General features: G+C 45.5%; 4 pseudogenes; 2 read left to right on the top strand and 2 right to left on the bottom strand.

Annotated features, from left to right (window-relative positions):
• Positions 1–31,186: 31,186 nt before the first annotated feature.
• On the bottom strand, positions 31,187–31,304 carry LOC134968433 (5S ribosomal RNA; annotated as a pseudogene).
• Positions 31,305–31,420: 116 nt separating this feature from the next.
• On the bottom strand, positions 31,421–31,539 carry LOC134967225 (5S ribosomal RNA; annotated as a pseudogene).
• A 2,598-nt stretch (positions 31,540–34,137) lies between these two features.
• On the top strand, positions 34,138–34,256 carry LOC134968396 (5S ribosomal RNA; annotated as a pseudogene).
• A 116-nt stretch (positions 34,257–34,372) lies between these two features.
• LOC134967043 (5S ribosomal RNA) lies at positions 34,373–34,490 on the top strand (annotated as a pseudogene).
• Positions 34,491–72,089: the final 37,599 nt, after the last annotated feature.

The raw sequence follows: 72,089 nt of genomic DNA, 5'->3' as shown, positions 1-72,089 counted from the left end.
AGTACATCAATGAAATGGTTCTGGGAAAAATGGTGGCTTCCTACGAAGCAATCCCATTCGGCAGATTCCACGCAAGAACTTTCCAGTGGGACCTGCTGGACAAATGGTCCGGGTCGCATCTTCAGATGCATCAGCGGATAACCCTGTCACCAAGCACAAGGGTGTCTCTCCTGTGGTGGTTGCAGAGTGCTCATCTTCTAGAGGGCCGCACATTCAGGACTGGGTCCTGGTGACCACGGACATAAATATCCTGAAGCTAAGGGCCATTTACAATGCTCTAAGCTCAGCAAGACCTCTGCTTCAAGGTAGAGATGAGCGCCTGAAATTTTTCGGGTTTTGTGTTTTGGTTTTGGGTTCGGTTCCGCGGCCGTGTTTTGGGTTCGAACGCGTTTTGGCAAAACCTCACCGAATTTTTTTTGTCGGATTCGGGTGTGTTTTGGATTCGGGTGTTTTTTTCAAAAAACACTAAAAAACAGCTTAAATCATAGAATTTGGGGGTCATTTTGGTCCCAAGGTATTATTAACCTCAAAAACCATAATTTACACTCATTTTCAGTCTATTCTGAATACCTCACACCTCACAATATTATTTTTAGTCCTAAAATTTGCACCGAGGTCGCTGTGTGAGTAAGATAAGCGACCCTAGTGGCCGACACAAACACCGGGCCCATCTAGGAGTGGCACTGCAGTGTCACGCAGGATGTCCCTTCCAAAAAACCCTCCCCAATCAGCACATGACGCAAAGAAAAAAAGAGGCGCAATGAGGTAGCTGTGTGAGTAAGATTAGCGACCCTAGTGGCCGACACAAACACCGGGCCCATCTAGGAGTGGCACTGCAGTGTCACGCAGGATGGCCCTTCCAAAAAACCCTCCCCAAACAGCACATGACGCAAAGAAAAAAAGAGGCGCAATGAGGTAGCTGTGTGAGTAAGATTAGCGACCCTAGTGGCCGACACAAACACCGGGCCCATCTAGGAGTGGCACTGCAGTGTCACGCAGGATGTCCCTTCCAAAAAACCCTCCCCAAACAGCACATGACGCAAAGAAAAAAAGAGGCGCAATGAGGTAGCTGACTGTGTGAGTAAGATTAGCGACCCTAGTGGCCGACACAAACACCGGGCCCATCTAGGAGTGGCACTGCAGTGTCACGCAGGATGTCCCTTCCAAAAAACCCTCCCCAATCAGCACATGATGCAAAGAAAAAGAAAAGAAAAAAGAGGTGCAAGATGGAATTGTCCTTGGGCCCTCCCACCCACCCTTATGTTGTATAAACAAAACAGGACATGCACACTTTAACCAACCCATCATTTCAGTGACAGGGTCTGCCACACGACTGTGACTGATATGACGGGTTGGTTTGGACCCCCCCCAAAAAAGAAGCAATTAATCTCTCCTTGCACAAACTGGCTCTACAGAGGCAAGATGTCCACCTCATCTTCACCCTCCGATATATCACCGTGTACATCCCCCTCCTCACAGATTATCAATTCGTCCCCACTGGAATCCACCATCTCAGCTCCCTGTGTACTTTGTGGAGGCAATTGCTGCTGGTCAATGTCTCCGCGGAGGAATTGATTATAATTCATTTTAATGAACATCATCTTCTCCACATTTTCTGGATGTAACCTCGTACGCCGATTGCTGACAAGGTGAGCGGCGGCACTAAACACTCTTTCGGAGTACACACTTGTGGGAGGGCAACTTAGGTAGAATAAAGCCAGTTTGTGCAAGGGCCTCCAAATTGCCTCTTTTTCCTGCCAGTATAAGTACGGACTGTGTGACGTGCCTACTTGGATGCGGTCACTCATATAATCCTCCACCATTCTATCAATGTTGAGAGAATCATATGCAGTGACAGTAGACGACATGTCCGTAATCGTTGTCAGGTCCTTCAGTCCGGACCAGATGTCAGCATCAGCAGTCGCTCCAGACTGCCCTGCATCACCGCCAGCGGGTGGGCTCGGAATTCTGAGCCTTTTCCTCGCACCCCCAGTTGCGGGAGAATGTGAAGGAGGAGATGTTGACAGGTCGCGTTCCGCTTGACTTGACAATTTTGTCACCAGCAGGTCTTTCAACCCCAGCAGACTTGTGTCTGCCGGAAAGAGAGATCCAAGGTAGGCTTTAAATCTAGGATCGAGCACGGTGGCCAAAATGTAGTGCTCTGATTTGAACAGATTGACCACCCGTGAATCCTTGTTAAGCGAATTAAGGGCTGCATCCACAAGTCCCACATGCCTAGCGGAATCGCTCCCTTTTAGCTCCTTCTTCAATGCCTCCAGCTTCTTCTGCAAAAGCCTGATGAGGGGAATGACCTGACTCAGGCTGGCAGTGTCTGAACTGACTTCACGTGTGGCAAGTTCAAAGGGCATCAGAACCTTGCACAACATTGAAATCATTCTCCACTGCACTTGAGACAGGTGCATTCCACCTCCTATATCGTGCTCAATTGTATAGGCTTGAATGGCCTTTTGCTGCTCCTCCAACCTCTGAAGCATATAGAGGGTTGAATTCCACCTCGTTACCACTTCTTGCTTCAGATGATGGCAGGGCAGGTTCAGTAGTTTTTGGTGGTGCTCCAGTCTTCTGTACGTGGTGCCTGTACGCCGAAAGTGTCCCGCAATTCTTCTGGCCACCGACAGCATCTCTTGCACGCCCCTGTCGTTTTTTAAAAAATTTTGCACCACCAAATTCAAGGTATGTGCAAAACATGGGACGTGCTGGAATTTGCCCATATTTAATGCACACACAATATTGCTGGCGTTGTCCGATGCCACAAATCCACAGGAGAGTCCAATTGGGGTAAGCCATTCCGCGATGATCTTCCTCAGTTGCCGTAAGAGGTTTTCAGCTGTGTGCGTATTCTGGAAACCGGTGATACAAAGCGTAGCCTGCCTAGGAAAGAGTTGGCGTTTGCGAGATGCTGCTACTGGTGCCGCCGCTGCTGTTCTTGCGGCGGGAGTCCATACATCTACCCAGTGGGCTGTCACAGTCATATAGTCCTGACCCTGCCCTGCTCCACTTGTCCACATGTCCGTGGTTAAGTGGACATTGGGTACAGCTGCATTTTTTAGGACACTGGTGACTCTTTTTCTGAGGTCTGTGTACATTTTCGGTATCGCCTGCCTAGAGAAATGGAACCTAGATGGTATTTGGTACCGGGGACACAGTACCTCCAACAAGTCTCTAGTTGGCTCTGCAGTAATGATGGATACCGGAACCACGTTTCTCACCACCCAGGATGCCAAGGCCTCAGTTATCCGCTTTGCAGTAGGATGACTGCTGTGATATTTCATCTTCCTCGCAAAGGACTGTTGAACAGTCAATTGCTTACTGGAAGTAGTACAAGTGGGCTTACGACTTCCCCTCTGGGATGACCATCGACTCCCAGCGGCAACAACAGCAGCGCCAGCAGCAGTAGGCGTTACACGCAAGGATGCATCGGAGGAATCCCAGGCAGGAGAGGACTCGTCAGAATTGCCAGTGATATGGCCTGCAGGACTATTGGCATTCCTGGGGAAGGAGGAAATTGACACTGAGGGAGTTGGTGGGGTGGTTTGCGTGAGCTTGGTTACAAGAGGAAGGGATTTACTGGTCAGTGGACTGCTTCCGCTGTCACCCAAAGTTTTTGAACTTGTCACTGACTTATTATGAATGCGCTGCAGGTGATGTATAAGGGAGGATGTTCCGAGGTGGTTAACGTCCTTACCCCTACTTATTACAGCTTGACAAAGGGAACACACTGCTTGACACCTGTTGTCCGCATTTCTGGTGAAATACCTCCACACCGAAGAGCTGATTTTTTTGGTATTTTCACCAGGCATGTCAACGGCCATATTCCTCCCACGGACAACAGGTGTCTCCCCGGGTGCCTGACTTAAACAAACCACCTCACCATCAGAATCCTCCTGGTCAATTTCCTCCCCAGCGCCAGCAACACCCATATCCTCCTCATCCTGGTGTACTTCAACACTGACATCTTCAATCTGACTATCAGGAACTGGACTGCGGGTGCTCCTTCCAGCACTTGCAGGGGGCGTGCAAATGGTGGAAGGCGCATGCTCTTCACGTCCAGTGTTGGGAAGGTCAGGCATCGCAACCGACACAATTGGACTCTCCTTGTGGATTTGGGATTTCGAAGAATGCACAGTTCTTTGCTGTGCTGCTTTTGCCAGCTTGAGTCTTTTCATTTTTCTAGCGAGAGGCTGAGTGCTTCCATCCTCATGTGAAGCTGAACCACTAGCCATGAACATAGGCCAGGGCCTCAGCCGTTCCTTGCCACTCCGTGTGGTAAATGGCATATTGGCAAGTTTACGCTTCTCCTCCGACAATTTTATTTTAGGTTTTGGAGTCCTTTTTTTTCTGATATTTGGTGTTTTGGATTTGACATGCTCTGTACTATGACATTGGGCATCGGCCTTGGCAGACGACGTTGCTGGCATTTCATCGTCTCGGCCATGACTAGTGGCAGCAGCTTCAGCACGAGGTGGAAGTGGATCTTGATCTTTCCCTAATTTTGGAACCTCAACATTTTTGTTCTCCATATTTTAATAGGCACAACTAAAAGGCACCTCAGGTAAACAATGGAGATGGATACTAGTATACAATTATGGACTGCCTGCCGACTGCAGACACAGAGGTAGCCACAGCCGTGAACTACCGTACTGTACTGTGTCTGCAGCTAATATAGACTGGTTGATAAAGAGAAGATGTCTATGTAACTATGTATGTATAAAGAAGACTGAAAAAAATCCACGGTTAGGTGGTATACAATTATGGACGGACTGCCTGCCGACTGCAGACACAGAGGTAGCCACAGCCGTGAACTACCGTACTGTACTGTGTCTGCAGCTAATATAGACTGGTTGATAAAGAGAAGATGTCTATGTAACTATGTATGTATAAAGAAGAATGAAAAAAAACCACGGTTAGGTGGTATACAATTATGGACGGACTGCCTGCCGAGTGCAGACACAGAGGTAGCCACAGCCGTGAACTACCGTACTGTACTGTGTCTGCAGCTAATATAGACTGGTTGATAAAGAGAAGATGTCTATGTAACTATGTATGTATAAAGAAGAATGAAAAAAATCCACGGTTAGGTGGTATTACAATTATGGACGGACTGCCTGCCGAGTGCAGAGACACAGAGGTAGCCACAGCCGTGAACTACCGTACTGTGTCTGCTGCGACTGGATGATAAATGATATAAAAAATATATATATATATCACTACTGCAGCCGGACAGGTATATATTATATATTATATAATGACGGACCTGCTGGACACTGTCTGTCAGCAGAATGAGTTTTATTTTTATAGAATAAAAAAAAAAAAACACAAGTGAAGTCACACGACGAGTGTTTAACTTTTTCAGGCAATCACAATATAAGTATACTACTAACTATACTGGTGGTCAGTGTGGTCAGGTCACTGGTCAGTCACACTGGCAGTGGCACTCCTGCAGCAAAAGTGTGCACTGTTTAATTTTAATATAATATGTACTCCTGGCTCCTGCTATAACCTATAACTGGCACTGCAGTAGTGCTCCCCAGTCTCCCCCACAATTATAAGCTGTGTGAGCTGAGCAGTCAGACAGATATATAATATATATAGATGATGCAGCACACTGGCCTGAGCCTGAGCAGTGCACACAGATATGGTATGTGACTGACTGAGTCACTGTGTGTATCGCTTTTTTCAGGCAGAGAACGGATATATTAAATAAACTGCACTGTGTGTCTGGTGGTCACTCACTATATAATATATTATGTACTCCTGGCTCCTGCTATAACCTATAACTGGCACTGCAGTAGTGCTCCCCAGTCTCCCCCACAATTATAAGCTGTGTGAGCTGAGCAGTCAGACAGATATATATAATATTATATATAGATAATAGATGATGCAGCACACTGGCCTGAGCCTGAGCAGTGCACACAGATATGGTATGTGACTGACTGAGTCACTGTGTGTATCGCTTTTTTCAGGCAGAGAACGGATATATTAAATAAACTGCACTGTGTGTCTGGTGGTCACTCACTATATAATATATTATGTACTCCTGGCTCCTGCTATAACCTATAACTGGCACTGCAGTAGTGCTCCCCAGTCTCCCCCACAATTATAAGCTGTGTGAGCTGAGCAGTCAGACAGATATATATAATATTATATATAGATAATAGATGATGCAGCACACTGGCCTGAGCCTGAGCAGTGCACACAGATATGGTATGTGACTGACTGAGTCACTGTGTGTATCGCTTTTTTCAGGCAGAGAACGGATATATTAAATAAACTGCACTGTGTGTCTGGTGGTCACTCACTATATAATATATTATGTACTCCTGGCTCCTGCTATAACCTATAACTGGCACTGCAGTAGTGCTCCCCAGTCTCCCCCACAATTATAAGCTGTGTGAGCTGAGCAGTCAGACAGATATATATAATATTATATATAGATAATAGATGATGCAGCACACTGGCCTGAGCCTGAGCAGTGCACACAGATATGGTATGTGACTGAGTCACTGTGTGCTGTGTATCGCTTTTTTCAGGCAGAGAACGGATTATAAAGTAAACTGCACTGTCCTCACTAGTAAACTCTCTCCACTCAGTCTCTACACTTCTACAGTAACAGTACTCCTCCTAGTCAGCTCCAGTAAATCTCTCTCAGTCTCTTATAATCTAAATGGAGAGGACGCCAGCCACGTCCTCTCCCTATCAATCTCAATGCACGTGTGAAAATGGCGGCGACGCGCGGCTCCTTATATAGAATCCGAGTCTCGCGATAGAATCCGAGCCTCGCGAGAATCCGACAGCGTCATGATGACGTTCGGGCGCGCTCGGGTTAACCGAGCAAGGCGGGAAGATCCGAGTCGCTCGGACCCGTGAAAAAAAACATGAAGTTCTGGCGGGTTCGGATTCAGAGAAACCGAACCCGCTCATCTCTACTTCAAGGTCACCCGGAGTTGATCCATTCGGACAACATCACGGCAGTCACCCACGTAAACAGACAGGGTGACACAAGAAGCAGGAGGGCAATGGCAGAAGCTGCAAGGATTCTTCGCTGGGCGGAAAATCATGTGATAGCACTGTCAGCAGTATTCATTCCGGGAGTGGACAACTGGGAAGCAGACTTCCTCAGCAGACACGACCTCCACCCGGGAGAGTGGGGACTTCACCCAGAAGTCTTCCACATGTTTATAAAACTCGACAAGTATTGCGCCAGGTCAAGGGACCCTCAGGCAATAGCTGTAGACGCTCTGGTAACACAGTGGGTGTACCAGTCAGTGTATGTGTTCCCTCCTCTGCCTCTCATACCCAAGGTACTGAGAATTATAAGATGGAGAGGAGTAAGCACTATATTCGTGGCTCCGGATTGGCCAAGAAGGACTTGGTAACCGGAACTTCAAGAGATGCTCACGGAGGATCCGTGGCCTCTACCTCTAAGAAGGGACCTGCTCCAGCAAGGACCCTGTCTGTTCCAAGACTTACCGCGGCTGCGTTTGACGGCATGGCGGTTGAACGCCGGATCCTGAAGGAGAAAGGCATTCCGGATGAAGTCATTCCTATCCTGATCAAAGCCAGGAAAGATATAACCGCAAAACATTATCACCGCATTTGGCGAAAATATGTTGCGTGGTGCGAGGCCAGTAAGGCCCCGACGGAGGAATTTTCAACTAGGTCGATTCCTACATTTCCTGCAAACAGGAGTGTCTATGGGCCTGAAATGGGGGTCCATTAAGGTTCAAATTTCGGCCCTGTCAATTTTCTTCCAAAAAGAACTAGCTTCAGTCCCTGAAGTTCAGACGTTTGTGAAAGGGGTACTGTATATACAGCCTCCTTTTGTGCCTCCAGTGGCACCTTGGGATCTAAATGTAGTTTTTGGGTTCCAAAAGTCACATTGGTTTGAACCACTTAAATATGTGGAGTTAAAATATCTCACATGGAAAGGGGTCATGCTGTTGGCCCTGGCCTGGGCCAGGTGCGTGTCAGAATTGGCGGCTTTATCCTGTAAAAGCCCTCATCTGATTTTCCATTCGGACAGGGCGGAATTGAGGACTTGTCCTCAGTTTCTCCCTAAGGTGGTTTTCAGCGTTTCACCTGAATCAACCTATTGTGGTGCCTGCGGCTACTAGGGACTTGGAGGACTCCAAGTTGCTAGACGTTGTCAGAGCCCTGGAAATATAGGTTTCCAGGACGTCTGGAGTCAGAAAATCTGACTCGTTGTTTATTCTGTATGCACCCAACAAGCTGGGTGCTCCTGCTTCTAAGCAGACTATTGCTCGTTGGATTTGTAGTACAATTCAGCTTGCACATTCTGTGGCAGGCCTGCCACAGCCAAAATCTGTAAAAGCCCATTCCACAAGGAAGGTGGGCTCATCTTGGGCGGCTGCCCGAGGGGTCTCGGCTTTACAACTTTGCCGAGCAGCTACTTGGTCAGGAGCAAATACGTTTGTAAAATTCTACAAATTTGATACCCTGGCTGAGGAGGACCTGGAGTTCTCTCATTTGGTGCTGCAGAGTCATCCGCACTCTCCCGCCCGTTTGGGAGCTTTGGTATAATCCCCATGGTCCTTACGGAGTCCCCAGCATCCACTAGGATGTCAGAGAAAATAAGAATTTACTTACCGATAATTCTATTTCTCGTAGTCCGTAGTGGATGCTGGGCGCCCATCCCAAGTGCGGATTGTCTGCAATACTGGTACATAGTTATTGTTACCAAAAAATCGGGTTATTGCTGTAGTGAGCCATCTTTTCTAGAGGCTCCTCTGTTATCATGCTGTTAACTGGGTTTAGATCACAAGTTATATGGTGTGACTGATTGGTGTGGCTGGTATGAGTCTTACCCGGGATTCAAAATCCTTCCTTATTGTGTACGCTCGTCCGGGCACAGTATCCTAACTGAGGCTTGGAGGAGGGTCATAGGGGGAGGAGCCAGTGCACACCAGGTAGTTCTAAAGCTTTACTTTTGTGCCCAGTCTCCTGCGGAGCCGCTATTCCCCATGGTCCTTACGGAGTCCCCAGCATCCACTACGGACTACGAGAAATAGAATTATCGGTAAGTAAATTCTTATTTTCTCTTTACTTATTTGTTATTGTTATGTTTGATTGTTGTACGGTCTTTTGGCACGGTTTCCCGCTACACGCATGTGTTCGGTTGGAATCTATTAGGCGTCTCGGTGGACCGTCCCATAGACCTGTACGCTTTGGTTCGTATAATATTTAAAATATTTTTGATTCGGGATTTTGATTTAGAAGTTGTTCTAAATTTTTGTATGTCATTGTCACTGTTGCTCCTTTTATCCTTAAGCTGCTTAGGTACAGGCATCAGGCTCACTAGCCCGCTTGCTGGGACGGGCTGGCTGGGTTTCTCCTTATTAGTTAAATGGGAATTTTGGCCTAGAGTAGGTATAGGCTACATGTCTTTGAATGTTGCCACCTCCACTAGAGTACAGTCCCATATCAAATTTGTAACCTGGAACGTTGAGGGCCTCAACACCCCAGTCAAAAGGAGAAAGATCCTCTCCTATCTTAAACGTCTAAAACCTGACATAGCCCTCTTGCAAGAGACTCATTGGAAAAATACAGACCCTAATGTTGTGAGAGATTCTTGGATAGGGGAATTCAAATCGGCCTCTTACTCAGCCAAACGAAGGGGTGTACTGATTCTTTTTAGTAGACGTCTCACGTACCAAATAAATGATAGTCTTAGTGACCCTGAAGGTCGCTATTTATTTATTAAAATCACTATTTTTGGTGTTCTTTACACCTTAGCCACTATATACGCGCCTAATGGTCCCAACTCACTCTTTTTTTCTAACATTTACAACAAGCTGCAAGAATGGGCGGAAGGGGAGATTATTTTAGGCGGAGACTTTAATACTGTCCAGTTTTCGGGTTTGGATAGATCCACCTCTGCTAGATCGCATATTTCTACACCGCCCCAATCCCTATCGACTGATTCGCTGCGACTCTGCGACCCCTGGAGATGCCAACACCCTGACTCCCGGGAGTACACATTTTACTCCCATCCACATCACTCCTCTTCTCGCCTTGACTATTGGTTAATAGCTGACACCCTATTGCAGCGCGTGGCTGATACTAAAATAGAACCCATATCATTGTCTGACCATGCCCCAGTGTGGTTTACCCTTAACCTACAGTCCCCTGTCTCTCAATCATACAATTGGAGATTTCCAGCTTATCTTATGAAATCCTCTGATTTTTGCACCCACCTGGAACAAACGTTCCAGAATTATGTAGCAGATAATAGCACACATATGGAGGATATCAATTTGTTTTGGTCGGCTTCGAAGCCAGTGATCCGAGGACATATTATGGAATATGTCTACAGGAGACGCAAGCGGCTTGCGACCCAAATACAGGACCTTGCTTGTAACCTGACCAAAACCTATGATGCACTTTTGTTGCAGGATTCACCCGGCAACCGGCAGGCCTATCTTGCTGCTAAGCAACTGTACGACTCACTATGTACGGAGCGGGCGAGATTCTCGTATGATCTACAACGGAATAGATTTTTTTGAGGGGGAAATTAATCCGGGAGGTTATTGGCGAACCTGGTACGGTCATACTCCGCTCCTTCTCGTATCCCCCAACTAATCACAGACTCGTCTACAACCGTCTTTGGTACCCCCTCAATATCTGAGGCCTTCTTACAATATTATAACACTCTCTATGAAGCCCCCCTGGATCATCCGACTCTTGGAATGCAATTCCTTGAGAGGGCAAAACTACCTGTTTTAACGGAAGAGGAAAGACAATCCTTAACCGAACCGGTCACAGAACCGGAACTACTTTCCCTGATTAAATCATTACACAATGGTAAGTCCCCTGGCCCGGATGGATTTGGGGTGGAGTATTATCGAATTCTGGCCCCCCATCTGTCACCCCATTTATTATCCCTTTTCAATGCACTGTTGGAGGGAAAACCTCCCCCTATGGGATTTGGAGACGCTAGAATTGTGTTGTTTACAAAACCGGGAAAAGATCCCCGATATACTCAATCTTATAGACCAATCTCATTATTGAATCAGGACCTGAAGCTTTTCACAAAACTAATTGCAATGAGACTTCAACCAATCCTGAATAGGGTCCTACATCCTGCCCAAACAGGGTTTGTCAAAGGTAGAACCTCAGTTCACAATATCGGCACACTGATTGCAGCAATGTATAGTGCACAACAAACTGCCCAGACGCTCTTATTGTTAGTTGTGACGCCGATAAGGCGTTTGATCGTGTCTACTGGTCACATTTGCTTCGTATTTTTCATGCCCAGCAATTTGGTGAGGAATTCATCCATCTGTTCAAAATGTTATATACACTACCTCAGGCACATCTGACTGTAAATGGCTTAAACTCGTCTGCCTTTACGTTAGGTAGAGGGACCCGTCAGGGATGCCCTCTTTCCCCCCTGCTATTCAATCTAGCCCTAGACCCTTTGATACGTCATTTTATACAAGATCCTACTTGGCAAGGTATTAGGGTAGGTGACAACGAAGTTAAGGTATCTGCTTTTGCGGACGACCTGTTATTATATTTTGCTGACCCCAAACAGGCATTTCCATCGTTACTAAACACACTGCATGATTTTAATTTAATTTCTGGATTTCTTATCAATTTTGATAAGATAGAGGCGCTGGCGTTGGGAGGGGAGGCGGCTCGGGATTGGGGTGACTCATTTCCCTTCAAATGGGCCCACAGTTACTTAAAATATTTGGGCCTTCGCATCCCGCCACTCCTCACTGACCTATATACGGTGAACTTTTCTTACCACATTACCCAAATGACGAATGATTTCTTTAAATGGCAACACCTCCCTATTTCTTATCTGGGTCGGTGTCATCTATATAAAATGATCTCCTTCCCTCGACTACTCTACCCAATCCAGATGCTTCCATTTATATTGTCCAAACGAGATGTCCATTCTATTAACAAAGCCCTTACTAAATTTATTTGGGCTAACAAACGTCCCCGCATCTCACTTCTTAAACTAAACAACCCCTCTCACTTGGTGGTATTAATCTCCCCTGTCCTGAAGACTATTCCCTAGCCACCAACTATAGATATGCTCTAGATTGGATAGGGGATTGTGACAATTTCGTTAATGGAGCTTTGGAGCAGGCTCTCTCACCTCAACACACTTTGGTACATTTGTTGCATTTTGCTGATATTCCCCCTCAACATGACAGACTTCATAATCCATTAATATATACGCCATGTATAGCTTGGCGTAAACTCAGGAAACGTCTAGGCATATCCCTATCGGATTATTTATTTCAGCCTTTGTGGTGTAACCCGCGTTTTCAGGGTGGAGAGGATAATAGGATTGTTCATGGTTGGCATCTCCAGGGCCTCTCCCTTCTATATCAATTTCTGAATACAGAATGCTCCGCGATATTGACTATAGCACAACTAAAAAAAAAAATTCCCCACTCTCCATTTTCCCCTGTTTGCCTTTTCCAAATCTGTAGTTTTGCCACTAGCAAAATATCACGACTACACCCCCCTGATCACACCTTTCCCCTGTATGGTCTGGTACGACAGTCCCCAGGAGCCCCATATAATACTTCTTTAATTTATTCTCATACTAGGCGGAGGTTGGATCTATCTAAGCTCACAACAGGGATGGCCAAATGGACAGACGACTTCCCAGACACCGATCTTCTGACGGTGATTCGGTGGTGTGGTCTACTAAATAAACAACTAGTCTCATCTTCCTATGCAGAGATGCACTTTAAGATATTACATAGAGCTTACTATACCCCTAGACTTAGGTTTCTCACTGGAGTATCTGATAACTCTTTATGTTTTAAATGTAATTCCCCCGATGCCGATATTATTCATTCTCTGGACATGCACGGTAGTACAGACATTTTGTATGGCAGTCCAAACGTATATTAATATGGAACTTCGCATTTCCTTTAATATCACTATGGCCTGGGCTTTCTGGAACTCCGTGCAGACTCAGGATCCCCCATATTCCAAAGGGACGAAATTACTGTTGGCTCGTGTTGCCGCTGCAGCAAAGAAAACTATTCTATCCCAATGGATACATTCGGAGCCGATACCCCTTTCCCTCATGTTACCACGTTTAACGTATCTCTACCAAATGGACTGGGTTGATTGTTCCCTGGATGCAGATTCCTGCGCGCCAAAATTTTTTGCCATTTGGTTACCCTACCTACATACGCTGCCAACTGCTACCAGGGAATATGTGCGCAGAGTAGTTAGATTAACAACGTGGTATAATACGGAATCTCTCATTCAAGGCTCACTACCCTTTTAAATCTGTCAGCTGTTACTGCATTCCCCCGCTTGAACTATATGGTTGATTGTCCTCTTAACCTTGCCTATACTAACTAAAGTTTTGGTTCAGCTTTTTGATTGATAATTTCTGTACACTGCAGTGATTGATGTATTCTCGCAAACATTGTGACATATGACCTGTATTTTATTGCATGTTCCCTTCTCAATAAATATATATTTAAAAAAAAAAAAAAAATGACAGAGGCACAGGCAATCAGGAACAACACACAGGCTTGCACCTCCACTCCTATACTAGTGTGGAACGGAAAGTACTTCAACCAAGCACATATATAATTACCACATTACTGGACAAACTGAAAAACTAGGGGCCAAAGCCTCCAAATTTGTACCCCCTTCTCCATTTTCAGGGATTAAGACAAGGGTGGGCAATTATTTCAGCTGGGGGTCCGCTTAACACTTCCAGTGAATATTCGAGGGCCACACACAAAATATCTTGTATATACAATACCGATCGGGTCTGAACTGAGCATGCGTATGCACCGCAATGTGCAGGTGTGTCGGTCCACAGCATCGGGGAGCACTGGGCAGCAATGGGATGGTGCGAACAAAGCGGGCAATCGCAAGGTGACTGACAGAGGCCGTTTGTGGGTGGCAACTGACCATTTTAGAGGAATGTCCGGAAAAAATGCAGGAGGGACCAAGCGTTAGGAGGGAGGGTTTCTGATGTCAGCTCCGGCCCAGATCATCGCACTGGAAGAGTAAGTCCTGGGCTATGCAGAGACTGCACAAACTCTTGTTTGTGCAGCTTTCTGCACTTGCGATCGCACATCTGCACAGCAAATACCCCCTCCCCTGTAGGCTGCAACTACCTGATCGCAGCAGAGCAAAAATCACCTGCTAGTGATAAGGTCTGAATTAGGCCCATAGTTATGTACAGGTATATAACTATAAAAACATAGTATACTGTATATAACTATAAAAACACACACCACAATATACATTACATTGCAAAAGTAGTTTTTTTTACATGCAAAATACAAGTGTCTAAAAAACACAGTAATCCAGTAATAAAAAAAATAATAATAGAAAAAAACAGTGCTGAAAACAAAGAAACAGCATCCTGTGTAATGCTGTTATTCACAGCTCCTGTCTCTCCCTGGGCACAGTTACTAGCTTCCCCCCCTCCCCTCCTCCCCCATATAGAAGTCTCTACCCCCCTCCCCCCCTCTCCCCTGTGATGTTAGTGTATTAGAATGCTTAATATTTGTAGACACTCCCTTACTAATATGTGTAAGCCTGAATCTTCAGTGATGGTCCCTGGGACCAGGGGGATGCTGGGAAGTGGGTGGTCCAATGTGCAGTGTGCCTGGAGTTGGTGATGGAATAAAATAGCACAGCAGTGAACTCACATGTCTCTGTGTCCTGATGACTGGATTTACAAACATATGAACAAAACATGGTGTCAGAAGAAGTTTATCTTGGACTGCTAGTGCTCTCAGAGTGTGAAAGAATCTTGCAGAAGTCTGTAAGGCTGTGATACTCAGTGTCTGCAAAGCCTGCCGTGTGCTCCTCTCTTCAAACAGTGAGTAACCATGGATAAACTGGCTCCTCCAACCGGCATGCTGATGTCTGGTAACTTGTCTGAAAACTGGAAAAGATTTAAGCAAAGGTTTAATATATATCTTGCTGCATGTGTGTCATGACTGAGGTTTTTGTGAACCCGGTGTAGTGAAGTCTGTGCGGGCGACTGGAGGATTATGTGAATACTACCACTGACCTGGTTTGGAAATGTTGTGGACTCGAGTATTCTTCCGATGACTGGGAAGAGGAACCGCGGCAGAGATGGCCGAATCTAGGCTCTCCTCATACAGGATTAGGTCGGCAGACAGGAAGCACGTGGGGGCGCTGAAGGTCTCCTGAAAGACAGAACTGGAAAGGCGCTGATGAATCAGTGAAGAATACCAGGTTCAACTGTGCTAAAGGGCACGGGATGCTTGGAGACACTGAGGTGCTTGGAGACACTGAGGTGCTTGAGGACACAGGTGCTTGAGGACACTGAGGTGCTTGAGGACACTGAGGTGCTTGGGGACACTGAGGTGCGTAGAGGCACTGGGATGCGTGGAGGCACGGAGGTACTAAGGCACGGAGGTGCTGAGGCACGGAGGTACTGAGGCACGGAGGTGCTGGAAGCACGGAGGTACTGAGGCACGGAGGTGCTGGAAGCACGGAGGTACTGAGGCACGGAGGTGCTGGAAGCACGGAGGTACTGAGGCACGGAGGTACTGAGGCACAGAGGTACTGAGGCACGGAGGTACTGAGGCACGGAGATGATGAGGCACTGAGGTACTGAGTCACGGAGGTGCTGGAAGCACGGAGGTACTGAGGCACGAGGTGCTGGAAGCACGGAGATGCTGAGGCACGAGGTACTGAGGCACGGAGGTACTGAGGCACGGAGATGATGAGGCACTGAGGTACTGAGTCACAGAGGTGCTGGAAGCACGGAGGTACTGAGGCACGGAGGCACGGAGGTACTGAGGCACGGAGATGATGAGGCACTGAGGTACTGAGTCACGGAGGTGCTGGAAGCACGGAGGTACTGAGGCACGGAGGTCCCAACTACAACAGTAGTAAAACTGAAACACGACTTCTGTGGTTTTCAGTGGAGAACACGGAATTCAGTACTGTGCCTTTAAGACGAAACATTGCAGCTGTGCCTTTACATTGAGACTCAGGGAAAATGATGAAATCAAATGGCAACACACAAGTAAACCAAACGGTAACAAGGGAACAGAGTTCCCACAGGAACTTAGGTACAAAGGTTACCTTAAGGGAGGACAGCATAAGACTCACACAAGGCTGTATGTGACATGAGGAACTGGCCCAGATTCCAACTCAGCCTCCTGATTTATACTTCCTGGTCCCTGATGATTGGTGGGCAGGATTAGGTGATGTAGAGAGTCTCAGGCTGGCAGAGGATTGGACAACTCTGGGTCAGGTGAAGTCACTGTCATGTGACTACTCTAGAGGAGGCTGTGAAGTGCAGCGAGGCCTAGCAGGCCGAGAGAACACTGAAGCCTGAACTTCAGATTACTGAATTCAGCCTCACACAGGAGATCACCATAGGTGGAGCTAATTAACTATTACCTCTCAGGCAGAGAACTCAGGAAAACTGACAAGCTGTTTAACTCCGTGAGTGAAAAGACACAGGATCCAGGACAGATGGCAGGGGTAAGTCACCAAATATAAAACCTACAGTCAGGATTGTGACAGTATCCCCCTCTTTAAGGGTGGACTCCGGACACCCATCTTGAATCTTAGAGGAACTTGAGAAATTCATACAGAAGGATTTAGGACCTTCGTTGATGCAGATTCCAAAGGTTTAGGACTAAATTCTTTAACTACAGCGTTACTGAAAGTCTGTAAGTCATGGAACACAGGATCATTACTCTCAAAGAGCATGTTGGCCCACTCCAAAGCTCTTCCTCTGAATGCCAGGAACAGATATCGAGTAACGTTGGAAAGAGTTACTGCACCTGAAGGATCAGACTCCATCCGAGAGAGAAATTGTTCAACCAGAGCGGCATATTGCAATAAATCTCCATCAAAGTAAATAGGTGGAAAACCATCAGACGAAAGCTTAGAGGATGAAACTGAAGAAAGCTTTGGCTGGACGAGTAGGACTGGATTGGATCTGAGGATACTTGAATTGGCTGGAGCCAAAGGAGACGGACCAGGCTGGTCCTGGAGTATTGCTGGACCGGCTGGAACCGGGACGGACTGACCAGGCAGAGCCTGGAGTATTGATGGACCGGCTGGAACTGGAACGGACTGGCCAAGCTGGGCCTGGAGTATTGCTGGACCGGCTGGAACCGGGACGGACTGACCAGGCGGAGCCTGGAGTATTGATGGACCGGCTGGAACCGGGACGGACTGACCAGGCGGAGCCTGGAGTATTGCTGGACCGGCTGGAACCGGGACGGACTGACCAGGCTGGGCCTGGAGTATTGCTGGACCGGCTGGAACCGGGACGGACTGAGCCCTTTCTTCACAGGGCTGGGCTGAGGCAAGAGCCCCCACTTCACGGGGCTGGGCTGAGGCAAGAGCCCCCACTCCACGGGGCTGGGCTGAGGCAAGAGCCCCCTCTTCACGGGGCTGGGCTGAGGCAAGAGCCCCCTCTTCACGGGGCTGGGCTGAGGCAAGAGCCCCCTCTTCACGGGGCTGGGCTGAGGCAAAAGCCCCCTCTTCACGGGGCTGGGCAGCACTCTGTAGACTCTCTGGCTGGGCAGCACTCTGTAGACTCTCTGGCTGGGCAGCACTCTGTAGACTCTCTGGCTGGGCAGCACTCTGTAGACTCTCTGGCTGGGCAGCACTCTGTAGAATCTCTGGCTGGGCAGCACTCTGTAGAATCTCTGGCTGGGCAGCACTCTGTAGAATCTCTGGCTGGGCAGCACTCTGTAGAATCTCTGGCTGGGCAGCACCCTGTAGACTCTCTGGGGCTGGGCGCTCTGAACCCCTCACTGGGGCTGGACGCTCTGAAGACGCCCCTCCTGGGGCTGGACGCTCTGAAGACGCCCCTCCTGGGGCTGGACGCTCTGAAGACGCCCCTCCTGGGGCTGGACGCTCTGAAGACGCCCCTCCTGGGGCTGTGGACACGGACTCCTCTGTGACTGTAAATGGCTTGAACATTCTTCTCTGGACACCCAACTTGGGATAAGGTCTTTTAACCACCGGACCCCAGTCATAAATTTGAGTCTCTCTCAGAAGAGTAGCCTTCTTGATACCCCCGTCAGCAGCAGATGGATCGGATACTGTGGATGACTTGTAGACATGAGCACTATGATACTGAGATTTGTCACTATTACCTGGCTTGCGAAGAATACAGTCTTTAACAAAATGACCAGAATTTCCACAGTAAAGACAGAGATGTAGCTCCTTACGCCGCTGACGTTCAGCTTCAGAGAGCTTGGGCCGTGGATAGCTCTGATGAAAAACTTTCCCTTGCGCAGAGGAAGAGACTCTATTAACTGAATGGGACAAAACAGGATCAACAACGTTGGTAGTATTCCTGAGGAGATCAGGCATCACAGAGAGAATACTAGGCAAAAGTTCTTGTAACTGTAGTAACATCTGGTAGAAAATCTGCAGTTGGTCAGGAGTCTTAGAGCAGAAGGTCATAGAATCTCTGGAGGACGAATTCCGCTGCAGACACTGTGCCAATCGATGCTGAGTCGACTCCAGACCTCCCAAGCGTCCTGCAATATTGCTTAGGAGGTCATGCGTCAGACAAACACTTTCGGCCGGGTCCATGTGGCCAGTTCCTACTGTCATGACTGAGGTTTTTGTGAACCCGGTGTAGTGAAGTCTGTGCGGGCGACTGGAGGATTATGTGAATACTACCACTGACCTGGTTTGGAAATGTTGTGGACTCGAGTATTCTTCCGATGACTGGGAAGAGGAACCGCGGCAGAGATGGCCGAATCTAGGCTCTCCTCATACAGGATTAGGTCGGCAGACAGGAAGCACGTGGGGGCGCTGAAGGTCTCCTGAAAGACAGAACTGGAAAGGCGCTGATGAATCAGTGAAGAATACCAGGTTCAACTGTGCTAAAGGGCACGGGATGCTTGGAGACACTGAGGTGCTTGGAGACACTGAGGTGCTTGAGGACACTGAGGTGCTTGAGGACACTGAGGTGCTTGAGGACACTGAGGTGCTTGGGGACACTGAGGTGTGTAGAGGCACTGGGATGCGTGGAGGCACGGAGGTACTAAGGCACGGAGGTGCTGAGGCACGGAGGTACTGAGGCACGGAGGTGCTGGAAGCACGGAGGTACTGAGGCACGGAGGTGCTGGAAGCACGGAGGTACTGAGGCACGGAGGTGCTGGAAGCACGGAGGTACTGAGGCACGGAGGTACTGAGGCACAGAGGTACTGAGGCACGGAGGTACTGAGGCACGGAGATGATGAGGCACTGAGGTACTGAGTCACGGAGGTGCTGGAAGCACGGAGGTACTGAGGCACGAGGTGCTGGAAGCACGGAGATGCTGAGGCACGAGGTACTGAGGCACGGAGATGATGAGGCACTGAGTCACAGAGGTGCTGGAAGCACGGAGGTACTGAGGCACGGAGGTACTGAGGCACGGAGGTACTGAGGCACGGAGATGATGAGGCACTGAGGTACTGAGTCACGGAGGTGCTGGAAGCACGGAGGTACTGAGGCACGGAGGTCCCAACTACAACAGTAGTAAAACTGAAACACGACTTCTGTGGTTTTCAGTGGAGAACACGGAATTCAGTACTGTGCCTTTAAGACGAAACATTGCAGCTGTGCCTTTACATTGAGACTCAGGGAAAATGATGAAATCAAATGGCAACACACAAGTAAACCAAACGGTAACAAGGGAACAGAGTTCCCACAGGAACTTAGGTACAAAGGTTACCTTAAGGGAGGACAGCATAAGACTCACACAAGGCTGTATGTGACATGAGGAACTGGCCCAGATTCCAACTCAGCCTCCTGATTTATACTTCCTGGTCCCTGATGATTGGTGGGCAGGATTAGGTGATGTAGAGAGTCTCAGGCTGGCAGAGGATTGGACAACTCTGGGTCAGGTGAAGTCACTGTCATGTGACTACTCTAGAGGAGGCTGTGAAGTGCAGCGAGGCCTAGCAGGCCGAGAGAACACTGAAGCCTGAACTTCAGATTACTGAATTCAGCCTCACACAGGAGATCACCACAGGTGGAGCTAATTAACTATTACCTCTCAGGCAGAGAACTCAGGAAAACTGACAAGCTGTTTAACTCCGTGAGTGAAAAGACACAGGATCCAGGACAGATGGCAGGGGTAAGTCACCAAATATAAAACCTACAGTCAGGATTGTGACAATGTGGAGCTGATACAGAGGCTGACAAAACTAAGGCATCCATTTTCCTCCATGTGATAGAAGAGGATGTGCTGGACATTTATAATAGTTTTCAGTTTGCTGAGGGGCAGAATATGGTGCTATCTTCTATAATGCAAAAGTTTGAAGATTACTTTGTGCCAAGGAAAAATGTGACATATGAAAGATATGTTTTTCACATGTGATCAGAAGTTTGTAGATGGATTTGATCAGTATGTTACAGAGCTGAAATCACTCAGTAAAACCTGTGAGTTTGGTGACTTAAAGGATTCACTGATTAAAGATCGTATTGTCTGTGGAATACCTGATAATGGACTCAGAGAGAGACTGCTGAGAGAGCAAGACCTAACACTAGACAAGGCAGTGACTATGTGTAGATCTGCAGAAATAACTAGATTTCAAGCCAAAACGTTACACAAGGAAGCTGATGTACATGTAGTGCAGAAAACAGAGCAAAGCAAACCTCCATTCTCAAGAATGAAGCAGTCTAAGCCACAGTCTAATAAGGAAATGTGTAGATGTGGAAATGCTCACAATCCTAAAATGTGCCCGGCTTATGGTAAAACCTGCATGAAATGTGATAGACTTAATCACTTTGCCAAATGCTGTAAAATGAAAAGTGAAACAACCAATGTGCATGCTGTTAAACAAACAGAGGAATTATTTGTGGATTGCATTGAACTTTGCAGTGCAGATAAGAAAGAATGGATTGTCCCTTTAACTGTGAACAAGATTGTCATTCCCTTTAAGCTTGATACTGGCGCGCAGGTGAATTTAATATCGTTTCAAGACTATAAGACTTTTAGAGTAAAACCTAAAATTCATCCAGCCAAAGTGAAAGTTACAGGGTACACTGGGGAGGAAATTCCTGTGAAAGGTACATGCTTAGTGACACTGAAATATAAGGGACAACAGTTTAAAACATCTCTACTGATTGTGGATAAAAATGTGCAACCGATTCTAGGATTACAATAGTGCAAAGATGTACACCTGACGCTGTCACCTACAGCTGATCTTAGGGGACTTGATCCCAAATTTCCCCAAAAAGATAAAGAACTAATCAAACAATAAGACAGCGCTTCTCACTTTGTACAAAATAATTTTTTACTTCATATATATAATTATCACAATTAAGCACCGGCCAGTGCTGAAATACTAAAACATACAGGATAAAAAATGTGTTTCAACACATATAAATATTATATTCCACACAAAGACCAGGTACAATGAATACTGCAATTCCCATATGACTTTAATTAAAGAGGCCTATGGGAATATAGGGTACAAGCGAGTTTCAAACTATTAGCATATAGTAAACTTAAACCAGCTGATCCTAGTTAACTAATGAACCCAAAAAGTGCAGTGCAAAAAGTTAATTCAGCAGCCAGCATGTAATTAGTAAATCAGTCCACACGTAGATGTATCACGATGTTAATCAAGCAATTGTCACTGATTAGAGTCCATCCATACTAGTGCTTATAACGTTGTTAATATAGCTGATAGATTTGCTAGTATGGAAGCATATATATGTATTAGTCAAGCAGATATCACTGATTAGAATCCATCCATATTAATGCTTATAACGTTGTTAATATAGCTGATAAATTGCAAATGTAGAAGCATATATATGAGAAAGGCAGTAATTTAAACACTGCAGTCCAAAGTCCACCTAAGGTACATATGCTATGTACCTGAGATTGATACCTCTCCTTAGTTGATGTAGGGCATAGCAGCCTGATGAATGGAGACTGGTGGGCAATAGAGGACCTGCACAGTGCTCCCTGTTGACTCATTGGCCGTTGGAATACTACATTCTACCACTCACAGCTTATTTGGCTGTTGCTGCTATATTGGAGAGAGGCTTTTTCCTAAAAGGGAGCACTGTGCAGGTCCTCTATTGCCCACCAGTCTCCATTCATCAGGCTGCTATGCCCTACATCAACTAAGGAGAGGTATCAATCTCAGGTACATAGCATATGTACCTTAGGTGGACTTTGGACTGCAGTGTTTAAATTACTGCCTTTCTCATATATATGCTTCTACATTTGCAATTTATCAGCTATATTAACAACGTTATAAGCATTAATATGGATGGATTCTAATCAGTGATATCTGCTTGACTAATACATATATATGCTTCCATACTAGCAAATCTATCAGCTATATTAACAACGTTATAAGCACTAATATGGATGGACTCTAATCAGTGACAATTGCTTGATTAACATCGTGATACATCTACGTGTGGACTGATTTACTAATTACATGCTGGCTGCTGAATTAACTTTTTGCACTGCACTTTTTGGGTTCATTAGTTAACTAGGATCAGCTGGTTTAAGTTTACTATATGCTAATAGTTTGAAACTCGCTTGTACCCTATATTCCCATAGGCCTCTTTAATTAAAGTCATATGGGAATTGCAGTATTCATTGTACCTGGTCTTTGTGTGGAATATAATATTTATATGTGTTGAAACACATTTTTTATCCTGTATGTTTTAGTATTTCAGCACTGGCCGGTGCTTAATTGTGATAATTATATATATGAAGTAAAAAATTATTTTGTACAAAGTGAGAAGCGCTGTCTTATTGTTTGATTGATTCTAGGATTAAGTTCCTGTGAGAAACTAAGCTTGCTAAAGAAAGTTTTTACGGTGACATCACAAGTAGAAGATGACTGCAAATCGATGTTTACAGAGACTTGTTTGAAGGTCTAGGTTCTTTGCCTGGAGAGCATAAAATAAATATAGACACGCAAATTTCTTCAGTGATACACCCCTGTAGAAAAGTGCCGTTTGCGCTGAGAGAAAAACTGAAACAAGAGTTAAATCGCATGGAAGCTTTGGGTGTGATACAGAAAGTTGATGAGCCTACTGAATGGGTAAGCTCCTTAGTAATTAACGAAAACATTTCAAACTACCAACCAGAGATTAAATCATGTCGCAATTTGTGGGAGCAAAATGGTTCAGTAAATTGGACGCATCTTCAGGATTCTGGCAAATGAAGCTAGATGAGGCCAGCTCAAAGCTTTGTACATTTAATACACCAGAAGGTCGATACAGATTTCTTTGACTACCATATGGATTATTGTCTGCTCCAGAAGTATATCACTAAAAGATACACATGATTTTTGAACATATTCCAGGTGTTGAAACAATGATGGATGACATTATTGTCTGGGGATCTACAAAGGAAGAACATGATTCTAGATTGAGACAAGTAATGGAACTTGTCAAGAAAGTGAATCTAAAGCTAAACAAGGACAAATGTGAATTTGGCTTGAATACACTTACCTTTATGGGCGACGTGGTCTCGGATCAAGGTGTAAAACCAGACCCAAGGAAAATATCAGCCATAGTGAACATGGAACGTCCTAACTACAAAGACAACGTCAGAAGATTCCTAGGAATGATTACTTACTTAGGAAAGTTTATTTCTCAACTCTCTGAACGAACAGCCTCTCTTAGATGGTTGTTGGACAAAGATAACGAGTGGATGTGGTCACATGAACAAGAAGAAAGTTGGCAAAACTTGAAACAGATCATTACAGAGCAACCAGTGCTAAAATTCTTTGATCCTGCGAAAAGAATAAGAATTTCAGCAGATGCTTCGCAATTTGGCCTAGGCTCAGTGCTGTTACAAGAACATGAGGATACATGGCAACCAGTAATCTATGCATCAAGAGCACTGACAAGTGCTGAAACATGGTATGCTCAGATAGAAAAAGAACTTCTAGCGATCACATATGCATGTGAGCGATTTCATCAGTTTGTGTATGGTCAAACATGTAACAAGCCATTGGTAGCTATCATGACTAAATCATTACATGACTGTCCCATGAGAATTCAATGAATGCTTATCAGACTACAGAAATATGATGTACACTTGCTGTACTGTCCCGGCAAATACATGTACATTGCTGATACACTTTCTCGTGCTGTGGACAAAAGTGAAGGTTGCAAAAGTCTGATGGATGAAGAGATAGAAGCCTATGCTAATTTGATCGTAGCTTCTCTACCAGTGTTTCTTGCAAGACAAGAACAGATTAGGAAAGAAACTGGGACAGATGACACAATGAAAGTGTTGAAAGATATCATTCTGAAAGGTTGGCCAGCAGAAAAACATGTGTGCCCACTGTCTATCCATGATTATTGGATGTACCGCAGTGACCTTACAGTTGTCGATGGTATTATTTACAAAGGCAATAGGTTTGTCATACCTGCACGACTAAGAAAAACTATGCTGTGCAAGATACATGAAGGCCACTTAGGAGAAGAGAAATGTAAGCGGAGAGCGCGTGAAGTTATGTATTGGCCAAGAATGAACCAAGACATAGCACAGACTACAGCTACATGTGAATTATGTCTTACGTATAGACCGAAACAACAAGTCGAGCCACTGAGTCCTCACGCAGTGCCAGAGAGACCGTACCAGAAAGTTGGCGCAGATTTGTTTGATTGTAATGGGAAAACGTACATTGTCGTGACTGATTATTAATCTAATTACCCTGAGGTGAAGACACTACCTACAACTACTAATAAAGCCGTAATCAATTGCATGAAGTCAATCTTTGCAAGGCATGGTGTTCCTATGGAAGTGTTCACTGACAATGGTCCTCAGTTTTCCAGTGCTGAATTTAGACAATTTGCTGAAGAGTGGGAATTTGTCCATACTACGTCAAATACCCACTATCCACGCTCAAATGGGTTGGTGGAAAGTTCAGTAAAAACTGTAAAGAGTCTCATGAAAAAAGCTCAAGAAGGTAAAGAAGATTTCTACAAAAGTCTTTTAATCTACCGCAGTATACCTTTACAGAATGGACTTTCTCCTGCACAAATGCTGATGGGAAGGAGTATTCGAGCAAATCTCCTGATACATGATGAACTGCTTAATACACATAACTCAGCGTTGGTCAGAGTAAGGAACGTCAACAGGCGAAACAGAAACTGTTCCATGACAGGCGAGCAAAAAGCTTATCTGATCTAAAATCGGGTGACCAAGTCCGTCTCAGAGATCACGAGAAAGGTATTTGGGTGCAGAAAGATATTGTGCAAGCACAAGTAGCACCAAGATCTTATACTACACGTACAGAGCGTGGAACGGAAGTAAGAAGAAATCAGGTGGATTTAAGATTTCAACCTAACCATAATGAAGACAACATAACTGAAGAATACCCTTCATCTGACATGTATGATGATCCTCATAATGGTGAACAAACCACAATTCTAGAAAGGTCCAACATGGTCGATGAAACACATACTGTTTATGAAGGACCCAAAAGGGAAATACGCAGACCCGAGAGACTCATTGAAATGTGTTAGATGATGTTCTTAATATGATGTTGTTAATTGCTGCATTGAAGCGTACAGGGCTTATCTTTAAAGAAAAGAGGATGTGATGTTAGTGTATTAGAATGCTTAATATTTGTAGACACTCCCTTACTAATATGTGTAAGCCTGAATCTTCAGTGATGGTCCCTGGGACCAGGGGGATTCTGGGAAGTGGGTGGTCCAGTGGGCAGTGTGCCTGGAGTTGGTGATGGAATAAAATAGCCCAGCAGTGAACTCACATGTCTCTGTGTCCTGATGACTGGATTTACAAACATATGAACAAAACATCCCCTGGATCCATATAGCAGTCTCTAGCCTCCCTCTCCCCTAAACCCATATAGCAGTCCCTGCCCCCCTTCCCACATTCTCCCCTAAACCCATATAGTAGTCCCTGACCCTATCCCCCTCCCCCCCCTCCCCTGAACCTATATAGCAGCCTCTCTCCCCCCCCCCCCCCCCCCCCCCGGCTTTTAAAGTTAAGCACAGATCCCTTTACCTTTTTTTTTCACAGTGGCAGATTCGCTGCCCAGATGATCCGCTGCCTGCTGCCAGATGATCCGCACTGCCCGCTGTGCTGCACGGAATCGCTGCTGCTGCCCACTCCTGCTGTGGCTCCGTCCCCGTGCCGCCCAGCGCATGACGTCACAGAGGAAATCCCGGTCAGCAGACCCTGTGACGTGACCGGGATTTCCTCAGCAGGACCGCGTCTGGGAGGTGTGTAGCGCAATGACAAGCGGCTCAGCCAGTCGGCCCGCTTGTCATTGCACACTGGTGGGGGACAGCGGACCAGGCAGGATCGGTTTGCGTGCCGGATGCGGGCCGCATGTTGGCCACCCCTGGATTAAGATAATCTCTGATTTAATGCTGGAATGCAGATAAACTGGTGTATATGACAGGATCAAGATTGGATATTTCCCCTCACGGAGTCAGGAGACTTATTTTGTGAAAACCCGGTGGGTTTCTTTTTTTCCATTTTTTATTGCATTTTTATTTACATATTTTGTGGCAGATACCTTATTTTCGTTTTGCACAGCTTCCAGTTACACGCATGTGAGCATACCTGTGTGTCCCAGTTACATGCATGTGAGCATACCTGTGTGTCTTGTTTATTTTATTCATATTTTATTTTTAAATAAAGCAGCCTTTTAGATGTTTTAGCAGCCCCTCCTGAGTCCCCACAGCAGCCCCGGATCGGGCAAGTTGAGTTCGGGTGGGTTCGGTACAGTACCAAGCAGGACTGTGCAGTGATTTTTTTGTAATTGAGCCCCTGCCCTAGTGGAGCTTACCACTCCACAGTCGAAAATAATTTCATACTATAAGTAGGACTGTGGGAGGAAGCAATGCTAACCTCTGTGCCCACAGCATGCCTCAGCCTGGTAAGCCAGACATCTTCCTGGCTGTAAGGCACCATGAGACTCCATTCTGGGCCTTATTCAGTAACTGTTTGTGCCTCACAGGAGCTCCTGGCCCATCTAGTGCTGCAGTGTAATGGAAAGCTGATGCAATGCAAGATCACTGAAACTCTGTTCTTCTAACACCACAAGGTCTTGCGATAACCCTACGCAGCCTTTAGGAAAAGAACCCTGTACAACAAATGTGCATCTTGTAAATAAATAAATCCCCAAATGTGGAACATTAATAATAATAAATCAAAATTAAGGTTGACTAATTGGAGCCTTTCATTTGAGTGAGTCCCTAACATGAAATAATTGAGAAGAACCTTTCTCTAATGCTGGGTACACAGTGCACACAGATGTAGATGAGCAGGTTCAGACAGGGTACCCCTGGAATTATATGGCAGACATAAAGACATAGGTGTGTTTGGAAAATCTAGTTTTCTCTGGCAGTTGTGCTGGATTAAGATTCTGTCTCTTCTGAGTCTGACTGACTTTGGCCACAAATGTGGTCTCATTGGAAACCACTTCGTCAAAATTGCAATTTCTATGTCCACCTTTGTGGCTATATGTTTTCACAAATCTGTTTGTGTTGTTGAAGCTTGTTTCATATTCTGCTCCAGGATTTATTTTAAACCTCAAGTACAGCAGCACCCCTGGAATTATACGGCAGCGCCTCTGGATTTATACAGCAGATAGGCAGCAGCCCAGGACTTATACAGCATAGGCAACACACCTGGAGAATTACTAAGCACAGCAAACAGGCAACAGCACAGCTGGACTTAAACGGCAGTGGGGCAGCACCCCTGGACTAATAGGGCAGAGGGGCAGCACCCCATATAGGGCAGCTCCCAATGCCAACAACTGTCTCCACTGGTGCCTTATTCAAACAAATCATATCACCATCAGAATCCTCATCGTCAACTTTCTCCTCAGTGCCAGCTACACCAACAAGCTTTATTTTTTAAATTTTTCGAGAGGGAGTAGGGCTTCCATCTTCATGAGAATCTGAACCACCAGTCATGAACATAGGCCAAGGCCTTACTGAGCCTTTCCTTGCCACTTCGTGTCGTGAATGGCATATTGTCAATTTTACGTTTCTTATCAGATCTTTTTTTGGGGGGGTTCTTCATTTTTGGTTCTTGGATTTTACATGCGCTCTATGACATTGGGAATCGGCCTTAGCAGATGACGTTGAAGGAATTGCATTATTAATGTCATGAATGATGGCAGCAGCAGCTTCAGCATTAGTACTAGGAACTGGAAGTGGTTCCTGCTCTTTCACTATTTATTCCTCCAAATTTTTGTTCTCCATTTCATAGGACAGCACCCATTTATTATTACAGCACACAGAACAGCGCCCCTTTATTTCTCTGACGTCCTAAGTGGATGCTGGGACTCCGTAAGGACCATGGGGAATAGCGGCTCCGCAGGAGACTGGGCACAACTATAAAGAAAGCTTTAGGTCTAACTGGTGTGCACTGGGTCCTCCCACTATGACCCTCCTCCAGACTTCAGTTAGAATCTTGTGCCCGGCTGAGCTGGATGCACACTAGGGGCTCTCCTGAGCTCCTAGAAAGAAAGTATATTTAGGTTTTTTATTTTACAGTGAGATCTGCTGGCAACAGACTCACTGCAGCGAGGGACTAAGGGGAGAAGAAGCGAACCTACCTAACAGGTGGTAGTTTGGGCTTCTTAGGCTACTGGACACCATTAGCTCCAGAGGGATTGACCGCAGGACCCGACCTTGGTGTTCGTTCCCGGAGCCGCGCCGCCGTCCCCCTTACAGAGCCAGAAGCAACGAAGAGGTCCGGAAAATCGGCGGCAGAAGACTTCGGTCTTCACCAAGGTAGCGCACAGCACTGCAGCTGTGCGCCATTGCTCCTCATGTACACCTCACACTCCGGTCACTGATGGGTGCAGGGTGCTGGGGGGGGGCGCCCTGAGGGCAATATATGACAACTTGGCTGGCAAATCTACATCATATATAGTCCTAGAGGCTATATAGATGTAAAATTACCCCTGCCAGTATTACAGAAAAAGCGGGAGAAAGTCAGCCGAAAAAGGGGCGGGGCCATCTCCCTCAGCACACTGGCGCCATTTTTCCCTCACAGCTCCGCTGGAAGGAAGCTCCCTGGCTCTCCCCTGCAGTCTGAACACTACAGAAGGGTAAAAAAGAGAGGGGGGGCACTAAATTTAGGCGCAGTATAGATATATATATATGATATATAAAAAAGCAGCTATAAGGGAAAACATTCATTTATAGTGGGATCCCTGTGTTATATAGCGCTCTGGTGTGTGCTGGCATACTCTCTCTCTGTCTCCCCAAAGGGCTTTGTGGGGTCCTGTCCTCTGTCAGAGCATTCCCTGTGTGTTTGCGGTGTGTCGGTACGGCTGTGTCGACATGTTTGATGAGGAGGCTTATGTGGAGGCGGAGCAAATGCCTGTAAACGTGATGTCACCCCCTGCGGGGTCGACACCTGAGTGGATGGTGCTGTGGAAGGAATTACGCGACAGTGTCGACTCCTTGCATAAAAGGTTTGACGACATACCTAATGTGGGACAGCCGGCTTCTCAACCTGTGCCTGCCCAGGCGTCTCAAAAGTCATCAGGGGCTCTAAAACGCCCGCTTCCTCAGATGACAGACACAGATGTCGACACGGATACTGACTCCAGTGTCGACGACGATGAGACTAATGTAACTTCCAGTAGGGCCACACGTTACATGATTGAGGCAATGAAAAATGTGTTGCACATTTCTGATGTTACCCCCGGTACCACAAAAAAGGGTATTATGTTAGGAGAGAAAAAACTACCAGTAGCTTTTCCTCCATCTGAAGAGTTAAACGAAGTGTGTGAAGAAGCGTGGGCTTCCCCTGATAAAAAGCTGGTAATTTCTAAGAGGTTACTAATGGCGTACCCTTTCCCGCCAGAGGATAGGTCACGCTGGGAAACATCCCCTAGGGTGGATAAAGCGCTCACACGCTTGTCAAAGAAGGTGGCACTACCGTCTCCGGATACGGCCGCCCTGAAGGAATCTGCTGATAGAAAGCAGGAGGCTATCCTGAAATCTATATTTACACACACAGGTGTTATACTGAGACCGGCTATTGCTTCAGCCTGGATGTGCAGTGCTGCTGCTGCGTGGTCAGATTCCCTGTCAGAAAATATAGATACCCTAGACAGGGACACTATATTGCTAAACGTAGAGCATATAAAAGACGCACTTTTATACATGAGGGATGCACAGAGGGATATTTGCCGGCTGGCAACCAAAATTAGTGCAATGTCCATTTCTGCCAGGAGAGGGTTATGGACTCGGCAGTGGACAGGAGATGCAGATTCCAAATGACACATGGAAGTTCTGCCTTATAAGGGTGAGGAGTTGTTCGGGGATGGTCTCTCGGACCTCGTTTCCACAGCAACAGCTGGGAAGTCTACATTTTTACCCCATGTTCCCTCACAACCAAAGAAAGCACCGTATTATCAGGTACAGTCCTTTCGGCCCAATAGGGGCAAGCGGGTTAAAGGCGCGTCCTTTCTGCCCAGAGGGAGAGGTAGGGGAAAGAAGCTGCAGCATACAGCCAGTTCCCAGGAGCAAAAGTCCTCCCCCGTTTCCTCTAAGTACACAGCATGACGCTGGGGCTTCACAGGCGGAGCCAGGTACGGTGGGGGCCCGTCTAAAATATTTCAGCAATCAGTGGGCTCGCTCACGGGTGGATCCCTGGATCCTTCAAGTAGTATCTCAGGGGTTGTAGAGGAAGGGGGGTTGTGGATTTGCACCAGCTTGAATAGTATGTGTTGTAATTAGCAAAGAAATAAATCTATTAGATACCAAAATATTGACTATTATTGTAAATCATAAATAGTACTGAGTTTTGGTGGTGCTCCCACAGATTTTGTAGTTTGACTACAAGAGGAAAGCAAGAGAAAGACAAAATACCCTTGTGTGGAAGCACTCTTTGTAAATTATAATTATTAAATGATGAAGAGGAGGACCGTTTGAAGTCCTTCCTCTTGATGGATTGATTAAAACTTAACTTTTATTAATTGGCTAAGAATTCACTGTGGGGTGAACAAAATATAGAATATTAAAAATTATAAATGTAAGAATCTAGATTGCCATTGTAACAAATATGGTTCTAGATATAACAGGTGAAAATATTGTTGTTATAATTATATATGTATAGGAATCATAATGTGTACACGTCACAGAAAGGATCGAAGTATGGAGTAAGCTCTGAAGAAAATAGTACAAGAATTTCCTGAAAGAAAATGGCCCACAGCACCTAGTATTCCCTGGAGGTCTCCCATCCACGTACTGACCAGGCCATACCTGCTTAGCTTCCAAGATCGGACGTGATCGGGCGCATTCAGGATAGTATGGCCGTGGGCTAATTATTATCAAGAAATACTGTTGGTACTAAATGGAGGTCTGTGGGTCTGATAAACCCACTGTATATAATATTGGGAAATTGCGGTGTGATATGAGGATTCTCCTCAAGAAAAATGGCCCACAGCACCTAGTATTCCCTGGAGGTCTCCCATCCAAGTACTGACCAGGTCTTTATCTGCTTAGCTTCCCAGATCAGATGTGATCGGGCGTAATCAGGATAGTATGGCCGTGGGCCAAGTAAATCAGAAAATTGGCAGACACACCTCTAAATTCAGTAATGGTATCTGACAGTGCTTGTAAGCTCCTGTCACTGAAATTCCAAGTGAGGGAGTCTGTGTAAGTAAATACTGCTGCTGTCTTTTAAACGATAGAGCTATGAACTCAGTATAAGCACAATGTCTTTCTCCCAGACTTTCATCAGTCAAATATAGGAGTGGTAAATTGTAGCAATCAGTATCAATCTTTTTTCGTGGATATTAATACAAACTGGGAAAATCTTTTCTATTTTTTGCTGTGAGTAGCCAATATTATCGAAAAGAATGAAAAAAGAAGAAGAAAAAAAGGTAGTCTATGTCCATGTGATAAATAGCAAAAAGACAAAAATTATTATTGAAAGTCTTTAGCCCATATGTTAAACACTTATGGGTAGCTGATATAGCAATTCTTATGTTTCTGTTACTGAAAAATCGTTTCCAATGATAATGAAAAAAACTGTATAGAAACAAATGTTGTTATTAGGTTAGGCTGCATGGATACAATGTGAGCAGCACAACACAAGTACCTTTTTCAGTCTGGTGGAAATATAAATATAAGTATGAATGAGCTTGCAGTATACTTCTGAAATGGCTGTATAAATAGAATCAATTCTGAGTATAGTTACGGAGCAAATGCAGGGATAGTCACGCCAAATAGGTTCTGGTGCGCTGCTTGGAAATGAACATATAGTTAGAGGTTACCATTTTCCAATGTTGCAGATGTCCCTGCGAACGGTTGCTGGAGTTTATGGCCGAGCTCCGTGCTCCGTGTTCTGTGACCGTGCGGCCGCCCGTTCCGGAGAGGGCGAAGCCGCAATGACGTCACTTGTTGGACGTCAGGTTTCCGACGTACGTTTCACCTGTAGGCTTGTTCACGGAAGCCCCGTGTTCTCTCTCACCTGATGATCCCTTAAATAGGATACACGAACCAATGATATAATAAGGGATTGATTATAATAGAATGTGTTACAGCTTGGTTTGATGGAAGTTTAATTGGGATTGATTACGGATTGAGCAATGCAAGAATGTGAAGATGGTTAGGAAGGGTAGCGGACAGATTTATCCGAATTAATACCTGTTGTAACTAACAGATGAATCAAGGAGGATTAGTAATATCGAAGGTCCCAGTAATATTGGGCACCTGTGTGTCCATTTAGGCAGGGAGGATTGGATGATGTGGGGAAAATTGAATGGTTTTGAGTGTGAGATAGAGAAGGTGTTTGCTCTGGTTGAGGAAGAGCAACTGTGTCAAGGGATAACAGGATGATAATGACAGTGAAATAAGTGGATGTTGTAATAATATTACTTCACTATAATATTATTACAACATCCACTTATTTCACTGTCATTATCATTGTCATTATCATTTCAATTTTCCCCACATCATCCAATCCTCCCTGCCTAAATGGACACACAGGTGCCCAATATTACTGGGACCTTCGATATTACTAATCCTCCTTGATTCATCTGTTAGTTACAACAGGTATTAATTCGGATAAATCTGTCCACTACCCTTCCTAACCATCTTCACATTCTTGCATTGCTCAATCCGTAATCAATCCCAATTAAACTTCCATCAAACCAAGCTGTAACACATTCTATTATAATCAATCCCTTATTATATCATTGGTTCGTGTATCCTATTTAAGGGATCATCAGGTGAGAGAGAACACGGGGCTTCCGTGAACAAGCCTACAGGTGAAACGTACGTCGGAAACCTGACGTCCAACAAGTGACGTCACTGCGGCTTCGCCCTCTCCGGAACGGGCGGCCGCACGGTCACAGAACACGGAGCACGGAGCTCGGCCATAAACTCCAGCAACCGTTCGCAGGGACATCTGCAACATTGGAAAATGGTAACCTCTAACTATATGTTCATTTCCAAGCAGCGCACCAGAACCTATTTGGCGTGACTATCCCTGCATTTGCTCCGTAACTATACTCAGAATTGATTCTATTTATACAGCCATTTCAGAAGTATACTGCAAGCTCATTCATACTTATATTTATATTTCCACCAGACTGAAAAAGGTACTTGTGTTGTGCTGCTCACATTGTATCCATGCAGCCTAACCTAATAACAACATTTGTTTCTATACAGTTTTTTTCATTATCATTGGAAACGATTTTTCAGTAACAGAAACATAAGAATTGCTATATCAGCTACCCATAAGTGTTTAACATATGGGCTAAAGACTTTCAATAATAATTTTTGTCTTTTTGCTATTTATCACATGGACATAGACTACCTTTTTTTCTTCTTCTTTTTTCATTCTTTTTGATAATATTGGCTACTCACAGCAAAAAATAGAAAAGATTTTCCCAGTTTGTATTAATATCCACGAAAAAAGATTGATACTGATTGCTACAATTTACCACTCCTATATTTGACTGATGAAAGTCTGGGAGAAAGACATTGTGCTTATACTGAGTTCATAGCTCTATCGTTTAAAAGACAGCAGCAGTATTTACTTACACAGACTCCCTCACTTGGAATTTCAGTGACAGGAGCTTACAAGCACTGTCAGATACCATTACTGAATTTAGAGGTGTGTCTGCCAATTTTCTGATTTACTTGGCCCACGGCCATACTATCCTGATTACGCCCGATCACATCTGATCTGGGAAGCTAAGCAGATAAAGGCCTGGTCAGTACTTGGATGGGAGACCTCCAGGGAATACTAGGTGCTGTGGGCCATTTTTCTTGAGGAGAATCCTCATATCACACTGCAATTTCCCAATATTATATACAGTGGGTTTATCAGACCCACAGACCTCCATTTAGTACCAACAGTATTTCTTGATAATAATTGGCCCACGGCCATACTATCCTGAATGCGCCCGATCACGTCCGATCTTGGAAGCTAAGCAGGTATGGCCTGGTCAGTACATGGATGGGAGACCTCCAGGGAATACTAGGTGCTGTGGGCCATTTTCTTTCAGGAAATTCTTGTACTATTTTCTTCAGAGCTTACTCCATACTTCGATCCTTTCTGTGACGTGTACACATTATGATTCCTATACATATATAATTATAACAACAATATTTTCACCTGTTATATCTAGAACCATATTTGTTACAATGGCAATCTAGATTCTTACATTTATAATTTTTAATATTCTATATTTTGTTCACCCCACAGTGAATTCTTAGCCAATTAATAAAAGTTAAGTTTTAATCAATCCATCAAGAGGAAGGACTTCAAACGGTCCTCCTCTTCATCATTTAATAATTATAATTTACAAAGAGTGCTTCCACACAAGGGTATTTTGTCTTTTTCTTGCTTTCCTCTTGTAGTATCTCAGGGGTACAAGCTGGAATTCGAGACGTCTCCCCCCCGCCGTTTCCTCAAATCTGCCTTACCAACCACTCCCTCAGGCAGGGTCCAGGAGGCAGTGTTACAGGCAATTCACAAGCTGTATTCACAACAAGTGATAGTAAAGGTGCCTCTACTTCAACAAGGAAGGGGTTACTATTCCACAATGTTTGTGGTACTGAAACCGGACGGTTCGGTGAGACCCATTTTAAATTTGAAATCCTTGAACACATATATAAAAAAATTCAAGTTCAAGATGGAATCGCTCAGGGCGGTTATTGCAAGCCTGGACGAGGGAGATTACATGGTATCACTGGACATCAAGGATGCTTACCTGCATGTCCCCATTTACCATCCTCACCAGGAGTACCTCAGATTTGTGGTACAGGATTGTCATTACCAATTCCAGACGTTGCCTTTCGGTCTATCCACGGCTCCGAGGGTCTTTACCAAGGTAATGGCCGAAATGATGATACTCCTTCGAAAGAAGGGAGTTTTAATTATCCCGTACTTGGACGATCTCCTGATAAAGGCGAGGTCCAGAGAGCAGTTGTTGGTCGGGGTAGCACTATCTCGGGAAGTGCTACAACAGCACGGCTGGATTCTAAATATTCCAAAGTCACAGCTGGTCCCTACGACACGTCTACTGTTCCTGGGGATGGTTCTGGACACAGAACAGAGAAAAGTGTTTCTCCCGGAGGAGAAGGCCAAGGAGCTGTCATCTCTAGTCAGAGGCCTCCTAAAACCAAAACAGGTGTCGGTGCATCACTGCACGCGGATCCTGGGAAAAATGGTAGCTTCTTACGAAGCGATTCCATTCGGCAGGTTTCATGCAAGAACCTTTCAGTGGGACCTGTTGGACAAGTGGTCCGGATCGCATCTTCAGATGCATCGTCTGATAACCCTGTCTCCAAGGACAAGGGTGTCTCTGCTGTGGTGGCTGCAGAGTGCTCATCTTCAAGAGGGCCGCAGATTCGGCATACAGGACTGGGTCCTGGTGACCACGGATGCCAGCCTTCGAGGCTGGGAAGCAGTCACACAGGGAAGAAACTTCCAAGGACTATGGTCAAGTCAGGAGACTTCCCTGCACATAAATATTCTGGAACTAAGGGCCATGTACAATGCCCTAAGTCAGGCAAAACCCCTGCTTCAAAACCAGCCGGTACTGATCCAGTCAGACAACATCACGGCGGTCGCCCATGTAAACCGACAGGGCGGCACGAGAAGCAGGACGGCGATGGCAGAAGCCACAAGGATTCTCCGATGGGCGGAAAATCACGTGTTAGCACTGTCAGCAGTGTTCATTCCGGGAGTGGACAACTGGGAAGCAGACTTCCTCAGCAGGCACGACCTCCACCCGGGAGAGTGGGGACTTCATCCAGAAGTCTTCCAACTGATTGTAAACCGTTGGGAAAGGCCACAGGTGGACATGATGGCGTCCCACCTAAACAAAAAGCTAGAAAATTATTGCGCCAGGTCAAGAGACCCGCAGGCGATAGCTGTGGACGCTCTAGTGACACCGTGGGTGTACCGGTCGGTTTATGTGTTCCCTCCTCTTCCTCTTATACCAAAGGTACTGAGGATAATAAGGAGAAGAGGAGTAAGAACTATATTCATTGTTCCAGATTGGCCAAGAAGAGCTTGGTACCCGGAACTTCAAGAAATGATCTCAGAGGACCCATGGCCTCTGCTGCTCAGACTGGACCTGCAGCAGCAGGGGCCCTGTCTGTTCCAAGACTTACCGCGGCTGCGTTTGATGGCATGGCGGTTGAACACCGGATCCTGAAGGAAAAGGGCATTCCGGAGGAAGTCATTCCTACGCTGATTAAAGCTAGGAAAGAAGTAACCGCAAACCATTATCACCGCATATGGCGAAAATATGTTGCGTGGTGTGAGGCCAGGAAGGCCCCAACGGAAGAATTTCAGCTGGGCCGTTTCCTGCACTTTCTACAGTCAGGGGTGACTATGGGCCTAAAATTGGGTTCCATTAAGGTCCAGATTTCGGCTCTATCGATTTTCTTCCAGAGAGAACTGGCTTCACTACCTGAAGTTCAAACTTTTGTTAAGGGAATGCTGCATATTCAGCCCCCTTTTGTGCCTCCAGTGGCACCTTGGGATCTCAACGGGGTGTTGGATTTCCCAAAGTCACATTGGTTTGAGCCACTTAAAACCGTGGATTTGAAATATCTCACGTGGAAAGTGGTCATGTTGTTGGCCTTGGCTTCGGCCAGGCGTGTATCAGAATTGGCGGCTTTGTCATGTAAAAGCCCTTATCTGATTTTCCATATGGATAGGGCAGAATTGAGGACTCGTCCCCAGTTTCTCCCTAAAGTGGTATCAGCGTTTCATCTGAACCAACCTATCGTGGTGCCTGCGGCTACAAAAGACTTGGAGGCTTCCAAGTTGTTGGACGTAGTCAGGGCCCTGAAAATATATGTTTCCAGGACAGCTGGAGTCAGAAAGACTGACTCGCTATTTATCCTGTATGCGCCCAACAAGTTGGGTGCACCTGCTTCAAAGCAGACTATTGCTCGCTGGATCTGTAGTACGATTCAGCTTGCACATTCTGCAGCTGGACTGCCGCATCCTAAATCAGTAAAAGCCCATTCCACAAGGAAGGTGGGCTCTTCTTGGGCGGCTGCCCGAGGGGTCTCGGCTCTTCAACTTTGCCGAGCAGCTACTTGGTCGGGGTCAAACACGTTTGCTAAATTCTACAAGTTTGACACCCTGGCTGAGGAGGACCTAGAGTTTGCCCATTCGGTGCTGCAGAGTCATCCGCACTCTCCCGCCCATTTGGGAGCTTTGGTATAATCCCCATGGTCCTTACGGAGTCCCAGCATCCACTTAGGACGTCAGAGAAAATAAGAATTTACTCACCGGTAATTCTATTTCTCGTAGTCCGTAGTGGATGCTGGGCGCCCATCCCAAGTGCGGATTGTCTGCAATACTTGTATATAGTTATTGCTTAACTAAAGGGTTATTGTTGAGCCATCTGTTGAGAGGCTCAGTTGTTATCATACTGTTAACTGGGTATTGTATCACGAGTTATACGGTGTGATTGGTGTGGCTGGTATGAGTCTTACCCGGGATTCAAAATCCTTCCTTCTTGTGTCAGCTCTTCCGGGCACAGTATCCTAACTGAAGTCTGGAAGAGGGTCATAGTGGGAGGAGCCAGTGCACACCAGTTAGACCTAAAGCTTTCTTTATAGTTGTGCCCAGTCTCCTGTGGAGCCGCTATTCCCCATGGTCCTTACGGAGTCCCAGCATCCACTACGGACTACGAGAAATAGAATTACCGTGAGTAAATTCTTATTTTTCACAGCACCCCTGAATTTTTCTAGCATACAAGACAGGGCCAGTGAACATTTATTTTCACAGCACCCCTGTATTTTACAGCATACAGGACAGTGCCAGCACTCCTGTATTTTCACAACACCTCTGTAATTTTACAGCATACAAGACAGGGCCAGCACCCATTTATATTCACAGCACACATGTATTTCTACAGTATACAGGACAGGGCCAGTGTACATTTATTTTCACAGCACCACTGAATTTATTTTTACAGCATACAGGACACTGCCAGCACCCCTGTATTTTCACAACACCCCTGTAATTTGACAGCATACAAGACAGGGCCAGCACCCTTTTATATTCAAAGCACCCCTGTATTTTTACAGCATACAGGACAGTGCCAGCACCCCTGTATTTTCACAACACCCCTGTAATTTTACAGTATACAAGACAGTGCCAGCACCCCTTTATATTCAAAGCACCCCTGTATTTTTATAACATACAGGACAGAGCCAGTGTACACTTATTTTCACAGCACCCCTGAATTTTTACAGCATACAGTACAGGGCGAGTGTACATTTATTTTCACAGCACCCCTGTATTTTTACAGCATACAGTACAGGGCGAGTGTACATTTATTTTCACAGCACCCCTGTATTTTTACAGCATACAGGACAGTGCCAGCACACCTGTATTTTCACAACACCCCTGAAATTTGACAGTATACAAGACAGTGCTAGGACCCCTTTATATTCAAAGCACCCCTGTATTTTTACAACATAGAGGACAGGACCAGTGTATATTTATTTTCACTGTACCACTGAATTTTTACAGCATACAAGATAGGGCCAGTGTACATTTATTTTCAAAGCACCCCTGTATTTTTGCAGCATCCAGGACAGGGCCAGAACCCCTGTATTTTCACAGCATACATGAAGACAGTGCTCCTATACAGCACAGTGACAGCCAGGACAGCAACACCCATGTACAGCTGCAGCACCCCTAACAGCACATGAAACACCAGTGACAGCCAGGACAGCAACCCTATCAGCACAGGGACACCACAATGACAGGACATCACCCCTACAGAGCACACACTGACCCCACCCGACGTCACCAGCCACAGAGACAGAGGTCTGTCTCCCTCACTCTCCAAGTCCGGAGTGAAAATGGCGGCGATGCGCGGCTCTTTATATGGAATCCAAAACCTGCAAGAATCTGACAGCGGGATGATGATGTTTTGCTTCATTCTGGGATCCGAGTCTGGCGGGAAATCCCGAGCCGGACTCGGTTCCCTGCTTGGATCGTGAAGTTTGGGAGAGTTCTGTTCACTGAGAACTGAACCTGCTCATCTCTAATTCGAACCAAACCCAAAAACAAAACATGGGGGTCAGCGCACAGCTCTTGAAAAACTGTGTATGGACTGCTCCTTGGCACCTGAAGTTGGCTTGGTGGGTGGAGGCCAATGTAAAAATTTCCTGCTTGTAGTAATCCTTTCATGATGTTTTTGGAAATGGCCAAATTTCAGAGGGGTGGAAAAATAAAATAAAAAAATCTTTCAAGACAATATAATCTGTTTACAGTACTACATTTAAAAGGGTTCATAGCTGCACAATTGTAGGATTGGATATATGCTTTTTATAATTTTATTTTTTTGTTGGTCAGAGTATATATTTCTGAAATGTATATACTGATAAAACACACACTTGTGTCCGCATGAAGCATTGTTCGCATTGTGCGCTTATGACTACCCACGCTTAGAAAGGTGGAATGTGGGTTGGACAATACGGACAATGGCGTGCCAAGTACAGTCACCTGTACAGTCTATCCTTGGTGGACAATATGCATTGATGATGATGACAACATCGCCGGACACTTTAAATTCTCCCATGGAAAGTATAAAATCACTAGTGTGGCTGATATATTATATAAGTGATGACCAATTACTTCATATTACGTAATTTATTGGCAGGACCTATAGGTGTTGCTATAGGTGGCAGAGGTGTGTGATGGAGGTCAGTTCACATGTTTAATAACTTAACCAGGTTGTGGTTCTTTAACTAGACACAACGCACAACGGTTTGTGTGTGTGTGTGTGTGTGTGTGTGTGTGTGTGTGTGTGTGTGTGGTGGTACTTGGTAGGCTCTCTAGTGTTACTCAAACTCTCCGCACAGGAAAGACATTGAGAGGCACGTCCTTCCACAGGGGAGCATGAAGCTAGAAGCCGCGCATACACAGTATGTTGGCTGGCCAGGTTGAAGGTCATGTTGTGGTTTGACTCCGACAGTACGTGGTTTCGGTGGCTCAGAGGAGACAGCGCAGAGCTCTCATCCAATATGTAAAGTACAAATAGAAAAAAGACGTTCTGGTGGTAGCTATTTCTAAGGCAATTCAAACTCTAAAAACAGTACACCTGTATTCCTAGCTGCCACTGAGAGAGAGACTACTTTACTCACTCAAATAATAAAAAAATAACCACAGCAAAAGTAGGGCGCTAAGAAGCCAGGTGTTATGATAATTAGCTTTTATAATTTTTAGGTAAGTACAAATTTTTAGCAAAAAAATTACACAGTACCGGCCGGTTCATAAAAAAAATATACAGACATGAAAATATAAATACATTTACTAGTTTCTGTATAGCAAATGAATATACAAAAATAAAAATAAACTTGTCAAATAATTTCACAGATTTATAACATGCACATATTCTTTCTAAAATTAATTGCAGGCTGTTAGTAGTAGAGATGAGCGGGTTTGGTTCTCAGAGAACGGAACCCTACTGTACTTCACTACCCGAGCCCGAATTCGGAAACCAGAATGAGGCAAAACGTCATCATCCCGCTGTCGGATTCTCGCAGGGTTTGGATTCCATATAAGGAGCCGCGCGTCACCGCCATTTTCACTCCGGCATTGGAGAGTGTAGAGAGAGGAGGTGTCTCCATCCTCAGTGTCCTGCATCAGTTCAGTGGTAGTGTCTTGTGCTGTATCAGTCCAGTCACAGTGGTTATGTCCTCTGCTGCCATATATCCAGTGCTGCTGTATAAGTCCAGTCCAGTGGTGCTGTCTTGTGCTGCATCAGTTCAGTGGTGTATTGTGCTGCATCAGTTCAGTGGTGTATTGTGCTGCATCAGTCCAGTCACAGTGGTGGTGTTCCCTGCTGCTATATGTCCAGTGCTGCTGTATAAGTCCATTGCAGTGGTGCTGTGTTGTGCTGCATCAGTTCAGTGGTGTATTGTGCTGCATCAGTTCAGTGGTGGTGTATTGTGCTGCTTCAGTCCAGTCACAGTGGTGGTGTTCCCTGCTGCCATATGTCCAGTGCTGCTGTATAAGTCCATTGCAGTGGTGCTGTGTTGTGCTGCATCAGTTCAGTGGTGGTGTATTGTGCTGCATCAGTCCAGTCACAGTGGTGGTGTTCTCTGCTGCCATATGTCCAGTGCTGCTGTATAAGACTACACTGATACATACAGAATGAGAGAAGTGATACTGTGCAGGTGTCACATATAGATAGTAGGAAGTTAGGAACATGTATCTGCAGCATAATTACACTTGTCACGCACCTGGGTTGAGAGAGTTGAGAACTCGGGGAATCTTCCGATGGTCGTGAAGAAGAACCGTAGCTGGGTCGAAAATTCGAAATAGAGATGGTCGAATATAGGTCTTCCCCATGCAGGATTAATAGATAACTTAAGTTCATGAACTATGCTAGGTGCACTGAATGAGGAATGAAACGATGACTTGAGAACGGTGCTGAAGAACTCTGATCGGAGAAGTGAATAATGACTAGAGATGAGCGGGTTCGGTTTCTCTGAATCCGAACCCGCCAGAACTTCATGTTTTTTTTCACGGGTCCGAGCGACTCGGATCTCGACTCGGATCTTCCCGCCTTGCTCGGTTAACCCGAGCGCGCCCGAACGTCATCATGACGCTGTCGGATTCTCGCGAGGCTCGGATTCTATCGCGAGACTCGGATTCTATATAAGGAGCCGCGCGTCGCCGCCATTTTCACACGTGCATTGAGATTGATAGGGAGAGGACGTGGCTGGCGTCCTCTCCGTTTAGACACTTGATTTACTAATTTTGGGGAGCATTAGGAGTACTCAGTAGTGTACAGTGCAGAGTTTTGCTGATAGTGACCAGTGACCACCACTTTTATTTATAATCCGTTCTCTGACTGAAAAAAGCGATACACAGCACACAGTGACTCAGTCACATACATACCATATCTGTGTGCACTGCTCAGGCTCAGGCCAGTGTGCTGCATCATCTATATATATTATATATCTGTCTGACTGCTCAGCTCACACAGCTTATAATTGTGGGGGAGACTGGGAAGCACTACTGCAGTGCCAGTTATAGGTTATAGCAGGAGCCAGGAGTACATAATATTATATTAAAATTAAACAGTGCACACTTTTGCTGCAGGAGTGCCACTGCCAGTGTGACTAGTGACCAGTGACCTGACCACCAGTATATAATATTAGTAGTATACTATCTCTTTATCAACCAGTCTATATTAGCAGCAGACACAGTACAGTGCGGTAGTTCACGGCTGTGGCTACCTCTGTGTCGGCACTCGGCAGCCCGTCCATAATTGTATATACCAGTGACCTAACCGTGGTTTTTTTTTCTTTCTTTATACATACATACTAGTTACGAGTATACTGTCTCTTTATCAACCAGTCTATATATTAGCAGCAGACACAGTACAGTGCGGTAGTTCACGGCTGTGGCTACCTCTGTGTCGGCACTCGGCAGCCCGTCCATAATTGTATATACCACCTAACCGTGGTTTTTTTTTCTTTCTTTATACATACATACTAGTTACGAGTATACTATCTCTTTATCAACCAGTCTATATATTAGCAGCAGACACAGTACAGTGCGGTAGTTCACGGCTGTGGCTACCTCTGTGTCGGCACTCGGCAGCCCGTCCATAATTGTATATACCACCTAACCGTGGTTTTTTTTTCTTTCTTTATACATACATACTAGTTACGAGTATACTATCTCTTTATCAACCAGTCTATATATTAGCAGCAGACACAGTACAGTGCGGTAGTTCACGGCTGTGGCTACCTCTGTGTCGGCACTCGGCAGCCCGTCCATAATTGTATACACCACCTAACCGTGGTTTTTTTTTCTTTCTTTATACATACATACTAGTTACGAGTATACTATCTCTTTATCAACCAGTCTATATATTAGCAGCAGACACAGTACAGTGCGGTAGTTCACGGCTGTGGCTACCTCTGTGTCGGCACTCGGCAGCCCGTCCATAATTGTATATACCACCTAACCGTGGTTTTTTTTTCTTTCTTTATACATACATACTAGTTACGAGTATACTATCTCTTTATCAACCAGTCTATATATTAGCAGCAGACAGAGTGTTTAGTGCCGCCGCTCACCTTGTCAGCAATCGGCGTACGAGGTTACATCCAGAAAATGTGGAGAAGATGATGTTCATTAAAATGAATTATAATCAATTCCTCCGCGGAGACATTGACCAGCAGCAATTGCCTCCACAAAGTACACAGGGAGCTGAGATGGTGGATTCCAGTGGGGACGAATTGATAATCTGTGAGGAGGGGGATGTACACGGTGATATATCGGAGGGTGAAGATGAGGTGGACATCTTGCCTCTGTAGAGCCAGTTTGTGCAAGGAGAGATTAATTGCTTCTTTTTTGGGGGGGGTCCAAACCAACCCGTCATATCAGTCACAGTCGTGTGGCAGACCCTGTCACTGAAATGATGGGTTGGTTAAAGTGTGCATGTCCTGTTTTGTTTATACAACATAAGGGTGGGTGGGAGGGCCCAAGGACAATTCCATCTTGCACCTCTTTTTTCTTTTCTTTTTCTTTGCATCATGTGCTGTTTGGGGAGGGTTTTTTGGAAGGGACATCCTGCGTGACACTGCAGTGCCACTCCTAGATGGGCCCGGTGTTTGTGTCGGCCACTAGGGTCGCTAATCTTACTCACACAGTCAGCTACCTCATTGCGCCTCTTTTTTTCTTTGCGTCATGTGCTGTTTGGGGAGGGTTTTTTGGAAGGGCCATCCTGCGTGACACTGCAGTGCCACTCCTAGATGGGCCCGGTGTTTGTGTCGGCCACTAGGGTCGCTAATCTTACTCACACAGCTACCTCATTGCGCCTCTTTTTTTCTTTGCGTCATGTGCTGTTTGGGGAGGGTTTTTTGGAAGGGCCATCCTGCGTGACACTGCAGTGCCACTCCTAGATGGGCCCGGTGTTTGTGTCGGCCACTAGGGTCGCTAATCTTACTCACACAGCTACCTCATTGCGCCTCTTTTTTTCTTTGCGTCATGTGCTGTTTGGGGAGGGTTTTTTGGAAGGGACATCCTGCGTGACACTGCAGTGCCACTCCTAGATGGGCCCGGTGTTTGTGTCGGCCACTAGGGTCGCTTATCTTACTCACACAGCGACCTCGGTGCAAATTTTAGGACTAAAAATAATATTGTGAGGTGTGAGGTATTCAGAATAGACTGAAAATGAGTGTAAATTATGGTTTTTGAGGTTAATAATACTTTGGGATCAAAATGACCCCCAAATTCTATGATTTAAGCTGTTTTTTAGTGTTTTTGGAAAAAAACACCCGAATCCAAAACACACCCGAATCCGACAAAAATAATTCGGTGAGGTTTTGCCAAAACGCGTTCGAACCCAAAACACGGCCGCGGAACCGAACCCAAAACCAAAACACAAAACCCGAAAAATTTCAGGCGCTCATCTCTAATAATGACTTGGGAATAATGCTGAAGAACACTAAACGAAGAAGTGAGTGATGACTTGTGAACGATGCTGAAGAACGTTGAATGAGAGATGACTTGTGAACGATGCTGAAGAACACTGAACGAAGAAGTGAGTGATGACTTGTGAACGATGCTGAAGACACAGGGATTCTGTGGCTGGGAGACACGCTGAATGTTGAACGCACTGGAGTATCTGTGGCTGAGAGACACGCTGAATGCTGGAAGCACGGAGTCACTGTGGCTGAGAGACACGCTGAATGCTGGAAGCACTGGAGTATCTGTGGCTGAGAGACATGCTGAATGCTGGAAGCACTGGAGTCTCTGTGGCTGGGAGACACACTGAATGCTGGAAGCACTGGAGTCTCTGTGGCTGAGAGACACGCTGAATGCTGGAAGCACTGGAGTCTCTGTGGCTGAGAGACACGCTGAATGCTGGAACACTGGAGTCTCTGTGGCTGAGAGACACGCTGAATGCTGGAAGCACTGGAGTCTCTGTGACTGAGAGACACGCTGAATGCTGGAAGCACTGGAGTCTCTGTGGCTGAGAGACACGCTGAATGCTGGAAGCACTGGAGTCACTGTGGCTGAGAGACACGCTGAATGCTGGAAGCACTGGAGTCTCTGTGGCTGAGAGACACGCTGAATGCTGGAAGCACTGGAGTCTCTGTGGCTGAGAGACACGCTGAATGCTGGAACACTGGAGTCTCTGTGGCTGAGAGACACGCTGAATGCTGGAAGCACTGGAGTCTCTGTGACTGAGAGACACGCTGAATGCTGGAAGCACTGGAGTCTCTGTGGCTGGGAGACACGCTGAATGCTGGAAGCACTGGAGTCTCTGTGGCTGAGAGACACGCTGAATGCTGGAAGCACTGGAGTCTCTGTGGCTGAGAGACACGCTGAATGCTGGAAGCACTGGAGTCTCTGTGGCTGAGAGACACCCTGAATGCTGGAAGCACTGGAGTCACTGTGGCTGAGAGACACGCTGAATGCTGGAAGCACTGGAGTCTGTGGCTGAGAGACACGCTGAATGCTGGAAGCACTGGAGTCTCTGTGGCTGAGAGACACGCTGAATGCTGGAAGCACTGGAGTCTCTGTGGCTGAGAGACACGCTGAATGCTGGAAGCACTGGAGTCACTGTGGCTGAGAGACACGCTGAATGCTGGAAGCACTGGAGTCTCTGTGGCTGAGAGACACGCTGAATGCTGGAAGCACTGGAGTCACTGTGGCTGAGAGACACGCTGAATGCTGGAAGCACTGGAGTCTCTGTGGCTGAGAGACACGCTGAATGCTGGAAGCACTGGAGTCTCTGTGGCTGAGAGACACGCTGAATGCTGGAACACTGGAGTCTCTGTGGCTGAGAGACACGCTGAATGCTGGAAGCACTGGAGTCTCTGTGACTGAGAGACACGCTGAATGCTGGAAGCACTGGAGTCTCTGTGGCTGGGAGACACGCTGAATGCTGGAAGCACTGGAGTCTCTGTGGCTGAGAGACACGCTGAATGCTGGAAGCACTGGAGTCTCTGTGGCTGAGAGACACGCTGAATGCTGGAAGCACTGGAGTCTCTGTGGCTGAGAGACACCCTGAATGCTGGAAGCACTGGAGTCACTGTGGCTGAGAGACACGCTGAATGCTGGAAGCACTGGAGTCTGTGGCTGAGAGACACGCTGAATGCTGGAAGCACTGGAGTCTCTGTGGCTGAGAGACACGCTGAATGCTGGAAGCACTGGAGTCTCTGTGGCTGAGAGACACGCTGAATGCTGGAAGCACTGGAGTCACTGTGGCTGAGAGACACGCTGAATGCTGGAACACTGGAGTCTCTGTGGCTGAGAGACATGCTGAATGCTGGAAGCACTGGAGTCACTGTGGCTGAGAGACACGCTGAATGCTGGAAGCACTGGAGTCTCTGTGGCTGAGAGATACGCTGAATGCTGGAAGCACTGGAGTCTCTGTGGCTGATAGACACGCTGAACGCTGGAAGCACTGGAGTCACTGTGGCTGAGAGACACGCTGAATGCTGGAAGCACTGGAGTCTCTGTGGCTGAGAGACACGCTGAATGCTGGAAGCACTGGAGTCTCTGTGGCTGGGAGACACACTGAATGCTGGAAGCACTGGAGTCTCTGTGGCTGAGAGACACGCTGAATGCTGGAAGCACTGGAGTCTCTGTGGCTGAGAGACACGCTGAATGCTGGAAGCACTGGAGTCTCTGTGGCTGATAGACACGCTGAATGCTGGAAGCACTGGAGTCACTGTGGCTGATAGACACGCTGAATGCTGGAAGCACTGGAGTCACTGTGGCTGAGAGACACGCTGAATGCTGGAAGCACTGGAGTCTCTGTGGCTGAGAGACACGCTGAATGCTGGAAGCACTGGAGTCTCTGTGGCTGAGAGACACGCTGAATGCTGGAACACTGGAGTCTCTGTGGCTGAGAGACACGCTGAATGCTGGAAGCACTGGAGTCTCTGTGACTGAGAGACACGCTGAATGCTGGAAGCACTGGAGTCTCTGTGGCTGGGAGACACGCTGAATGCTGGAAGCACTGGAGTCTCTGTGGCTGGGAGACACGCTGAATGCTGGAAGCACTGTGAGACGTGAGCCTGGGCATAACAAAGTAGCGATGATACCCAGGCGCTGGGGCTTTGCCCGTCATCTCCTTTTAAACTTCCCGCCCTCTTATCATTGTCGGGGGAGCGGTTATTACGTCACCAGCCCCCTCACCCCCACGTGTGAATGGACATGGTGGCACTCGTGGAGCCAGGGACTGCTGGCGGCAGCTCCACCCGCACGCCGGGATCCGGCGGGGAGAGAAGCAGCCCCGGAGACCAGGGCATCCGGCAGGTTAAGTGCGGCGGCCGCCGCTGCGCGGCTGTGACAACACTGATCATACAGAATAAGAGAAGTGATACTGTGCAGTGTCACATACATATAGGAACGTATATTTGCAGTATAATTGCATTGATCATACAGAAAAATAGAAGTGATACTGTGCAGGTGTCACATACAGATAGTAGGAACATGTATCTGCAGTATAATTACACTGATCATACAGAATGAGAGAAGTGATACTGTGCAGTGTCACATACAGATAGTAGGAACATGTATCTGCAGTATAATTACACTGATCATACAGAATGAGAGAAGTGATACTGTGCAGGTGTTGCATATAGATAGCAGGAATGTGTATCTGCAGTATAATTACACTGATCATACAGAATGAGAGAAGTGATACTGTGCAGTGTCACATACATATAGGAATGTATATTTGCAGTATAATTGCATTGATCATACAGAATAATAGAAGTGATACTGTGCAGCTGTCACATATAGATAGTAGGAATGTGTATCTGCAGTATAATTACACTGATCGTACAGAATGAGAGAAGTGATACTGGGCAGGTGTCACATATAGATAGTAGGAATGTGTATCTGTGGTATAATTACACTGATAATACAGAATGAGAAGTGATACTGTGCAGGTGTCACATATAGATAGTAGGAACATGTATCTGCAGTATAATTGCATTGATCATACAGAATGAGAGAAGTGATACTGTGCAGGTGTCACATACAGATAGTAGGAACATGTATCTGCAGTATAATTGCATTGATCATACAGAATGAGAGAAGTGATACTGTGCAGGTGTCACATACAGATAGTAGGAACATGTATCTGCAGTATAATTACACTGATAATACAGACTGAGAGAAGTGATACTTTGCAGGTGTCACACACAGATAGTAGGAATGTGTATCTGCAGTATAATTACACTGATCATACAGAATGAGAGAAGTGATACTGTGCAGGTGTCACATACATATAGTAGGAACGTGTATCTGCAGTATAATTACAATGATCATTCAGAATAATAGAAGTGATACTGTGCAGGTGTCACATACAGATAGTAGGAACGTGTATCTGCAGTATAATTGCATTGATCATACAGAATAATAGAAGTGATACTCTGCAGGTGTCACATACAGATAGTAGGAACATGTATCTGCAGTATAATTACACTGATAATACAGAATGAGAGAAGTGATACTGTGCAGGTGTCACATATAGATAGTAGGAATGTGTATCTTCAGTATAATTACACTGATCATACAGAATGAGAGAAGTGATACTGTGCAGGTGTCACATACAGATAGTAGGAATATGTATCTGCAGTATAATTACACTGATCATACAGAATGAGAGAAGTGATACTGTGCAGGTGTCACATACAGATAGTAGGAACATGTATCTGCAGTATAATTACACTGATCATACAGAATAATAGAAGTGATACTGTGCAGGTGTCACAAACAGATAGTAGGAACATGTATCTGCAGTATAATTACACTGATCATACAGAATGAGAGAAGTGATACTGTGCAGGTGTCACATACAGATAGTAGGAACATGTATCTGCAGTATAATTACACTGATCATACAGAATGAGAGAAGTGATACTGTGCAGGTGTCATATATAGATAGTAGGAATGTGTATCTTCAGTATAATTACACTGATCATACAGAATGAGAGAAGTGATACTGTGCAGGTGTCACATACAGATAGTAGGAATATGTATCTGCAGTATAATTACACTGATCATACAGAATGAGAGAAGTGATACTGTGCAGGTGTCACATACAGATAGTAGGAACATGTATCTGCAGTATAATTACACTGATCATACAGAATAATAGAAGTGATACTGTGCAGGTGTCACAAACAGATAGTAGGAACATGTATCTGCAGTATAATTACACTGATCATACAGAATGAGAGAAGTGATACTGTGCAGGTGTCACATACAGATAGTAGGAACATGTATCTGCAGTATAATTACACTGATCATACAGAATGAGAGAAGTGATACTGTGCAGGTGTCATATATAGATAGTAGGAATGTGTATCTGCAGTATAATTACACTGATCATACAGAATGAGAGAAGTGATACTGTGCAGTGTCACAAACAGATAGTAGGAACATGTATATGCAGTATAATTACACTGATCATACAGAATGAGAAGTGATACTGTGCAGGTGTCATATATAGATAGTAGGAATGTGTATCTGCAGTATAATTACACCGATCATACAGAATGAGAGAAGTGATACTGTGCAGTGTCACATACAGATAGTAAGAACATGTATCTGCAGTATAATTACACTGATCATACAGAATGAGAGAAGTGATACTGTGCAGGTGTCATATATAGATAGTAGGAATGTGTATCCGCAGTATAATTACACTGATCATACAGAATGAGAGAAGTGATACTGTGCAGCTGTCACATACAGATAGTAGGAACATGTATCTGCAGTATAATTACACTGATCATACAGAATGAGAGAAGTGATACTGTGCAGGTGTCACATACAGATAGTAGGAACGTGTATCTGCAGTATAATTACACTGATCATACAGAATAATAGAAGTGATACTGTGCAGGTGTTACATACAGATAGTAGAAACGTGTATCTGCAGTATAATTACACTGATCATACAGAATGAGAGAAATGATACTGTGCAGGTGTTACATACAGATAGTAGAAACGTGTATCTGCAGTATAATTACACTGATCATACAGAATGAGAGAAGTGATACTGTGCAGGTGTTACATACAGATAGTAGGAACGTGTATCTGCAGTATAATTACACTGATCATACAGAATAATAGAAGTGATACTGTGCAGGTGTTACATACAGATAGTAGGAACGTGTATCTGCAGTATAATTACACTGATCATACAGAATAATAGAAGTGATACTGTGCAGGTGTTACATACAGATAGTAGGAACATGTATCTGCAGTATAATTGCATTGATCATACAGAATGAGAGAAGTGATACTGTGCAGGTGTTACATACAGATAGTAGAAACGTGTATCTGCAGTATAATTACACTGATCATACAGAATGAGAGAAGTGATACTGTGCAGCTGTCACATACAGATAGTAGGAACGTGTATCTGCAGTATAATTACACTGATCGTACAGAATGAGAGAAGTGATACTGGGCAGGTGTCACATATAGATAGTAGGAATGTGTATCTGTGGTATAATTACACTGATAATACAGAATGAGAAGTGATACTGTGCAGGTGTCACATATAGATAGTAGGAACATGTATCTGCAGTATAATTGCATTGATCATACAGAATGAGAGAAGTGATACTGTGCAGGTGTCACATACAGATAGTAGGAACATGTATCTGCAGTATAATTGCATTGATCATACAGAATGAGAGAAGTGATACTGTGCAGGTGTCACATACAGATAGTAGGAACATGTATCTGCAGTATAATTACACTGATAATACAGACTGAGAGAAGTGATACTGTGCAGGTGTCACACACAGATAGTAGGAATGTGTATCTGCAGTATAATTACACTGATCATACAGAATGAGAGAAGTGATACTGTGCAGGTGTCACATACATATAGTAGGAATGTGTATCTGCAGTATAATTACAATGATCATTCAGAATAATAGAAGTGATACTGTGCAGGTGTCACATACAGATAGTAGGAACGTGTATCTGCAGTATAATTGCATTGATCATACAGAATAATAGAAGTGATACTCTGCAGGTGTCACATACAGATAGTAGGAACATGTATCTGCAGTATAATTACACTGATAATACAGAATGAGAGAAGTGATACTGTGCAGGTGTCACATATAGATAGTAGGAATGTGTATCTTCAGTATAATTACACTGATCATACAGAATGAGAGAAGTGATACTGTGCAGGTGTCACATACAGATAGTAGGAATATGTATCTGCAGTATAATTACACTGATCATACAGAATGAGAGAAGTGATACTGTGCAGGTGTCACATACAGATAGTAGGAACATGTATCTGCAGTATAATTACACTGATCATACAGAATAATAGAAGTGATACTGTGCAGGTGTCACAAACAGATAGTAGGAACATGTATCTGCAGTATAATTACACTGATCATACAGAATGAGAGAAGTGATACTGTGCAGGTGTCACATACAGATAGTAGGAACATGTATCTGCAGTATAATTACACTGATCATACAGAATGAGAGAAGTGATACTGTGCAGGTGTCATATATAGATAGTAGGAATGTGTATCTTCAGTATAATTACACTGATCATACAGAATGAGAGAAGTGATACTGTGCAGGTGTCACATACAGATAGTAGGAATATGTATCTGCAGTATAATTACACTGATCATACAGAATGAGAGAAGTGATACTGTGCAGGTGTCACATACAGATAGTAGGAACATGTATCTGCAGTATAATTACACTGATCATACAGAATAATAGAAGTGATACTGTGCAGGTGTCACAAACAGATAGTAGGAACATGTATCTGCAGTATAATTACACTGATCATACAGAATGAGAGAAGTGATACTGTGCAGGTGTCACATACAGATAGTAGGAACATGTATCTGCAGTATAATTACACTGATCATACAGAATGAGAGAAGTGATACTGTGCAGGTGTCATATATAGATAGTAGGAATGTGTATCTGCAGTATAATTACACTGATCATACAGAATGAGAGAAGTGATACTGTGCAGTGTCACAAACAGATAGTAGGAACATGTATATGCAGTATAATTACACTGATCATACAGAATGAGAAGTGATACTGTGCAGGTGTCATATATAGATAGTAGGAATGTGTATCTGCAGTATAATTACACCGATCATACAGAATGAGAGAAGTGATACTGTGCAGTGTCACATACAGATAGTAAGAACATGTATCTGCAGTATAATTACACTGATCATACAGAATGAGAGAAGTGATACTGTGCAGGTGTCATATATAGATAGTAGGAATGTGTATCCGCAGTATAATTACACTGATCATACAGAATAATAGAAGTGATACTGTGCAGGTGTTACATACAGATAGTAGAAACGTGTATCTGCAGTATAATTACACTGATCATACAGAATGAGAGAAATGATACTGTGCAGGTGTTACATACAGATAGTAGAAACGTGTATCTGCAGTATAATTACACTGATCATACAGAATGAGAGAAGTGATACTGTGCAGGTGTTACATACAGATAGTAGGAACGTGTATCTGCAGTATAATTACACTGATCATACAGAATAATAGAAGTGATACTGTGCAGGTGTTACATACAGATAGTAGGAACGTGTATCTGCAGTATAATTACACTGATCATACAGAATAATAGAAGTGATACTGTGCAGGTGTTACATACAGATAGTAGGAACATGTATCTGCAGTATAATTGCATTGATCATACAGAATGAGAGAAGTGATACTGTGCAGGTGTTACATACAGATAGTAGAAACGTGTATCTGCAGTATAATTACACTGATCATACAGAATGAGAGAAGTGATACTGTGCAGCTGTCACATACAGATAGTAGGAACGTGTATCTGCAGTATAATTACACTGATCATACAGAATGAGAGAAGTGATACTGTGCAGGTGTTACATACAGATAGTAGGAACGTGTATCTGCAGTATAATTACACTGATCATACAGAATGAGAGAAGTGATACTGTGCAGGTGTCACACACAGATAGTAGGAACGTGTATCTGCAGTATAATTACACTGATAATACAGAATGAGAGAAGTGATACTGTGCAGGTGTCACATACAGATAGTAGGAACATGTATCTGCAGTATAATTACACTGATCATACAGAATAATAGAAGTGATACTGTGCAGGTGTCACAAACAGATAGTAGGAACATGTATCTGCAGTATAATTACACTGATCATACAGAATGAGAGAAGTGATACTGTGCAGGTGTCACATACAGATAGTAGGAACATGTATCTGCAGTATAATTACACTGATCATACAGAATGAGAGAAGTGATACTGTGCAGGTGTCATATATAGATAGTAGGAATGTGTATCTTCAGTATAATTACACTGATCATACAGAATGAGAGAAGTGATACTGTGCAGGTGTCACATACAGATAGTAGGAATATGTATCTGCAGTATAATTACACTGATCATACAGAATGAGAGAAGTGATACTGTGCAGGTGTCACATACAGATAGTAGGAACATGTATCTGCAGTATAATTACACTTATCATACAGAATAATAGAAGTGATACTGTGCAGGTGTCACAAACAGATAGTAGGAACATGTATCTGCAGTATAATTACACTGATCATACAGAATGAGAGAAGTGATACTGTGCAGGTGTCACATACAGATAGTAGGAACATGTATCTGCAGTATAATTACACTGATCATACAGAATGAGAGAAGTGATACTGTGCAGGTGTCATATATAGATAGTAGGAATGTGTATCTGCAGTATAATTACACTGATCATACAGAATGAGAGAAGTGATACTGTGCAGTGTCACAAACAGATAGTAGGAACATGTATATGCAGTATAATTACACTGATCATACAGAATGAGAAGTGATACTGTGCAGGTGTCATATATAGATAGTAGGAATGTGTATCTGCAGTATAATTACACCGATCATACAGAATGAGAGAAGTGATACTGTGCAGTGTCACATACAGATAGTAAGAACATGTATCTGCAGTATAATTACACTGATCATACAGAATGAGAGAAGTGATACTGTGCAGGTGTCATATATAGATAGTAGGAATGTGTATCTGCAGTATAATTACACTGATCATACAGAATGAGAGAAGTGATACTGTGCAGGTGTTACATACAGATAGTAGGAACGTGTATCTGCAGTATAATTACACTGATCATACAGAATGAGAGAAGTGATACTGTGCAGGTGTCACACACAGATAGTAGGAACGTGTATCTGCAGTATAATTACACTGATAATACAGAATGAGAGAAGTGATACTCTGCAGGTGTTACATACAGATAGTAGGAACGTGTATCTGCAGTATAATTACACTGATCATACAGAATAAGAGAAGTGATACTGTGCAGCTGTCACATACGGATAGTAGAAATGTGTATCTGCAGTATAATTACACTGATCATACAGAATGAGAGAAGTGATACTGTGCAGGTGTTACATACAGATAGTAGGAACGTGTATCTGCAGTATAATTACACTGATAATACAGAATGAGAGAAGTGATACTGTGCAGCTGTCACATACGGATAGTAGAAATGTGTATCTGCAGTATAATTACACTGATCATACAGAATGAGAGAAGTGATGCTGTGCAGGTGTTACATACAGATAGTAGGAACGTGTATCTGCAGTATAATTACACTGATCATACAGAATGAGAGAAGTGATACTGTGCAGGTGTTACATACAGATAGTAGGAACGTGTATCTGCAGTACCTCATTGCACCTCTTTTTCTTCTTTGCATGATGTGCTGTTTAGGGCCTAGTTTTTTTTAAGTGCCATCCTGTCTGCCACTGCAGTGCCACTCCTAGATGGGCCAGGTGTTTGTGCCGCCCACTTGTGTCGCGTAGCTTAGTCATCCAGCCACTTCGGTGCAAGCTTTTGGCCTAAAAACAATATTGTGAGGTGTGAGGTGTTCAGAATAGACTGCAAATGAGTCAAAATTAATGCTATTGAGGGTAATCATACTGTAGGATCACAATTACCCCCCAAATTCTGTGATTTTAGCTGTTTTTATGTTTTTTTCAAAAATCCAGATCCAAAACCAAAACATGAAAGGGTCGTTTTGGCAAAACCAATCCAGATCCAAAACACGAGTATGGAACCAAAACCAAAACACGAAAAGTGCCCGTTGCACATCTCTAGAGTATCAAGCAGTAGCTGTAAATAGTCAGTGATAAGTGCCCGTGCAAGCTTTAAATATAGAGTTCCTCTCGGGATTACTCCCCACATTAATACCTTGAGCGTCCGAATGAAAGGTTATAGGGCCTAATTCAGATCTGATCGCAGCAGCAAATTTGTTAGCTAATGGGCAAGACCATGTGCACTGCAGGGGGGGCAGATATAAAGTGCAGAGAGAGTTAGATTTGGGTGGGGTGTGTTCAAACTGAAATCTAAATTGCAGTGTAAATATGAAGCAGCCAGTATTTACCCTGCACAGAAACAAAATAACCCACCCAAATCTAACTCTCTCTACACGTTATATCTGCCCCACCTGCAGTGCACATGGTTTTGCCCATTAGCTAACAAATTTGCTGTTGCGATCAGATCTGCATTACCCCCATAGTCACCTCCTGGATGCTGCATTCCTGGCCAGGTGATGCATATGTGCAGGTGAATGACATGCTTGTGCTGGAATGCTCCAATGGAGTTTGGATGCAGTACTTGGTGCTGGTGTCTCCCGGCTGCTTGTGCTTTAATAACCGTTCCTTTGCCTTCTCCAGAGTCTCCACGTCCCCTGTGACTAGCGGCAAGCTCCCAATTGAAGGTGGTGATACTGCTGGTACAGTACTCAACGCTCCAGGTTTTAAGTATTTCCATATACAAAGAGGAAATTGGTCTTATAGTGGCGCACTAATAATCATATTAATAATACACTCATAAAATATAACTTTTATTATTATTTAAAATACCTGTAACTGTTAGAGATGAGCGGGTTCGGTTTCTCTGAATCCGAACCCGCACGAACTTCATGTTTTTTTTCACGGGTCCGAGCGACTCGGATCTTCCCGCCTTGCTCGGTTAACCCGAGCGCGCCCGAACGTCATCATGACGCTGTCGGATTCTCGCGAGACTCGGATTCTATATAAGGAGCCGCGCGTCGCCGCCATTTTCACACGTGCATTGAGATTGATAGGGAGAGGACGTGGCTGGCGTCCTCTCCATTTAGATTAGGAGAGAGAGAGAGAGATTGACCTGAGGCTGATACTGTAGAAGAGAGTGCAGAGTTTAGTGACTGACCACAGTGACCACCAGCAGTGCAGTTGTTTTATTTAATATATCCGTTCTCTGCCTGAAAAAAACGGTACACACAGTGACTCAGTCACATACCATATCTGTGTGCACTGCTCAGCCCAGTGTGCTGCATGCCTGCATCATCTATGTATATATTATATATCTGACTGTGCTCAGCTCACACAGCTTATAATTGTGGGGGAGACTGGGGAGCACTGCAGTGCCAGTTATAGGTTATAGCAGGAGCCAGGAGTACAAGACAGTCACATACCATATCTGTGTGCACTGCTCAGCCCAGTGTGCTGCATCATCTATGTATATATTATATATCTGACTGTGCTCAGCTCACACAGCTTATAATTGTGGGGGAGACTGGGGAGCACTGCAGTGCCAGTTATAGGTTATAGCAGGAGCCAGGAGTACATATTATATTAAAATTAAACAGTGCACACTTTTGCTGCAGGAGTGCCACTGCCAGTGTGACTGACCAGTGACCTGACCACACTGACCACCAGTATAGTTAGTAGTATACTATATTGTGATTGCCTGAAAAAGTTAAACACTCGTCGTGTGACTTCACTTGTGTGGTGTTTTTTTTTTTATTCTATAAAAAACTCATTCTGCTGACAGACAGTGTCCAGCAGGTCCGTCATTATATAATATATATACCTGTCCGGCTGCAGTAGTGATATATATATATATTTTTTATATCATTATTTATCATCCAGTCGCAGCAGACACAGTACGGTAGTTCACGGCTGTAGCTACCTCTGTGTCGGCACTCGGCAGTCCATCCATAATTGTATACCACCTACCCGTGGTTTTTTTTTCTTTCTTCTTTATACATACATACTACTACATCTCTTTATCAACCAGTCTATATTAGCAGCAGACACAGTACAGTACGGTAGTTCACGGCTGTGGCTACCTCTGTGTCGGCACTCGGCAGTCCGTCCATAATTGTATACCACCTAACCGTGGTTTTTTTTTCTTTCTTCTTTATACATACATACTACGACATCTCTTTATCAACCAGTCTATATTAGCAGCAGACACAGTACAGTACGGTAGTTCACGGCTGTGGCTACCTCTGTGTCGGCACTCGGCAGTCCGTCCATAATTGTATACCACCTAACCGTGGTTTTTTTTTCTTTCTTCTTCATACATACATACTACGACATCTCTTTATCAACCAGTCTATATTAGCAGCAGACACAGTACAGTACGGTAGTTCACGGCTGTGGCTACCTCTGTGTCGGCACTCGGCAGTCCGTCCATAATTGTATACCACCTAACCGTGGTTTTTTTTTCTTTCTTCTTCATACATACATACTACGACATCTCTTTATCAACCAGTCTATATTAGCAGCAGACACAGTACGGTAGTTCACGGCTGTAGCTACCTCTGTGTCGGCACTCGGCAGTCCGTCCATAATTGTATACTAGTATCCATCCATCTCCATTGTTTATCTGAGGTGCCTTTTAGTTGTGCCTATTAAAATATGGAGAACAAAAATGTTGAGGTTCCAAAATTAGGGAAAGATCAAGATCCACTTCCACCTCGTGCTGAAGCTGCTGCCACTAGTCATGGCCGAGACGATGAAATGCCAGCAACGTCGTCTGCCAAGGCCGATGCCCAATGTCATAGTACAGAGCATGTCAAATCCAAAACACCAAATATCAGTAAAAAAAGGACTCCAAAACCTAAAATAAAATTGTCGGAGGAGAAGCGTAAACTTGCCAATATGCCATTTACCACACGGAGTGGCAAGGAACGGCTGAGGCCCTGGCCTATGTTCATGGCTAGTGGTTCAGCTTCACATGAGGATGGAGGCACTCAGCCTCTCGCTAGAAAAATGAAAAGACTCAAGCTGGCAAAAGCAGTAGCACCGCAAAGAACTGTGCGTTCTTCGAAATCCCAAATCCACAAGGAGAGTCCAATTGTGTCGGTTGCGATGCCTGACCTTCCCAACACTGGACGTGAAGAGCATGCGCCTTCCACCATTTGCACGCCCCCTGCAAGTGCTGGAAGGAGCACCCGCAGTCCAGTTCCTGATAGTCAGATTGAAGATGTCAGTGTTGAAGTACACCAGGATGAGGAGGATATGGGTGTTGCTGGCGCTGGGGAGGAAATTGACCAGGAGGATTCTGATGGTGAGGTGGTTTGTTTAAGTCAGGCACCCGGGGAGACACCTGTTGTCCGTGGGAGGAATATGGCCGTTGACATGCCTGGTGAAAATACCAAAAAAATCAGCTCTTCGGTGTGGAACTATTTCAACAGAAATGCGGACAACAGGTGTCAAGCCGTGTGTTCCCTTTGTCAAGCTGTAATAAGTAGGGGTAAGGACGTTAACCACCTCGGAACATCCTCCCTTATACGTCACCTGCAGCGCATTCATAATAAGTCAGTGACAAGTTCAAAAACTTTGGGTGACAGCGGAAGCAGTCCACTGACCAGTAAATCCCTTCCTCTTGTAACCAAGCTCACGCAAACCACCCCACCAACTCCCTCAGTGTCAATTTCCTCCTTCCCCAGGAATGCCAATAGTCCTGCAGGCAATGTCACTGGCAATTCTGACGAGTCCTCTCCTGCCTGGGATTCCTCCGATGCATCCTTGCGTGTAACGCCTACTGCTGCTGGCGCTGCTGTTGTTGCTGCTGGGAGTCGATGGTCATCCCAGAGGGGAAGTCGTAAGCCCACTTGTACTACTTCCAGTAAGCAATTGACTGTTCAACAGTCCTTTGCGAGGAAGATGAAATATCACAGCAGTCATCCTGCTGCAAAGCGGATAACTGAGGCCTTGACAACTATGTTGGTGTTAGACGTGCGTCCGGTATCCGCCGTTAGTTCACAGGGAACTAGACAATTTATTGAGGCAGTGTGCCACCGTTACCAAATACCATCTAGGTTCCACTTCTCTAGGCAGGCGATACCGAGAATGTACACGGACGTCAGAAAAAGACTCACCAGTGTCCTAAAAAATGCAGTTGTACCCAATGTCCACTTAACCACGGACATGTGGACAAGTGGAGCAGGGCAGGGTCAGGACTATATGACTGTGACAGCCCACTGGGTAGATGTATGGACTCCCGCCGCAAGAACAGCAGCGGCGGCACCAGTAGCAGCATCTCGCAAACGCCAACTCTTTCCTAGGCAGGCTACACTTTGTATCACCGGTTTCCAGAATACGCACACAGCTGAAAACCTCTTACGGCAACTGAGGAAGATCATCACGGAATGGCTTACCCCAATTGGACTCTCCTGTGGATTTGTGGCATCGGACAACGCCAGCAATATTGTGTGTGCATTAAATATGGGCAAATTCCAGCACGTCCCATGTTTTGCACATACCTTGAATTTGGTGGTGCAGAATTATTTAAAAAACGACAGGGGCGTGCAAGAGATGCTGTCGGTGGCCAGAAAAATTGCGGGACACTTTCGGCGTACAGGCACCACGTACAGAAGACTGGAGCACCACCAAAAACTACTGAACCTGCCCTGCCATCATCTGAAGCAAGAAGTGGTAACGAGGTGGAATTCAACCCTCTATATGCTTCAGAGGTTGGAGGAGCAGCAAAAGGCCATTCAAGCCTATACAATTGAGCACGATATAGGAGGTGGAATGCACCTGTCTCAAGCGCAGTGGAGAATGATTTCAACGTTGTGCAAGGTTCTGATGCCCTTTGAACTTGCCACACGTGAAGTCAGTTCAGACACTGCCAGCCTGAGTCAGGTCATTCCCCTCATCAGGCTTTTGCAGAAGAAGCTGGAGACATTGAAGGAGGAGCTAACACGGAGCGATTCCGCTAGGCATGTGGGACTTGTTGATGGAGCCCTTAATTCGCTTAACAAGGATTCACGGGTGGTCAATCTGTTGAAATCAGAGCACTACATTTTGGCCACCGTGCTCGATCCTAGATTTAAAGCCTACCTTGGATCTCTCTTTCCGGCAGACACAAGTCTGCTGGGGTTGAAAGACCTGCTGGTGAGAAAATTGTCAAGTCAAGCGGAACGCGACCTGTCAACATCTCCTCCTTCACATTCTCCCGCAACTGGGGGTGCGAGGAAAAGGCTCAGAATTCCGAGCCCACCCGCTGGCGGTGATGCAGGGCAGTCTGGAGCGACTGCTGATGCTGACATCTGGTCCGGACTGAAGGACCTGACAACGATTACGGACATGTCGTCTACTGTCACTGCATATGATTCTCTCACCATTGAAAGAATGGTGGAGGATTATATGAGTGACCGCATCCAAGTAGGCACGTCACACAGTCCATACTTATACTGGCAGGAAAAAGAGGCAATTTGGAGGCCATTGCACAAACTGGCTTTATTCTACCTAAGTTGCCCTCCCACAAGTGTGTACTCCGAAAGAGTGTTTAGTGCCGCCGCTCACCTTGTCAGCAATCGGCGTACGAGGTTACATCCAGAAAATGTGGAGAAGATGATGTTCATTAAAATGAATTATAATCAATTCCTCCGCGGAGACATTGACCAGCAGCAATTGCCTCCACAAAGTACACAGGGAGCTGAGATGGTGGATTCCAGTGGGGACGAATTGATAATCTGTGAGGAGGGGGATGTACACGGTGATATATCGGAGGGTGATGATGAGGTGGACATCTTGCCTCTGTAGAGCCAGTTTGTGCAAGGAGAGATTAATTGCTTCTTTTTTGGGGGGGGTCCAAACCAACCCGTCATATCAGTCACAGTCGTGTGGCAGACCCTGTCACTGAAATGATGGGTTGGTTAAAGTGTGCATGTCCTGTTTTGTTTATACAACATAAGGGTGGGTGGGAGGGCCCAAGGACAATTCCATCTTGCACCTCTTTTTTCTTTTATTTTTCTTTGCGTCATGTGCTGTTTGGGGAGGGTTTTTTGGAAGGGACATCCTGCGTGACACTGCAGTGCCACTCCTAAATGGGCCCGGTGTTTGTGTCGGCCACTAGGGTCGCTAATCTTACTCACACAGTCAGCTACCTCATTGCGCCTCTTTTTTTCTTTGCGTCATGTGCTGATTGGGGAGGTTTTTTTGGAAGGGACATCCTGCGTGACACTGCAGTGCCACTCCTAAATGGGCCCGGTGTTTGTGTCGGCCACTAGGGTCGCTAATCTTACTCACACAGTCAGCTACCTCATTGCGCCTCTTTTTTTCTTTGCGTCATGTGCTGATTGGGGAGGGTTTTTTGGAAGGGACATCCTGCGTGACACTGCAGTGCCACTCCTAAATGGGCCCGGTGTTTGTGTCGGCCACTAGGGTCGCTAATCTTACTCACACAGTCAGCTACCTCATTGCGCCTCTTTTTTTCTTTGCGTCATGTGCTGATTGGGGAGGGTTTTTTGGAAGGGACATCCTGCGTGACACTGCAGTGCCACTCCTAAATGGGCCCGGTGTTTGTGTCGGCCACTAGGGTCGCTAATCTTACTCACACAGTCAGCTACCTCATTGCGCCTCTTTTTTTCTTTGCGTCATGTGCTGATTGGGGAGGGTTTTTTGGAAGGGACATCCTGCGTGACACTGCAGTGCCACTCCTAAATGGGCCCGGTGTTTGTGTCGGCCACTAGGGTCGCTAATCTTACTCACACAGTCAGCTACCTCATTGCGCCTCTTTTTTTCTTTGCGTCATGTGCTGATTGGGGAGGGTTTTTTGGAAGGGACATCCTGCGTGACACTGCAGTGCCACTCCTAAATGGGCCCGGTGTTTGTGTCGGCCACTAGGGTCGCTAATCTTACTCACACAGTCAGCTACCTCATTGCGCCTCTTTTTTTCTTTGCGTCATGTGCTGATTGGGGAGGGTTTTTTGGAAGGGACATCCTGCATGACACTGCAGTGCCACTCCTAAATGGGCCCGGTGTTTGTGTCGGCCACTAGGGTCGCTAATCTTACTCACACAGTCAGCTACCTCATTGCGCCTCTTTTTTTCTTTGCGTCATGTGCTGATTGGGGAGGGTTTTTTGGAAGGGACATCCTGCGTGACACTGCAGTGCCACTCCTAAATGGGCCCGGTGTTTGTGTCGGCCACTAGGGTCGCTAATCTTACTCACACAGTCAGCTACCTCATTGCGCCTCTTTTTTTCTTTGCGTCATGTGCTGATTGGGGAGGGTTTTTTGGAAGGGACATCCTGCGTGACACTGCAGTGCCACTCCTAAATGGGCCCGGTGTTTGTGTCGGCCACTAGGGTCGCTTATCTTACTCACACAGTCAGCTACCTCATTGCGCCTCTTTTTTTCTTTGCGTCATGTGCTGATTGGGGAGGGTTTTTTGGAAGGGACATCCTGCGTGACACTGCAGTGCCACTCCTAGATGGGCCAGGTGTTTGTGTCGGCCACTAGTGTCGCTTAGCTTAGTCATCCAGCGACCTTGGTGCAAATTTTAGGACTAAAAATAATATTGTGAGGTGTGAGGTATTCAGAATAGACTGAAAATGAGTGGAAATTATGGTTTTTGAGGTTAATAATAATATGGGATCAAAATGACCCCCAAATTCTATGATTTAAACTGTTTTTTAGGGTTTTTTGAAAAAAACACCCGAATCCAAAACACACCCGAATCCGACAAAAAAAATTCGGTGAGGTTTTGCCAAAACGCGGTCGAACCCAAAACACGGCCGCGGAACCGAACCCAAAACCAAAACACAAAACCCGAAAAATTTCAGGCGCTCATCTCTAGTAACTGTGAAATATTAAAACTCCATAAGACAAACAAATTACATGTAATATTAAAACCACAAGCTGCGCTTGTATGTGTTAGCAATGTACTTATTGAAACATTATTTTCTTTCTCAGGGTACTATGACCTCCGCTAATTTATAGTATATTCTCTCAGGTTATATATTCAGATTAATAGAGAAAACTATGGCTGTCTGTGTGTGTTTTATTATCAGTGTATTGAGCTTATCCTAGTTGGCAGATAACAGTGTGTTATATATTATTAGCAACTTATTTGTATCCAGTATTGTCAGATACAGAAAAAATCACTTTATTCAGTGTACTAATTATATCAACACTGGTGGATATTACTATACCAGATCAGTAATTGAATTATGCAACAGAGAAATGCTGCTGGCTGGTGAACCCCTGGCTGCTGTACTTTCAGCTGTACTGACACTGTCCAGACGCATCATCACAGTATTGTATTGTGTACAGCTTGATCTGATCTCACCGTGTACTGCTAAGCCTCATCTCTATGCTGTTATTACTCTGCATGTGAACGTGAGGTGTCTGTGTGAGCATGCACAGAGAGAAGTCACATCATTAATGCTGGTAAATTGGTGCAGGACCCTCTCTGCACGGGAAGCAGTTAGCTTCCCGACGAATGGGATTCCGGCGGTTAGTATACTGATGCCGGGATCCCGAGGGAGGACAGAAACCCGGCGTCACTATACCGACACCAAATTGGATGGCGACGTTAAAATACAGACAGCCCTCATCCTGATCGTCCTGAGAGCGGGACCCACTGCCGTCCTGCTGCAGGGGGGGGGGGGGGGGGGCTTAGGTTTAGGCTGCAGAAGTGGGGTTAGGGTTAGGCTGCAGCGCCAGCAACGTTAGTGTTAGGCACCGGGGAGGGTTAGGGTTAGGCACATAGAAGAGGAGGTTAGGGTTAGGCACCAAGCAGGGAGGGTAAGGTTTAGGCAGTGGGGAAGGGAGAGTTAGGGTTAGGCACCGCCCGGGAGGGTTAGGTTTAGGCAGTGGGGAAGGGAGGGTTAGGGTTAGGCACCACCCGGGAGGGTTAGGTTTAGGCAGTGGGGAATGGAGGGTTAGGGTTAGGCACCAAGCGGGGAGGGTTAGGTTTAGGCAGTGGGGAAGGGAGGGCTAGGGTTAGGCACCAAGCGGGGAGGGTTAGGTTTAGGCAGTGGGAAAGGGAGGGCTAGGGTTAGGCACCAAGCGGGGAGGGTTAGGTTTAGGCAGTGGGGAAGGGAGGGTTAGGGTTAGCACCACCTGGGAGGGTTAGGTTTAGGCAGTGAGGAAGGGAGGGTTAGGGTTAGGCACCACCCGGGAGGGCTACGGTTAGGCACCAAGTGGGGAGGGTTAGGCACCACCCAGGAGGGTTAGGTTTAGGCAGTGGGGAAGGGAGGGTTAGGGTTAGGCACCACTCGGGAGGGTTAGGGTTAGGCACCCACAAGGGAGAGTTAGGGTAGGGAGAGGGTGAGAGTTAGGAGGCTTCCTGGGGGGCTGTCAGGTTTTTGATAGATGGGATGCTGCTGTTGGTATACTGACCGCTGCATCCCGTCCATCAGCCAGTCATATTGATCTATCCTTTAATGATGATAGGCCTGATTCTGACTCACTGTTCCATGCCACTCTAGATACAGTGAGTCTCCCAAGCAGGGGCGTTTTAAGAGAGGAGGAGGCCCGTGTTCAACCTCCTCCGTCGGGCCCCCTCCTCTCTGCCCGGAGCGCCGTAGAGTCTGAGCACTAAAGGGCTCAGACTCTACTGCACATGCGCAGATCTCCGGGAAAATGGCGTGGCGGACATTTTCCCTGAGATCTCTCGACTGCGCATGCGCAGAATGCTGTGAACATGGCCGCTGGGCCATTTTCACTGTGTTCTAGCGGCGCTGCGGATGCCGGCGCTGGACTTCGGAGGGGTAAGTATTTTACAAATGCAGTGAGGGCCCTTTATGGACTCAGGGGCCCGTGTGCACCGCACACACTGCACCCATTATAGAAACGCCAGTGCTCCCAAGCATTTCCCCTTCCGCATCCTACCTGGTTTGTTGGCTTCTTGCTTTGTGTTCCGTTGTTACAATGTGGAAGGGGCTAGTTCTCTGCTGGTAACATGGAGGGGATGTCACAGGATAATACCATGTTCTCCTACAAACAGTGAAGCCATTGAGCAGCGCTCTTGCAATATATTAGAGATGGGGTGGAGAACCTTTGGCCCTCTAGCTATTGTTGAACTACACATCCCAGCATGCCCTGCTACAGTTTTGCTATTTGGCCTTGCTAAAACTGTTGCTGAGCATGCTAGGATGTGTAGTTCAAGAACAGCTGGAGGGCCAAAGGTTCCCCATCCCTGTATTAGAGCATAAATTCCCCCTATGTAACAGAGACTCCTGCAGCTTTTAGGCAAATGGGTAGCAAGGCAGTAACCCTTACTCCGAGCCTGCATCTGGCCTCCGGACCCAAAGGTGTACTGATATAAGAATTATTATGCAGTTGAAGTATAACATACCTCCCAACATCTCCGCGCGCCGGAGATGTCCCTATACTCCTGTCCCTATACTCATGTATCAAAATAACCAAGGGCGTAGCTACCATAGGTGCAGGGAGAGCAGCTGCTATGGGGCCCAGAGCTGAGGGGGCCACCTTCCCTGTCACAGTTACATGTGTTATATATATTTTTCGCCATTGGTTGGTAAGTAGGGGTCCTTTCAAACTTTTCCTTGGGGCCTGCAATATATCTAGGTATGCCCCTGGACCTGCTCATTGTAGTGTGATATAAAATTAACTGTAGGGCATTTTGATGTTATAGACTATGAACTACAGTAGTCAGAGGGAGCCGCCGCCGCCAACTGCAGAGCTGGAGTTAGAGGAACCTATGTGGGGACCACACACAGCGCAGCTATGGGCTGCAGAAAGCACTGCAAGAATGGCAGCCGGAAGACATGTAGAGAAGCTCCCTCCACATTCCTCCTGGTGCTCAGCTGACCGCAGTTAGCAGGGGTATGACCACCACCTGCTCCCAGGAAGGCACCATGATACAGCAGCACCTGGGAAGCAGACAGTGCTGCCTTTTTACCATAAAGAATCAGTTGAAGCCAACTACAGGTAAGCCTACCTGCCCTGGACATTTAACTATATTAACTGTCTATATACTTATTCAGTTGTGTACTAAACAAGGAAGACTATGGTGCCATTTATCAATGATCGCATTTGCAATGCGATCTGGGTGTGATATTAGCACCCAGGATCGCATTAGAGAATGCGATCACATCGGTTGAATGTATCACCCGGTACAGGCATGGACAGGAGCCCGTCCCTGTGATGTGCTGAATACACTTCTAGGGCTTCTGCACAGTCAGCCTTACCGCAAAGCACATGGGTCATTTCCGGCAGAGGGTTCCTGGGGAACCCTGCCGTACCTACATCTCGTGAAGTGTAGCCCATAGGCCCTAAAGCTGCGGAGAGTAGCAGTTTTAGGTGCAGGCTAGCTGTCCGCCTCCTGCTGGGCGCCCCCCCGCTGGCTGCTTCCCGCTACTAACTTCCGCCCAGCTTTATGTTGGGCGGAAGTGAGGTATGAAGTGGCCGCTGAGATGGTCAAGAGGCGGGGGACCTACTGCCGCGGTCGGACCTAGTGACTGAGGGGACACACACACAGACACACGCACACTCTCTCTCTATAGAGAGACTCTACCTGCCACAAAATGCGTAAGGGGCTCTACGTGGCGTAACATGCATAAATTGGGCTCTACCTGGCGTAAGGTGCATAAAATTGGCTTTACCTGGTGTATTGTGTATAAGGGGCTCTGCTCTACTGTGATATAATGCGTATAAGGGGCTTTAACATTGCGTAATCGGCACCTATTCCATGCCCTCTTTGAATAGGTCAGAAACTCTTCCGACAGAAATCTGTCGGAAGCTGACGTCTTTCCGACAAGACGACAGCTTCCGACAGCTATTGAATACGGCCCAAAGTAGACTAAAAGCATTGGAGTAGAAGACATTGTGTCTGTTTCATCAAATAAAAATAAAATAAAATATAAAAAACAGATCCAAAACACTTGAGGGTCCAAAACACAATAATAAATTATAACCAAAACCAAAACAAGGGGTCTGAAGATCTGTAAAAATAATACAGGTGTGCAGTAACCCAATAGTGGTGGAACTACTGGCACTACATCTACCAGCCCCAGAGGTGAGTGGGGTCTCTGAGGCTCAGCGATTTAGTGTTCTGCCCCTGCTGTTCTGTTGATCTTAGTTGCCAATCAGATAGCAGCTTTGGTCTGTCTATAGATATTTAGACCTGTGAAAACAATGTGATTGGTCGCTAAATGGACATTAGTAAACCACTGATTGGATACTGTAGTTATATATGTTAAAGGGGAACACTGGTGTTCTTGACCATTTAAACAGTGATACTTGCTGTTGCAGCTTGCTAATGAAAGATAAAAATTAAAAGAGAACGGAAAGCTGCTAATTGAAGCTCACTTTATTGATTGTTGCCAATTTGTTTTACATTGGTAGTCTATCACTAGTAACTTTAACCAGGGTTAGGGTTTCCTCCTTTAACTAATTTGATCTGTTGATGATGTCTAATCAGCTTTAGTACAGGTGCTTTTATATGTTGGCCACAGGTCCTTCTGAGTAGCAATTGGTTATGCTAAGTTTACACTGATTGCAGTCACTGATAGCGGAGCTTATTGACCAGTTCTGTCAATTGTAACAATGTTATACAGGTTGAGTCTCCCGTATCCAAAATTACTGGGACCAGAAGTATTTTGGATAATGGATTTTTCCATATTTTGAAATAATTGCATACCATACTGAGATATCATGGTGATGGGACCCAAGTCTAAGCACAGAATGCATTTATGTTTCATATACACCTTATACACACAGCCTGAAGGTAATTTTAGTCAATATTTTTTTATAACTTTGTGCATTAAACAAAGTTTGTGTACACACACAATTCATTTATGTGTCATATACACCTTATACACACATCTTGAAGGTCATTTAATACAATATTTTTAATAACTTTGTGTATTAAACAAAGTTTGTGTACATTGAGCCATCAGAAAACAAAGGTTTCACTATCTCAGTCTCACTCAAAAAAGTCTGCATTTCGGAATATTTAGATATGGGATACTCAACGTGTAGCGCTTTTATCGCTATTGCCATCTGAAGGTGGCAATAGTGGGGGACAGTCAGGGCCGGACTGGCCATCTGGCACTTCTGGCAAATGCCAGAAGGGCCAATGACCAGATGGGCCGGTCTGACTGCTTGCCTGTACGAGTAGCCCCAAAACCCTTTCTAAACTCCCGGCGCCTACGTCTGGGCGCTGCACTCTGGAGAAAAGTGCAGCTGCTCTCCTCTTCCTTCCCACCTTCCCAGAATGCAAGTGTGAGCGCGGCGTCATCGCGCTCGGCCGCATACCATTCTGGGAGCGGCCGCGGTAGTGAGGAGCAAGGAGCAAGAACAAGCGAGGACAAGAACAAGGAGCAACAGCAGCCCCAGCATGGTGGCACGCGGCTGCCCACCTACATACGGCCGCTCGAGCCCGCCCGCATGCCTGAGCCCCTGTCCCTGGATCCCAGCCCCTGTCCCTGGATCCCGGCCCCTGCAACAGTACAGCAGACAGACAGCTGCAGCATCAGCACTGCAAGGAGAGAGCTGCGGCTGCCCCCCTGGCCAGGGTGAGTGTGGTTGTATACATGCCCTGGTTCTCACACACACACTCTCTCTCTCTCTCTCTCTCTCTCTCTCTGTGTCCTCATCCCTCTCTCTCTTTTTGTCCTCATCCTTCTCTCTTTCTCTTTCTCTCCTCATCCCTTCACTCTTTCTCACCCCCTCTATTTGTCCTCATCTCTTCTCTCTCTCTCTCTCGTCCTCACCCCTCTCTCTCTCTCTCTTTTGTCTGCGCGGCCGCTCCTGATTGGCTGCTGGTCCGCGGCAGATTTGAAATAGTAGCACCGTAGTCATAGGGGCCGCACTGCAGTGCCGCCGACCACAGCCTCCTCCATTGCACCGCTGCCGCCGCCTGCCTCCTCCTCCACTGCATTGGTACTGAACTCAGCCTCCTCTGCTGACATTGTGTAATACACAGTCTGATCACGGTGTATGCTTCCAATGAAATGTATGTTATAACTATATGCTGTTAATCTCACCTTTATACCTCTTACGTATGCTCTCTCTTAATTAAGCAAGGAGATAATGTCCAGACATATACAGCTAATAGAAGTACGGGTTGAAAACATATTTTTCCATTTATTTTGTAACAACAGCGTGTAAATATACCTTCCAGTATTGCTCACCACAAAATTTAGAAACTTTACAATTAATTAGTTCAGAATTTGCATCACCATATCATTTCGTAAATAAAGTAAAATAATTAACTTTTTATTTTACAGCAACAGTTGATCTCTACAGAACTCCATCCTATTCCGGAAGAAAAGTTAGATTATTGACAGCACAAATATCAACATTTAATAATTCCTTATAACTACAATTATGGTAAATAAATTAATTATCAGTAAATATTGTAATCAACAAAACCTCTCAATGTTTCCAGCTAGATATTTTGTATCTTGAGTCTAGATCACCCCATATGACTGGTTTCTTAGATATCTATACTGTGTGATACCTAATGGCCATAACGTTGGTGCACATGAAGTCTCTTGTTAATTATGCTTTGAAGAAGGAGGCTATTAGCAACAAATTCTTGTTTAAAGTAGGACTATTCTCAATCCGCGTTTTGCTATCTTCCATCAGAATCTCTCTAATTAGAAATAAATGAGTGCCAACAAATAAATAAGACAAGCGTGACGACTGAAACGTAGTCCAGATTAATTGGCTTGTCACTTTCTCCTAGTATCTGTACTTTGTCTCCAGTTATCACTCTGACTCCTCAATAGGTGCAACTCAAACAGAAATGTAAAATAAACTTTTATTTATTTATTTTAGTTATTCACCACGGGTGAATGAAGTTTCTGGGAGTAGACAGTAGAAGAAACTGACCGGAGAGATTCTACATCTGATCACTAATCTCGGTGCTGACCCTGAGTCATAGGTAGGTATTTCTCAGTGTAGAGATAAAGTATTAATCTTTGCTGACTGGATATTATTTATTATAGAAGTGTAGAATCCAGTGTTGACAGTCAAATTGCAGTATAACTATACTTTCAATGTCACTTTATAGCGCTCCCCTCTAGAACCCTGACGTTTAGCACTGGAACATTGGCCCTCATTCCGAGTTGATCGGTCGCAAGGCGAATTTAGCAGAGTTACACACGCTAAGCCTACGCCTACTGGGAGTGTATCTTAGCTTCTTAAAATTGCGACCGATGTATTCGCAATATTGCGATTACAAACTACTTAGCAGTTTCAGAGTAGCTTCAGACTTACTCTGCCTGTGCGATCAGTTCAGTGCTTGTCGTTCCTGGTTTGACGTCACAAACACACCCAGCGTTCGCCCAGACACTCCTCCGTTTCTCCAGCCACTCCTGCGTTTTTTCCGGAAACGGTAGCGTTTTCATCCACACGCCCCTAAAACGCCGTGTTTCCGCCCAGTAACACCCATTTCCTGTCAATCACATTACGATCGCCGGAGCGATGAAAAAGCCGTGAGTAAAAATACTATCTTCATTGTTAAATTACTTGGCGCAGTCGCAGTGCGAATATTGCGCATGCGTACTAAGCGGATTTTCATTGCGATGCAATGAAAAATACCGACCGATCAACTCGGAATGAGGGCCATAGTCCCTTCAGTGTACCGCCCTTGCTTTTAGGAAAGCCCTTTATAGCCTTTCCTATTTAGGTATTCCTTCTATTCTCCTCCAGCCTGGTGCCGTCTTATTAATAGATTCTTAGGAGCCACTCCTTGACTTATATGGAGTGTCGGTAGCCCCTTCCTTTCTTATTGATCCTGCCTTGCTCAGTTTCTTGCCTGACTCACTCAGCCTGTCACTGCTTACTATTCATTCCCCAGACTGGGGTTTCAGAGGTGGCTCCACCTAGGCTTCTCACACTGGACCGGAGTCAGTCACTCACCCTTTTCGCCTGCCCTCTGGGTGGGACTTCAGTCACACTCCTCTTTCCCTGTCACTGGGGAGGGTTGGTATAGAGCTTCATGTCACTCACGGTTTGGCCGCCTCCTCTCCCCCTTCACGTCACTGCTGAGCTCTATTATGACTGCCAGTGCCCCAGTTGACGCCGCTCCGTCCAACTCTGCTCCGCTCTGCTCGATGGGTCTGCCAGCGGTCAGTCTCTCACGGCTCTCCAGCCGAACTCCGGTCTGTTTGTGCGGCTCCATTCCTCTCCCGTCAGCAGCACCTTCATGTTCCCAGATTACCTCAGCCAGCAGCAACGGTCCGTCTGTGTTGCTCTTATATAAACTCCCAGGTTAGTACCCGGATCAGTCCCGCCGCTTTCTCTCCGCACGCGCTGGCTTTTGTGTCTAGGCTCATAGGGAAACAGAGCTCCCCTTCAGTAGTGATTATACAGTTCTTGGGGCCGCGAGCCCGTCCAACTCCTGGGCTGCCAATTGCTCTGTCTATCCCATTTATCCTCCATGAGGGTTAAAAATTGCTTCACAAGTCTTTTGCCCTCTGTGAGGGTAACATAACCTTTTAATGAATTTAGTACAATACATTTTAATCAC

The sequence above is a fragment of the Pseudophryne corroboree genome, chromosome 10 (assembly GCF_028390025.1).
Source record: "Pseudophryne corroboree isolate aPseCor3 chromosome 10, aPseCor3.hap2, whole genome shotgun sequence".
In the NCBI taxonomy this organism is placed as follows: Eukaryota; Metazoa; Chordata; class Amphibia; order Anura; family Myobatrachidae; genus Pseudophryne; species Pseudophryne corroboree.
This window is presented reverse-complemented; position numbering and strand designations above follow the sequence as displayed.